The sequence below is a fragment of the Lacerta agilis genome, chromosome 14 (assembly GCF_009819535.1).
Source record: "Lacerta agilis isolate rLacAgi1 chromosome 14, rLacAgi1.pri, whole genome shotgun sequence".
Taxonomy (NCBI): domain Eukaryota; kingdom Metazoa; phylum Chordata; class Lepidosauria; order Squamata; family Lacertidae; genus Lacerta; species Lacerta agilis.
Window position 1 is genome coordinate 33,693,342 of NC_046325.1, and position 70,895 is coordinate 33,764,236.

General features: G+C 46.0%; 1 protein-coding gene across 2 annotated transcripts; it reads right to left on the reverse strand.

Moving 5' to 3' along the window:
- Positions 1-8,724: 8,724 nt before the first annotated feature.
- Positions 8,725-54,758, reverse strand: COL1A1 (collagen type I alpha 1 chain). Of its 2 annotated transcripts, XM_033171262.1 has the most exons (51): positions 54,504-54,758; positions 51,917-52,102; positions 50,893-50,930; positions 50,755-50,790; positions 50,061-50,156; positions 49,880-49,948; positions 48,790-48,834; positions 47,686-47,739; positions 47,376-47,429; positions 46,775-46,828; positions 45,794-45,847; positions 45,171-45,224; positions 45,021-45,065; positions 43,660-43,713; positions 43,461-43,505; positions 43,084-43,137; positions 41,738-41,836; positions 41,587-41,631; positions 41,404-41,502; positions 40,060-40,113; positions 39,848-39,955; positions 38,686-38,739; positions 37,026-37,124; positions 35,396-35,449; positions 35,186-35,284; positions 34,291-34,344; positions 33,187-33,240; positions 33,022-33,075; positions 32,487-32,540; positions 31,154-31,198; positions 30,946-31,044; positions 29,918-30,025; positions 28,548-28,655; positions 26,880-26,933; positions 26,647-26,700; positions 25,044-25,151; positions 24,894-24,947; positions 24,068-24,121; positions 22,935-23,096; positions 21,984-22,091; positions 19,665-19,772; positions 18,624-18,677; positions 18,368-18,475; positions 17,298-17,351; positions 16,749-16,856; positions 14,938-14,991; positions 14,663-14,770; positions 14,285-14,567; positions 13,258-13,448; positions 11,880-12,122; positions 8,725-10,737 (listed from the first exon to the last, which is right to left on the reverse strand). In XM_033171262.1, the coding sequence occupies exons 1-51, from the start codon at positions 54,583-54,585 to the stop codon at positions 10,591-10,593; spliced, it is 4,359 nt and encodes a 1,452-aa protein (XP_033027153.1). In that variant the 5' UTR covers positions 54,586-54,758; the 3' UTR covers positions 8,725-10,590. The 2 variants fall into 2 exon arrangements, with proteins under 2 accessions (XP_033027153.1, XP_033027154.1); XM_033171263.1 differs by lacking the exons at positions 22,935-23,096; positions 24,068-24,121; positions 24,894-24,947; ... (4 more) ...; positions 29,918-30,025; positions 30,946-31,044 and having other exon boundaries at positions 21,984-22,023; positions 31,158-31,198; positions 54,504-54,757.
- Positions 54,759-70,895: the final 16,137 nt, after the last annotated feature.

The following is a 70,895-nucleotide window of genomic DNA, read 5'->3' on the forward strand; positions in this document are numbered from 1 at the left end:
TTTCAACACACAACTTAAATATTTATTTTCAAAATATTTGTTTATATCGTGCCAGCGCGCGTTCTCTCTCTCTCTCTCTCTCTGCATGCCACTAACGAATCATTTATTTCAAATACCGTATATACACTGCTGTGCAGGTGTATATACAAACCACCCAAAAACCTTGGTTACGTACAATAGTAGCACAAACCACAAAAAACGTAACCTGCTGAGTATCATAAATATAATATCTTATTTTATGTCATTGCCATAAAACGGGGTATGAAATTCAGCTAAATGCTAAACAAGGATTACAATATAAAATATATACAGGTCCGTTTCACATGTGTAGAAAGAGGCCCAAAATAATCAATGCATGGAGGAGTGATAATAATTCCTAAAGTTCAGTAATGTTCCATGCATAGGAATACTAGACACGAGCAAAATACATGGGATGTAGTAGTTCTACACATGGCAATGACATAAAATGAGATATTATATTTATGATACTCAGCAGGTTACGTTTTTTTGTGGTTTGTGCAGGTGGATATATCCATAACATTCTGATTTTCAACAAGCATGCCATCTAAACTGTCTTCTACTTAGAAAAAAAAACATTTCAAATGTACAGACCCTCCAAGTGTCTCTATTTTCCAGGGACATCCCTGATTTAGAGAAGCCGTCCAGGTTTCTGATTTGACCCCAGAATGTCCTGCTTTTCCTTAGGACGTCCCTATTTTCATTGGAGAAAGGATGGTGGGTTTGGAGTTATCCGACCCCCGAGCCATCTAAAGGCAATCCTGTATAGGGAAATGGTTTTTTTAAAAAAAATGTTTCATGTTTTATTATCTTTTTATATATTTTGGAAGCTACCATTCATACCCAGTAAGATTCGTGGGGTATAAATAGTAAAAATTATTGTCATGGAATGGGACGTCCCTGTTTTCATCAGAGAAATGTTGGAGGGTATGAATCAGAGCCTATGAGGTGCCATTAAAAAAAATCTAAGCACAGTGGATACATAGACCTTTTTAAGTTCATTTTTTAAAAGAGAAGTGTATACATTATAGAAGTCAGAGTGACTTTATACTTAAAGCAGAGGGTATACAGTGATAAATACCTAGATCAGCCTCCCCTAGCCTAGCGCCCACAAGGGACCCCCAACTGGTTGTTTGGCACCCTTCTGTCTCAGGAGACAATGCCTTTGGGGGGTGAAGTCAAACTGCTTGAAGGTTACAGTGTCTAGGGGCTGTTTCTTTCTCTGATCTTGCGTTTATCTGAATTGGCACAGATGCCAAAAATCCATCTCCTCCAGAATGAATATTAAAAACACGATAAAACACCAGACATTAAATACTTCCCTATACAGGGCTGCCTTCAGGTGTCTTCTAAAAGTCAGGTAGTCGGTGCTTTTTTCCTAAAAAAAAGTTTAGGGGTACTCTCATTTTCCTTCTCCTATTGGAAATATTGTTCCTCAATGAGGCCAAAATTAGATTCACAAAATGTTTAGGGGTATTCGTCCCCCCAGAAAAAAAGCACTGCATCCACCCCAATGTGCACTTCCATCGCACACACAAACTTTCAACAGATGCATGCGTGTTCCATCCTGTACAAATGAGCACTCGCCACGAAAGAGCACACACTTCAAAAGGGGCGCGGGTGGCACTGTGGTCTAAACCACTGAGCCTCCTGGGCTTGCTGATAAGAAGGTCGGTGGTTCGAATCCCCGCGACGGGGTGAGCTCCCGTTGTTCTGTCCCAGCTCCTGCCAACCTAGCAGTTCGAAAGCACGCCAGTGCAAGTAGATAAATAGGTACTGCTGTGGCGGGAACGTAAACGGCGTTTCCATGCGCTCTGGTTTCTGTCACAGTGTCCTGTTGTGCTAGAAGCGGTTTAGTCCTGCTGGCCACAAGAGCCAGAACGCTGTCTGTGGACAAACGCTGGCTCCCTCGGTGTGAAAAGTGAGATGAGTGCCGCAACCCCATAGTCACCTTTGACTGGACTTAACCGTCCAGGGGTGCTTTACCTCCCCCCCCCCTGCACACACTTCAGGATGGACCTGTTAATACATATAATAAATCTCCCACACCCCTTTAGCACATGCTGTGTCCATGCACAGTCTACTCTCTCATTTCACACAAAGAAATCCTCAATACCTCATATTCTGAGCATGCTAGGAATGGGAGAGAAATTGGGTTCAGTTCGCATTTAAAGGCAAACATACGTAAATCACATTTCACCGAACATTAGGTGACCTAAAGCATCCTTCGGAATTCACTGTTCTCTGGATTTTGCCATGCAGTTCTCCAGGAAGGTAATGAGTAAAGAAAATGCACATACGCAGAAATGTATGTTTATTGAAACTGACATATCAAATTGCATTAATTAGGGGAAATTGCTTGCAAAAATGTGCATAAAATTGCATTAACGTGTGTATATGGAGAAATTTGCACTAAGATGCCGATTAATTTTCACGATGACTTTTTTTTAAAAAAAGAAAAAGAAAACAATGAATAAAAACTAATGTGGCAGGGTAGAGAATTGAGTTTAAGACTGGAAAAATGAAAAACAGAGAGAATCCGAAATGGACATATTCACCCAATCCTACTTCCTGCTCTGTACGAAGAAAATCTCAACACCTTTGACTGCCACATGCTCACAGACACACCGACCTATAGATTCAAATGTTCTGCACCCCTGGTTGACACAGTATGTCACAGCTGGACATCAGAAACTGTCAAATAGAACATCATGGAAGCCCCTTGTCTTCAAACAGTACAGGTCCAACCCCCCCTGGTTTTTAAATCCTAAAATGAAAACTCAGGTAAAATTACCCCCTTTGTATTGGAAGAGGTGAGATCTGTGTATGTCAGCTTTCACAATTCACAGAACGCTTCATGAGGCCACACCCAATAAAAATATTCTACAGCTTTGCAATTTAAATATGAAACGCTTGGTAAAAGACAAATACTTCTTCCTTCCTTCCTTCCTTCCTTCCTTCCTTCCTTCCTTCCTCTCTCTCTCTCTCTCTCTCTCTCACACACACACACACTATACCTACCTTTGCACTACTACCAAACTAAATAATAACCTTTCATTGTTAACAGACACACTGTGATACCACAACAAGTGAACTCTGAACAGTGATTAAAGCAATATTTTTTTAAAGTCTAATTGGTGCTTTTAAGCCTTTAGTTCTGGGAGGAATCAAGAGTCATCTGAAGAACAACGACCTACGAATTTAATGCCATGGCAGTTGATTGGAGCAGAATGTCCCAGGATTAATCTTCCCCTCCTCCTCCATCTCCCGTAAGAATTGACTCTCTTCTTAGCCTGCATCCAGAAAAAAGCAAGCTTTTTCTTTCCTTTTCTGGTTCACTGGCTAACCAAGGACCATAACATCAAAGCACATAATCCACGAAAAAGCAACGTGTTCCTATCCTCGTCTCCATTCCATTCAGTTGCAAAAAAGTGAAGGAGTCTCCATAGCCCACAATATGGAATACAGCTTTTCTGTCTAGCTGTCTTCTGCTCAGAGCAAATGGGTTTTTGCAGATCTTCAGCATGCTTCAAGCTCTACCTGGGGAAAGAAACAGATTCTAAGCTTGTTCTCCCAGATATATGTGTGGTTGTGGTAGCTGCTGATTGGTCAGTTTCTGTGACATCACCAGAGGAGTATTCCCTGCCTCTGACTCTGTGGAGCAGCCATGTGAAAAGTTTGATTTAATAAGGCAAATATGAATGTGCATACTGTACATCTCATATACCTTGCACCTTGATCCTGAAGCTAGGAGCAGAAATGGATAAATGCATGAACGTAAACACAAAGGCGGTCCTTTTTGCAGCAATGCCTCACCATTTCACGATCATTTTTCCTTTTGTAAAATCCATTTTCTGTTGAACAGAGCACAGATTTTCCTCCTCCAGTTGCTGCACAGCAAGCGTTGCATGAGTTCTGAAGGAGCAAATAAAGTTCAGAGTGTGCTGCGAAGATATCCCACCCCCGGTCCAAGTCGAAGGGCTTCCAGGAAATTCGGCACAGAAACTTCATTGTAGATGAATAGTTGGAGCATTATGCGGACTCTGTTGTAGTTCTTCCTGTCCTGAGAGTGCATCATTGCTAAGCGGGTATTTCAGATCAGCCTTAATATTGATGATGGGTGCATTTTGGGGCAGTGGGTGTTTTCCGGGGCTAGTCTACATGTAGTTAGGGTCATCTTCAACAGACCCTCCCAGTGCCCCTATTTTCCAGGGACATCCCTGATTTAGAGAAGCTGTCCCGGTTTCTGATTTGATCCTGGAATGTCCCACTTTTTCTTATGATGTCACTATTGTCATTGAAGAAATGTTGGAGGGTATGCTTGGATCCTGCCCATTCATTTTTGTGGTTAAGGCGATTTCCCACACATCAGAAGTTCTGCTTCTGAAATCTAGTGGTGACTGGCTTGCTCCAGCCATTCTGGGTGGCTTCCAACATATATAAAAACATAACAAAACAATACAGGGCTGCCTTCAGCCATCATCTAAGGGTTGTGTACAGTGGTGCCCCGCTAGACGAATGCCTCGCTAGACGAAAAACTCGCTAGACGAAATTGTCTATGGGGCTGCCTCTCAAGACGAAATTTTTTTCCGTTTTTTTTCGTCTAGCGAAAACCACGGTTTGCATTGCCGCTTCGCTAGACGAAAAAACTGCTAGACGAAAAGATTCGCAGAACGAATTATTTTCGTCTAGCGGGGCACCACTGTACTTATTTATCTCCTTGGCTTGGGGGTCGCATTTGTTTCCAGAAAAGTTACATCTGCCAACCCCAGTTAATTCATAAAATCGCCAGAGTTTCGCGTTGACAAAATTTGTGGTGGTAGATTGGCATTAGAAATCAGCACAGGAAGCATTATAACAAGTAAAACCCCACGTCTGAATGCAGCCAGCATGTGGCAAGTGACAACAGAAGGGGAGGCAAAGTGAGGCTAGGTGGGCCTTGAAGGGGCTCACAGAAGAGATGGAGGGAAGGGCCAGCATGGCTCATTGGTAGGGGTCCCTATGTAGAAGGCCTCAGATTTGACCTTGGCATCTCCAGCTAGGCCTGGGGGAGACCCCTGTCTGAACCCCTGAAGAGCCACTGCCAGTCAGCATACTGATCATAGACTCATAGAATTGTAGAGCTCGAAGGGACCCCGAGGGACATCTAGTCCAACCCCCTGCAAATACAGGAAGATCAGCTAAGGCATCCCTGACAGATGACCATCCATCCTGTGCTTAAAAAACCTCCAAAGAAGGACAGTCCACAACATCTTGATGGGCCAGTGCCAGATTTACGTGCAAGCTAAACAAGCTATAGCTTAGGGCCCCACTCTCTTGGGGGCCCCCAAAAAAAATTTAAAGGAAAAAAATGGATGTACATTTCCAAAATATAAGATAAAAAACAAATAAAATAAAACCTATATACAGCAACAGTGTTTTCTGTTGTGTAGGCTCCTACACAAGACACTGTGTGTGTAGTGGTTGAGAGCGGTAGACTCGTAATCTGGTGAACCGGGTTCGCATCCCCGCTCCTCCACATGTAGCTGCTGGGTGACCTTGGGCTAGTCACACTTCTCTGAAGTCTCTCAGCCTCACTCGCCTCACAGAGTGTTTGTTGTGGGGGAGGAAGGGAAAGGAGAATGTCCTTAAGGTAGAGATAAAGCGGGATATCAAATCCAAACTCTTCTTCTTCTTCTATGATGTAAGTAATGGGCCCCGCCTGCTAGCCTGCTCTCTAAAATATCACTGGTTTGCTCCTTTCTATATATAGGGTGCCTACATTCTGCGTGGACTGGTTGCCTGGCAACATGTGCAAATGGCTTTAGATACCTATTAGGTCCATAAATTACCATAAAGCATATATTCAACATAAAAAAGTAACAATTTGTTGTTGACAAAGGACAGCTGGACATATAAAGGGCCCCATTACCTTCAGTAGCTTAGGGCCTCATCAAACCTCCTGCCCTGTGATGGGCAAATGGTCTGACCCTGTATAGCAGGGGTGGCCAACTCCCAAGAGACTACAATCTACTCACAGAGTTAAAAACAGGTAGTGATCTACCCCATTTGGGGGGGGGGGTTCAGGTTGTTGAGCTTTTTTTAGGGAGGAAAGCCCGTTTTTTAGGGGTTCAGGTCAAAGTTGTTGAGCTTCTTTGAGGGGAGCCAGTGATCTACCAGTGATCTACCACAGACGTCCAGTGATCTACCGGTAGATCGCGATCTACCTGTTGGACGTGTCTGCTGTATAGGGTAGATACACAGCAACACCAAGGCAGAAACTACCATGACTGGTTTTCACCCCACTCCATTTGGGCCTTGGGGTTTCCCAGACAGATGTTGGTTGTTTTGAAAACGCTCCATCCATCCTTTGTGTTTTCAAAAGCTTCTTATTCGTGAGCTGCCATCCGAGCGACTGTGCTTTTTCCGCCTTCGCAACCAGGCCTCTTTGGAAGGGGCCGAAATATCCACCGTGCGCATGTTTGCGCATGATGCCTCTGCTGTGCGTTTCCCCCTTTGACAAAGCACCCTTTGATGCAAAGAGCCCCTCTTCTCGCTAGCTCCTGAATGAGGACCATTGAACGCCGTCCAGCTTTCCTGGCAAGTGGGGAGAAGACGCCAGCTCTCGTGTTTGGTGAGGGAGGAGGAGGGTTCTCTCCCCCCCCCCACCCACAACTTTCTCCCTCTCCTGTTTAGAGTGTCAGGTAAGCAAAAGGAATTGAAAGCTCAGACCGGTTTGCAAAGATCTCAGAAATGCTGAGTATATGAGAGAGAGAGCTGGTAGGGTGTTGGGGAGATGGGCCGCAAGTGGTGCAGATCTGACATAATGGCAGACTGGAAAAGCAGACCGGAGGCAAGAATGGTTCCTGGACAACGGATAAGAGGAAGAAGAAAACCCAAGAAAGAAAGGCTGGCGGATGTTGAGGTGAAGCAATGAGGCTGTGAAGCTTGTTCCTTCTGGCTTTGAGCACCTGCAGACAGGATCCCACAGCTTCGCATGTGCCTCCACAGCTCAGGCTTGAAATCTCTTTCCAGTGCCATGGATAAGTGCTTCTGAGCATGCACAGAGTGCCTTTTATTCTCTCCCCCCCCCCCAGCATCTCCCCCACACAGTTTGGATCGTTGCACGAGGCTTCAAGGGTAAGATGGCATTGGCCGCTAGGCAAACTCAAGCCCTGGCGTTTCACTCTCATAAATCACACATTGCAAGAATTGTTGCAGGAGAGGAAGGTGACCATTGTGGTGTTGGGGCACCTTTTTTAAAAAATGGAATGAAATGACATTTTGTTTGTGGGAGGGGAGCTGGGCTTTTGGTTTCTGGAATTTGTTCAGCTTCCTTTAAAAGAAAGGTGTTTTCCGGCTCATAGAGAAGAGGGAGGGGGAAAATATATATGAGGGGGGAAATGTGGGTGTGAAAAAGAAATTTTCGGGGTGGAATATTCTCAGAAAGTTTTTTTGCTTTATAAATATTTGTCGGAACTTAAGCCTCCTGCCTCGAGGAGGACCATCTTCCTCAGCATTTTGCTAAGTCCACAGTTTTTATATGTCTCTTTGTCCCGAATTCATTGCCACTCTGTTATGAAACTGAACTGTTGGGTGATGGGTTGGCTGTTTGCTTGTTTCTTCAAGCTCTCTGGTGATTTTGAGGTGGAGGGGGGGGGGTTGGTTAAAAGAGAAATTTCACGGTGGCTGGAAACCAGCAGGATGAATCCCTGTGGGGGCAAATGTCTGAGGTGAAATATCTGGAGACGGGGAGGAAAAAAATCAAATCAAGATGAATCTGTCGAACTGAGGATGAAGGTGGCAGCCAGGAGGACAGGTGTGGTGCGTTTTTGCCGGGAGGAGCGTGACCCACAAAGTGACAAGAGGCACTTTTTCTTCACGGGGAGCTAAAACGACGAGCGCTTTACCTGCTTAAGTTTGTTTTTTCCGTCTCTCTGTGTTAAAACATATGGGAGCCAGGCGGTTAGAAGTTGTCGAGCCTAATAGCAGCATTGGGTGGGGGGCAGGGGACATATTGACCAGTTCTAGAAGAAGTTGTGGGGTGGGAGGAAATAACCAGGCATACAAGAAGAGAGCAAGGATGAGACAGGACCATGCAAAGGGAGAAGTTGTCAGAAGAACTAAGCGAAGGAACAAAACTCGGACTCCTTTCCCTCAGGCTACAGCGTGCCCACACTGTGAACGTCAACTGGCGGGGCTGTCAGGGCTCCCAGTGAGAAACGCAGGGACATATTTCTCCCCAAAGCAAGAATCCTGTGGCCTTCAAGATTTCGCTGGACTACAAGTCCCACCATTTCTGACCAGGGGCTGATGGGACTTGGAAGTCCAGGAACATATGGAGGGCCTGGGGTTCGCTTCCCTGTCTCTGACAGAAAATTACCTCAACGCCCTCACACAACTATGTTCCCTTTGGTTCCTTGGGGACAGCCATGACAGTTAACAACAGGGCATTTTTTTTTTATCCAGTGGGAATTCAGTTCTGACACCCTTCAGATGGGTGCCATTATAAGACAACAAGGGAGATGTTCATGGTGAGTTCTGGCACCTTTTTGTTTCTAGGGGGGGGGGGGGAAACCCCAGCACTGGTTAGTAATGATAATTTCCCAAAGCGGCTCATGTTTGAAATGTTAGGCACACCAGTAAAAGTGCAGGAAGCCTTTGCCCCGTCCTCCCAACCGACGCCCTGGCCTTGCGTGACAGAAAAAGTCTGAAGAACAACCGGTGTGTTGGATCATTTCACATGCTTTATTTCAGCAGTCAAAATAATTAAAAACATCTCAAATTATTATACATATACAAAATAGGTACAGAATCTTCGGCCGCTCACACTCCCTACAACATCTGCCTCTTGTGAGAAAGAGAGGAATTATGGGTTTTTTGCTTGAGTTGGAAACCCAACGAAAGACAGAAAGTGGAGGAAGGGGGGGGAGAAAAAAAAGAGATGAGGGGTGATGTTGGCAGAGCTGAGGAGAAAGAGGTGGATAAGAAAGGGAAGAATGAATCAGCAGTGAGGGAGGGTGATGAGCAGACAAGGGAGGCTTGGCAAAAGTGTTTGCTTGTGGGATAGGACGAAAGATGGAAGAGAGAGAAAAGGAGAGAGGTGATGGAGGAGAAGAACTGGGGGAATGGGGGAGAAAATACAAGCCAAAAGAGAATCCACCTGCTTTACAAGAGAAAGACAGAAACTGCTGAGACCTCGATCCCTTGTAGCAATGTTTGATTTATTTTTTCCTCATCCTCGTTTTTTATTATTATTTTTGCTTGTTAAAAAAGAAATAGCACCTTTTGAAAAAAAATTCACAAGTATCTCTGGGCAGCAAGGCATCCAATTTTCTTCCCCCCTCCAATAATCTCATTTCTATAGCACCAAATGGCCCCCTTTTCAGCAAAGCTGTGCTCGGGGTGAGGTTTTTCTAGGTTTCGTCACCTCAAAAAGTAAAAAATAGAAATTTCATGGGACCTGAAAATTATTAACATAGCAGACTAAAAAAAAATAAAAAATGAAAGACACAGTTAGCACCTTTATCTAAACCTGAAACTCTGCCCAGTTTCTTCGCCCCCCTCCATGCAAGCTGATGCTAGTATTAAAAAAAAGACCCCAAAACTACCCCAAAGAACTTGAAAATGACAATGGTGAGGTAGCCGTCCATACAACAATAATATACATTTAACATTACATTTTCTCTGCTTTCTGGTATTATTGGCCATTTTTTTCCTTCAGTTGTTCACCGACAAAATAATTAAAGCTGTTAAACCTGTCTCTCCTCCCCCCCCCCCACCTGACCTCTCTGAGAGGGAAAGGCACTATCACCTGTTCTTTTTTCTTCAAACAGGTTTCTGTTTTGAAAAACCACTCAGTGCCACACCTTTTTTTATGATAACTTCGCCAAATTTATCCCCGTTGCCGACTGAACAAAACGGAAAAAAACGTACATTTAAAATGGCTGAAAGAATAATCTTTTCAGTGGCATTGCTCCAAGTTAAAAAAAAGAGAGAAAGATAAATCTCTTTCTATCAGGTAACAGCAGAGAAAGATGGTCTATAGGTAGATTTTGGGATTTATTTATTTTTTACAGTTCTGGGTTGAGAGGGGGGGGAGGTTATTTTTGATGGGGTTGTGATGGGCAGGTTCTACCACTAAGTTTGGTATTGCTCTGATTGCTGCCAGGAAGAAAAACACACACACCAGATTTTCATACAGATGTATTCCAGGTGTTGCTTGGTTTTGACTGATTTTGTCATTTTGTATGGTTTTTATATATGTATTTTTGGAATGTACAAATATTGGTCCCACAATATTACTTGATCTTTTTTTTAAAGAAGAAGATAAAATCAAACCATTCTGTCTTTGGGGATTTTAATAATAATAATAAAGTCAAGCAAGTGGATGCACTTCCTTAATTATTTTTGAAAAGTCATTTATTTTTATTTTTTTGGTTTAATGCTTTTTTTGTTTTTTTTTTAACGGAAACAAAAATAGTTTTAGAGATGATGGATAGAAAAAGACACAAATTCAAGTCCATGTGAAATTTCCTTCTTTTTTGGCTGTTTTTTATTTTATTTTTTAAACTGTCAGGTTTCCTTTTGGGTTTACAAGAAGCAGACTGGTCCAATCTCAAAGCCGAATTCCTGGTCTCTGCCACCAATGTCCATGGGAGCCACATCAATGATGGGCAACCGGGAAGTTTTTGTTGTCTTGTATTCGATGACTGTCTTGTCCCAACTGCCAGTGTGACGCTGCAGAGGGAGGAAAAAATCAGAATTTAGAAATCAGAATTTTGTTTATGGCTCAATGGACTTTTGAAGATTTCGAGTACAGAGGAATGACACACCCCTCCCAACATCTGATCTGAACTTTCTCCCTGGTCAACTGTGCTCCTAAAAGCTGGCTCCTGCCTTCCCCACCCTGGTTGCCCATCCCATTGTGCCACTGGAACATAATTACTCTGGCATTTAGAACTTCAGGGATTCAGGGCGCTGTGAGAAAAGAGGCAGAACCAACATAGAAGTTGGAGGATATGTTATGGTCTATCTTCTGCATGACCAGAATCCAGGTCCTTAAGTCCAGAGGAAGCCACCATGCATAGCCAGGAGGAAAAGTCACAGCATCTGATCTTGCGCTATCACTGTCTTCTGATGGATTTAAGCTACTCTGGACTCAGCCATCCATTTGGACGCTCTCTTGCCTTGAAGGCCTTTTGGGTCAAAAAGCAGGATGTGCCTTGAAACGGAAACATCTAAAACGTCCAAGATTCTGTCCCCGATCCAGATGCCAACAGCACAAGTAAGTAGGGACCGCTATACTAAGCGAGATACACCATTGCAGGTTCTGAGGATTTATTATGGCAGCAGTACGGAGACTGCGGCCCTCCATATATTATTGGACTGTTATCCCCATCACTCCTGAGCACTGGTCATGGAGCTGATGGGAACTGAAGTCCGACAAACTTCTGCAGGGCCACGGCTTCCCCGTCCTGAGATCTTTCAGAGGGTTCTGCTGCTGAATAGGGATATTGCATCCCTCATCTGCCATGCTTCAGCACTGAAAAGCACCCAGTGTATGTGTTTCCAAACACAGATAGGATTCACAGTACTGAGACGTCAACCTGCCGTCCTGACTTCCTCAGCCAGACCTGCCTTCCTACCCCTATTTTCCCCTGCCTCTGGCCATTCTTACATACAGCATTGTTTTTATATGGATTGTCTCCCAGTTCCAAAGCATGGTTGTAGCAGGAGGTACAGAGGGGGAAGTGGGAACACCCCTGCCAGCCATGAGTAAAACACTGCAGCTTATGCGCAAGGTCTCCAGTCAGAGAGAGAGAGAGAATCTATTGTACCCCCCACCCCACATTGCTACATCTAAAGACCCAATGACTCACCGTGCAACCATCCTTGGGTACTCCATAGACGAAGCGGCTGTTGCCCTCTGCTCTGATCTCGATCTCGTTGGAGCCTTGGAGGAGCAGAGCATTCTGCAGGTTGCCGGTCTCTGCGTTCATGTAAGCCACGCTGTTCTTGCAGTGGTAAGTGATGTTCTGGGAAGCTTCAGTGGACATCAACCGCAAGAAGGTCAGTTGAATGGCAACGTCAGCTGGGTCGGATCCCTCGCCACCATATTCGAACTGCCATGGGAGACGGAGGGAAGGAGGGAGCAAGGAATTGGTTAGCGCTTGTGTCATGTCCTCTAGGAAACCCCACCCCCTGCAACATCTAGGAATCTAACCAGCTCCTTTGCTTTCTCTTCATGCTCAGAGGACCGAGGCAGGCAGTAATGCAATAATGAGCAAAGCCAGATAAGCTGACTGCTGCCCTCTTTAAGGAGCCAAAATCCAACTTGGGAAACAATGAGATGGAGAGAGAGAGAGAGATGAAGCAAAGGGTATACATTCTCCTTGACAGACTGCTTTTCCAAGTTACACCATCTACAGCTTCTTTGTGCTAGACTACCGGTACTCCAGCATGCTAAGTCACCTTTCGAGGGACCTTTGAGCCTAGCTGAACCTCTGGAATATATCACTTGAAAATTGGCCTATGCTTTGCTTTTAACCAATGATCTTCCCCTCTCCTTTTTGCTTCCAAGTATCATAGAGTTGGAAGTGATTTAAAGAGCCGTCAAGCCCAACTTCCTGCAAGCACCAGGAATTGTACTTTGAGGCTCCTTGGTCAACATAAATTCCCTCTTCCTGTCCATTTTCATCTATTGTGTTCAACATCCTTGGATAAAGGTTAGAAGTGACATCAAGCCACCACCCAGGTACTTCTTCTGCCTTGTGAATCAAGCCCATTCCAACAAAGCCCAGTGATTCCCAGGCCTCCTTAGGCAGCCAATTCCAGGGCTCATCCACATTTTACAGCTAAAGGCCCTTTCTCAATGGGCAACTTAATCTTTCTGGTTACAATCTGAGCAGATTCCATGGCAGACATGGAAAGTAGACATGGATTTATCAGCCTCATTGAGGCCACTCCTACTTGTGCATTAAGGTGATTATCTATTCTCAGTCTTTTCAACCCCTTGCTAAACGGTCCCAAAGCTTCCATTTAAACAACCAAACAGTCACCAGGTTCTTCTGCCTGCAACATGCTTTCCACACATGGAAGTCATGTGGAATTCATATCCATTCTAGTTCAGCAGGTGACCTGGAGGAAACCTGACCCTGAAATAACTCTCTCCAGTCCCAGCTCAGGATACGGGATTGGCAGTCCCAGCTAAGACACTTGCTGGTTAACTGTCGCTGCCTCACCGATTCCTGGTCTCACCTGGAAGCCATCGGACATGCTTTCGCCGAACCAGACATGCTTCTTCTCCTTGTGGTTGTTGCTGATGTACCAGTTCTTCTGGGGGATGGTGGGCTGAGAAGATTGGACACAAGTCTCTCCAGTCTCCATGTTACAGTAGACCTTGATGGCATCCAGGTTGCAGCCTTGGTTGGGGTCAATCCAGTACTCGCCTGATGAGGAATGGGGTTAAGTGAATGGGGTTGATGGAGAATGGATCGCAGGAGCAAAAAACCTCCCCATCAATTTACGTCAACCTGATCATCACCCCTCCCCCAATGCAATGAGTTCTCAGACAACCAAGTGGGTTAGGAAAATATCTGCCCAAGCTTTACTCCATATAAGACGAGGAGGCAAACAGCTAAAGAAGAATAGAAAAGAGAACTACCTATGTATGGCTGAGATGGACTTCAGAGAGCTAGGGAATATTGGGAGGTGGCTGTGTATTATATAAAAAAAAGATGGTTGCCTCATCGCTTTCCAGCATTAATTATCTACACAAGTAATGGGATTCTGGTTCCTAAGCATATTTTTTTGTAGAGGGGAGAGGGGCCAGAGAAGAGCCTGGGCTGGAGCTAGAAGCTCTACAGCAACTTAGAAGGCCCACTTCACCCTTTAGGACCTAAGTAAATGCAAGTCACATTCTGCATATAGAAGCTACTTGGGAGAATTAATTGTTCTGCTTGACTCAAGCACATTATTTAGGGAAGAGGCTGCAAGAAAAGGCACCCAAATCACTGCCCAGTCAGCTCTGGTGGAAAACCCATTCCTGGCCCCAGACCTGAGAAAACAACTATATGCTTTGCTGTGCAAACAATCCCCAAGTGAAAGAGAAAGGTCAACAGTGGCAGAGAAGAGAGGGGAAGTGAGAAGATTGATATATGAGGAAGAAAAGAGCAGGGCAGAGCCATTCTGACAACGGATGTGGTCCAGAAGAAAGGAGAATTTGTGGCATTTTAGAGACGCCCCACTTCAGCACCTCATAATTGTCCCCCTCCCCTGTACTTACCACTCTTCCAGTCTCCGTGGCACATCTTCAGGTCGCGGCAAGTGCGGGCTGGGTTCTTACGGGTTCCGTCAGGGCTGCGGATGTTCTCGATCTGCATGGACAGGCTCTTGAGAGTAGTGTCTACTTCCAGGTCGCGGTCACGCATCACGTTGGCATCGTCAGCTCTGTAGTAGCGGCCACCATCGTGAGCTTTCTCTTGAGGAGGCTGGGGCAGGAAGCTGAAGTCGAAGCCGCCGCTGGGTGGGCCTGGAGGACCGGGTGGTCCAGGTGGTCCGGGAGGACCCTGGAGAAGGGAAATAAGAAGAGTTGCAGGCAAAGATCTCATCCACCCATTATGCTGTTAACTATGAGCTTTGTACAGTGAGAAGGAATACGTACAGCAGGGCCAACATCACCAGTGCGACCACGGGGACCAGGTGGGCCAATGGGACCGGGAAGACCATTCAGACCGTCTTTGCCAGCGGCACCGGAAGAGCCAGGGGGACCCTGTCAGGAAGGCAGAACAAAAATGTACCATGAGTGAAGCTTTTGTTGTTAACATGAATGCAGCAGCAGCAGCAGCAGCAACAATAATAGGTGCATAGAAGGGCTGAAGTCTAGCAATAATAGGTATTAGCTAAAATGCTGTGCTTTACAGCCCAATCCATACTTACTCTTGGACCAGCAGGACCAGAAGCACCAGAGGGACCTTGTTCACCAGGAGAGCCCTGCACAAAAGAAAACAATTGTCAGTTTTGATAATCATCTGGGGGAAAACAGGTTTATTTAAATGGGAGAAAATGCAGTCCTATTCAGTAACAGAGAGGAAGTATCAATCTAGCTTCTGTCCATTTCAATCTCACATGTGTTCCTTCATAAATCTACTCTTCCAAGTGGCAACGGGAACCAATAGGTTCACTCAGTACAAAATAAAATAAAATGATATCTTCGCTGCCATATGTCTGGATTTTCCCAGACATTACTGGGATTTCAAAGGTGGAATTGACGTCAGAGAGGAAATTCCGAAAGGCGGTGCTTTGTCCTGGATCATAGGCAAGTCAATAGAAAAATCGCTTTTTTGGGGGGGGGGGTGTCCTGGTTTTTACTTTTTGAAATATGGCAACCCTATATTAAAAAAAAGAGGTTCCACTCAGTACAATGGAAAGTAGGTATATCTCAAATGGAAGCCTTTCAGCAATTAGATTTCTAGGTCTTGGGTGGAAAGAAGGATAGGCAATATTTTTGTGGCATATTTTTCATACAGAAGTGCCTTGCCCATGCTCGTCACAACTACTGGGTAGCATACTGTATTCGCATTTGGGACCAGGAAGAAATGTGTATCAAATGCAGATTGCTTTGGGGTGTGTGGAGACCTAAATACATCTTCTCCAGTCTTGCCACTGTGTAATTAAGTGGGCTGCGTTAACGAGGGACCCGAAGGAAGCCATGGCAATCTAAGGCCTCCATCTTTAAAGTTCTTATTTCTTTGCAGCTAAGGTAGGCCCAAGCCTGCCTTGGCCATTGGCCAGCGACAACAACTATACACCAAGTGACAGTTGAGGCCCACTGCTGCTTTCAACCAAATGGCAGGCTCAAAGCCTTTCTGGACTGAGGAACACGTGGAACAAATAGAGATGAACATGAACGCAGGAAAGCACTTATTTGCAAAATGCATGGTATGAAAAAAACTGTAAGGGGGGATACATATGGGTAGCTGAAGAAATTTAGGAACAAAATTGTTGCTCGTTAGCCTGCCCTCTGTCTCTAAAAGTTGGAAAAATAGAATTACAAGTTTTGGTTAAGTAAGTTGGTGCAACTGGAGATCTGGACGGAATTGAAAACGGAAGCCTGTTAATAGGTGAGGGCTTTGGGGACCCTTCGAGGACCTGCTGCCGTACAGGCCAAATAGATGTCAAAGCTCCCCCTTTTCTTTCCTCCGCCCCCTGACTAGATGTTTCATCAAAAAGGTATCCAAAGATGGAATTTCCTTGCAGAAAGCGACCGTAGCTTTTGCTCATAAAATGATTAGACTGAGATCCACCTGTCTCTGAATAGTGGCTAGTCAGAGGCCTCTGGGGAGTTCAGAAAACAGGGTGGGGAATGGGGGCAGGTCTCCTCTGAACGCGGAGGCTCAATTTAAGATATCGTGGCTATTGAAAGAGAGGTCTGTCCTTCATTCGTTAAGCCATGGAAATGAGATAGGAAAGCTCTCTCGCTCTCTAGATCAGAGGTGCAAGGCTCTAATCTGTGTGAGGGCATTTCTTTCCTTAAAGCCTTAAAGCAGACCCTCCAGGTGTGTCCCTATTTTCCAGGGATGTCCCTGACTTAAGAGAAGATGTCCTGGTTTCTGATTTGATCCTGGATTGGATCCCGCTTTTCCTTAGGACATCTCTATTTTCATTGGAGAAATGTCGGAGGGTACAGAGCTCTGTGACGTCTGGAGCTTCTCTACATCAAAAGTGGCGAAGAGCTTTCTGGTACTTACAGGGGGGCCAGGGGGGCCCTGGAGACCAGAGAATCCTCTGTGACCCTTCATTCCTCTGTCACCTTGTTCGCCAGTCTCACCCTTGTCACCACGAGCACCTTGTGGGCCCTAGAAACGAAAAGCAAGTTTTAATTTATTTTAATTTTTATTGGCATATTGGGCTTTCACAAAGGAAAAAGGAAGGAAATGCCTACCGACAGACCACTCTGCGTAACTGGGGATATGAACTTAGGCTGCTTATCTCTAGTTGCATTTCAACCATAAGGCAAAGGTAGCAGAGATCATGCAGACAGTTAAGTGTCCAAGTATATCCATTCAGGCTTATTGAATAGTATATTATATATTCTACCAGTATAATATAGCTCAGCTGGTAGAGCACGAGACTCTTTCAGGGGTCATGGGTTCGAGCCAGGCAATGGGTTTGCCGGGCAAAAGATTCCTGCATTGCAGGGGGTTGGACTAGATGGCCCTTGTGGCCCCTTCCAATTCTATGATTCTATGAAAAGAAAGAGAAAGAAAGAGAGAGGATATTTAAAAGCCCAAACTTACTGCAGGACCACGAGCACCAGCAGGGCCAGCGGGGCCAGCAGGGCCAGCGGGACCCTAGAGGGAAGGAGAAAAGGAGAAAATGTACATATCATTGCTTTTAAAATTCTGCATGTAATTGAGCATGCAACTTATTTCTTTAGGAGCCCAGTCCTTGGAAGGGAGGGCAATCACAGCAGGAAGAGCTCTAGTCTGTCTGTAGAGTCTATCCATCTATCTGTCTGTTTGTTGGATCATTAGTTATAAAGCGTTTTCACTATAGCAGCCAGCCTGGTGTTTAGGATGTGTAGGTGGGAATATATGGCCACCAGATGGCTTCATCCACCTTGCTAAAACTAAGCAGATTTAGGTCTGCTCAGGATTCGCACGGGGGGACCACCTGAGATCCGCCACACAGACTGACTGCCTCAAGTTCCAAAGGCAGGATATAAGCACGCCAACAAATAAATCTGGGAGTTGTCTATTCCTGCGTTTGGTAGCAAGATCCTGGGATGTTCCATAGGATTCGAGTGGAAGATATTGCTCCCTGGGTTTTACCACCCCCTGCTTGGAGAGTGGAATCGGAACATGTTAAGATCACAAATGAGTGACCTCATTAATCCTCTGGCAGAGTTGCAATAAGGATGGGGGAAAGCATAATGGAAGAGGTTCCCCCACGGCGCTCTCATATGGCTCGAGTAATTATTTCGAACTAACAAATGCGGAGCCATAGGTGGATGCCAATCCAAGTTAATTAAAGCAGCGTGAAAGAGTGCCCCTTTAGCGAATGTGAGCGCAGGACCAGAAGTGGCATGCGTTCCATATTAATTAAGTACGAAGGCACGCTCCTGAAATATGTAAGATTCTGAAGGTGGGTGTGGAGGGTATGCCTACCTCATCTGCATCTTTACTGATTGTGAAAACGGAAAGTTGTGAATGACTGACATTATTCCAGATCAAATGATCTGGAATAAGTCGGTTTGCGTATATGTGGCCTAGTGGGATTTGGAAAAATGAAGGATTCGGAAAACGGCTCTCCCCCCCCCCCCCCGCGCATTTTGCGTTTTAGCAGAAGGAAAGGAAGTGCCACTTACAGTCTCGCCACGGTCGCCATTCTTGCCAGCAGGGCCAACTGGGCCAGGGGCACCGGGGGCACCGGGAGCGCCAGGGGCACCAGCTGGGCCGGTCTCACCACGATCACCCTGTTTGGGAAAGGGAAAGGCAAGAAGAGGCGATCAAAGCTCAGAATCGGTGTGTGTTTGTGAAATCAAGTCTTTCATTGGACCTGGGTCTTGCGACACCGGCCCGTTCCGGATACCTGCTGCATACACACATGCATGTTCAACTCACCTTAGCACCAGCAGCACCATCGCGACCGGGAGCACCTTCTGCACCAGGAGAGCCCTGTCAGCCAAGAAGAGAGATGGTGAGACTGAGATCGCGGTGGCGTTGAAGCTCTAGAACTCTCTAGCTACCAATGGGAGATCTAGAACTGAGTTAAAACTATTCAACTCTGTAACTGAACTATATTATTCAATGCACATCTATTAGTAAGAATTTATGGACGTATGGGATGCAGGTGGCGCTGTGGTCTAAACCACAGAGCCTAGGGCTTGCCGATCAGAAGGTTGGTGGTTTGAATCCCCATGACGGGGTGAGTTCCTGTTGTTCAGTCCCAGCTCCTCCCCACCTAGCAGTTCGAAAGCACGTCAAAGTGCAAGTAGATAAATAGGTACCGCTCTGGCGGGAAGGTAAATGGCATTTCTGTGTGCTGCTCTGGTTCGCCAGAAGCAGCTTAGTCATGCTGGCCACATGACCCGGAAGCTGTCTGCAGACAAACGCCAGCTCCCTCGGCCAATAGAGCGAGATGAGCGCCACAACCCAAAAGTCGTCCGCGACTGGACCTAATGGTCAGGGGTACCTTTACCTTTACCTATGGACATATGAAGTTGCCAGAAACTGAGGAGGACTACTGGTCTATCTAGCAGCCTAGTATTGTCTATCCTCTCTAAGGACAAAAAAACTGGGCACCATATCTGCAGGGTCTCATGCAGCAGCCTGCTTGAATACCCTTTTAACAGGAGATGCTAAGGAACGAACCTGGGATCTTCTGCAAGTAAATCATAACCCTGATCATGGTCCCCCATGAAGCTACACTGCTCTGAGCCAGACCATTGGTCTATTTAGCCCAGCGTTGCCTTACTTTACAAGGCTTCAGATAGTCCTTATGAAAGCTTATTTTAGCTGGGGATGCCTGCATTTTACCACCGACTGCACAGTTTGGCTTGGACCATATTTCTGATCACTGGTAAGAGATGGTAAGAGACGGGGGTTCGACAGAGGTGAGCAGGTTTAGGAGTCCAGAGCTCCCGTGGAAATGGGAAGACTTGCCTCACGTCCAGATTCACCAGGGGGTCCGGCCAAGCCAGGTGGTCCCATTGGGCCAGGAGGACCGCGTTCACCAGAAGGACCAGATGGGCCTTGTTTGCCAGGCTCGCCCTGTGGAGATCAGTCCCAGTTAGAACAAAAAGAATCCAGTTGTTGAGATGCAGAAGGGGGAGGGGAGACAGCAGGAGAGGAATCACATTCACACATCATGCTTGACCACGGTTAACTGCAGTTAAAAAGAGCGAAAGAAGGAGCCTAGTCTAGCCAGAGTTTGAATTCTGTTCCCTGGGATCTCAGAAAGCACTAAAGTAGAACTTTCAATGCAACATGGGTTATGGGATGGAGCCAGGCAAGGTTATCTTTTCCATAGGGTTCTATATCACTTGAAACATATAGCTCTGCATTTCAGAACTGGGGAAGCATCTGTTGTATAAAGCATGGGCTAGTCTCAGATACAGATTTTTATGGAGTTTTGTTTTGTAAGGCTGACATCACTTTCCTAGGTACTGTAGAACCCAGAGCACTGTTCTATTTATGAAAGCTCACTCACTTCCTGGTATTGAGAATCCAGGAATTTTTTTTCAAACCAGAATTGCATTTTACCAATTGAATCTGTTTCAGCTTTGAAAACTGAGATTTATAAAAAACACTTTGCAAAACCAAAGATTCTTGTCTTCCTGATCAATGCTTAAGGCAACAATATTAAGTTATAACGTGTGGTTGAATGATAAGTCTTTTTGATGGGGTAGGGAAGATTTGGAACTGAATTCCAGGGTTTAGCCTTCACTTTTCAGCAATTTGCCAGGGGCTGTGCAGGTATTTGTGAGCAAGCTAAAACAATAAACAGTGCTTTGTCTTAGCTCATCCAGACTTCCTTTTGGGCCATGTTTCTAGGCACAGGTCCACATTTCAAAACTCTGTGTTAGAGCATTTTGTTGTTGTTGTCCTTGTGCTTTCCCTGCAAAAACCCACTCCCTACTGCTGAATTGGAGCAAACGGCAATCTGCAGAAAACCTGAATTGCTGTTTGTTCCGATTCAGATTTAAAGAGCAGGTTTTCCTGGGGAAAGTGGTGTGTGTGTGTGTGCAGGGGGGAACAACAACTCTTGGATACAGAGCTTTAAAGCATGAGACTTGTGCCTAGAAAGCCCGGGGCAAAAGGTAAGTGTGGCTAAGCCCATAGATGCAATATGGAAAACATGTTGCTCCATTTCTACAGGATAATGGTATTGACTTTTTATTTATTTTTTATTCTTGGCCTTGGAGGAAACAAAAGCGATTATCTGGGTTAATGTGCACTCATACTGCCACTAAGGAAAACAACGACAGAGCCCATAGTTATTATGCATTATATTATGAGCAGAAACAAAGCGCAGCACAAGGATGAAAAGAAGCCTTGCTTTGAGACCCGAGCTGTGATCCAAACCCCTCATATCTGCAGATTTACCGCTGATGCTGACTTCCATATGAATGTGTTTAGCACAAGAGTGCTGCAGACTAAACCTGAACAAGCAACTCAAATGGAAACTTTGCTGCGTTCCCTCCTGTTCTTTGGGCCTCGTATCCCAAGCATAGGCTTCAGGCGGAGTCAACAGACGCTGAAGTATATTATCAGGGAGAGGCAGGAGTCTGAAGGGACAGGCAGAGGAGGCAGCAGGGCAGGAGAATGATCCAGGGGAAGGGCCAGTTATTTGTGACGTTCTGTGCCACCAATGAGGCAGCGGGCAAAGGAAGAGGCTGGGCAGTCAGAAAAGGGGAACAGCTGCAGGGAGTCTCCTCTGTCCCTTCCTGCACTGTCTCCAAGGATGAGGAGGGACTTAAAGGGACAGGAGCAGCTGGACATGACACGCAGGAAAAGTCACTGGTTGCTTGCATGCACCATGTCCCGAGGTTGGGGGGGGGGGTAAATGGGCTGGAGGAGGCATGGTGCACTGTTGCTGCAACTGCTGGGACAGACCAAACGTCTGAAGGAGGACCTGTTCAGCTAGCTAGACTCTTTCACCTTCGGAGTTGATGCAATTGAGTGCTTTGCCAATTGATATCTAAACTTCTAATTGCGTGTCCTCCTTGCGGACGCTGGGTAGGTTTGGGTCATATATCCCAGTTAGACTCGGGGTGTGTGTGTCCTATTTTGCTTATATGTATCCTTGCATTTTCAGCCTTCTACATGGCTGAGTCCCCTTAAGAAACATCCCCCCCCTCAAATAAAAATTTCCTCACTGTTCCCCAGCCCGCAAACACCAGCCCCGCAAAGCTCAGAAGGAAACTGAACCCAGACTTTCTGCGCAGAGTTGTCAGAGAAGAGCTGAAGGGGAGCACTCACAGATGGTCCGGGAAGACCAGGGAAACCTCTCTCGCCTCTTTGTCCAGGAAGACCAACCACACCGCGCTGTCCAGCGATACCTTGTGGGCCAGGAGTACCAGGTGCACCCTGCAGGAGGAAAACAGACGTGAGCATGAGATGTCGACAGAGAAGTGTTCCTGGCCGGAAAGACACATTTTGTTTTTGCCAGCGTTATGCTGTGCTGCGGAAGGGTTGGAGGCAAGCTGGGCCTCAGCAGCACTTCAGCAGCAAGCAGTGGGCTCGCAATGGCGTAACCCAGACACTGTGGAAGGATTTGGCCACCACAGTCACTTACGGACTCACTGTTAAAACCATGTTTATGGAAGACAATCTTACTTGGCTACAAGTGATCGCCAAAGAAGAAAGAAGACCCCGGACAGGCTGGGAAATAAGAACATGGTGAGCTTGCTTGAAGGAGAAGAACTGTTGGGTGTCCTGACTCCACTTTACGTTGTGAGTAATGCCCATGAGGCTTTCTACCCAGGCCTTGCCTAAAGGAACCCACACCTTGTTGTGTCTTGGCTGGCTAGGGGATTTTTCTTCAGACTCCCTTTAAGCAAAGTGTGATCACGCATGGAAAGGGCTACCCTTTCTACTGAAACACACCCCACATTAACAAAACAAAACAAACTTGGCAAGTAACAATCTGAACTAATGGATCTGGTCTATAATGTAGGAAGCCATTATGTGGCATTTCAATGATGCTCACTAAAACATCGCCACTGAAGAGGTGCAGCCGTAAAGATTTGCACAAGCAGTGGGAAATTCCAAAGTCAATTTAAGGCAGAGAAATCGTTAACATGGCAGCTGGGATGCCATCAGGGAGCCAGATGTTGCGACGGGGAGATAACCCCATGGAGGAGGTGCCCAAGTTTGGCTCGAGCAACCCCGTTCAAGAGGAATGAAAGGTAAGATGTGGCATTTACTTACAGCAGGTCCATCGGAACCAGGAGAGCCCTTCTCGCCAGGAGGTCCGGGTGGGCCAGCAGGTCCAGCTTCACCAGGGCGGCCGGCAGGTCCAGTCTCACCACGGGGTCCTTTGGCACCTTCCTTTCCACCAGGGCCTGGGGGGCCGGGAAGGCCGATGTTACCCTTTGGGGGAAAAGGAAAGAGGACAAGCAAATCAGTGACACTCACAGGTAGTGCGTTGAGTTTGGCAACAGTGCCCCCAAATGAAGCGTCTTTGAGGAAGGACCCCCATCCCACCCCAGTGAGGTTCTAGTGGGTCACTCTGAGAATGAGAAGGAGTTTCCCTCCCACCAGCTAGTTTTTGCGTTGGGTTGCATGTTCCTAGAGACAGCGAAAAGCTTGGGCCACCGCATTTCGAATCAGGTGCAGCTCCAAGTAGAGCAAACTCAAACGAAAAGCCTTCCCATGCTTATGTGACAGTGCCATTTAAATGTCGTGGTTTGCTCCAGCAAATCCTGGGAACTGCAGTTTCGGGCGAGGATGCTGAGAACTTAAAGACCCTTGGCCTCTCCTCCCCAGCTGCAATTCCACAAAGAAGGAATGGCCATTAAGTTAGCGGTATAAATATACCTAGAGATTCTTGTGTGCCATAATAATCCACAAGGCCCAACAATTTCTGCTGTGCCTGAAAGCTGGTTTTTTTATGTGGGGGGATGGGGCATTTTTTTTTCAAAAAAAAAAACTGGATATCCAGTTTGCAAACTTGGGAGTATAAAAATTAACGTGGATGTACAAAGACTACTTGAAGGGGGTTAGACTAGATCACTCTTGTGGTCCCTTCCAACTTTCCCAATTCTATTATTCTATAAGGAATACTTCTGATTCGGACTAAAACCATTGTATATATTTAGATATGAATTGATTCCACACTTTTCTCAATCTGTATCTTTTCTACCTTATGGCCCTCTTTCGCCATCCTCTCTGCCATCGAAAGAGTCAACATATATCTTTGTAGGCCCTATGTAGGTCCTGTAATGTAGGCTCTAAGGGACTTCTTACTGAGCATCCTCACCCATCACCAGCCACCTGGGGGTTGTGTAACAGCTTTCTAAATTGTTGCCCACAATGTGTGTGTTTTGTGGGAGGGTACTTACAGATGGGCCAGGGGGTCCGACTCTTCCAGCAGCTCCGGGGAATCCAGTAGCACCCTATGAAAGGAATGGAAGAGAAGGTTCCTTTTCAGTAGCTCCTCCCCTGCCAAGCAGGAACCGTATGTGTGATTCTAACACAGATTTCCCACTCAGTAGGATCCTGCAATGGATTTCGTCTTCATTTTTCAGTTCGGCAACCTCTTTGCAATGCCAAAGCTCCTTGCCACAGAAAGATAATGGTATCTCAGCCCTTCTAGCATCTTGTCACTACTGTTTCTGGGTATTATTTTATTATTTGTTTCTACCAGCTAGAGATCCTCATACCTCATGCAGCTAAACCAGTTTGGATGATGTGATCAAGGTTTATTTGCACTGCAATCAGCTCGTGCTTAATTTCAGCTAGAACCTGCCGGTGGCAAGCTCTGGAATGTGATCCCCCCCCCCCCTAGTTGTGTATTAGATCGGTTTAGGCTAGCTAGTGAGAGCCTCTGAACATACACAGAGACTTTCCCTCACCACGGTGTAGCTGGTCTGCTGTGAATACAGATTAACTATTTTGGATCAGGTGCTAAAGAGCCCTGTCTTGCCCACCTCACATAGACTGTGATCTTTCTGGGCAGAGGTTGCACGATCCCTTCTATGGTTCATTTCTGCAGCCCACTGCTGCAGCCGAGAGCTGCATTAGTTTTCTAACCCACGATCTGCTTTAAATGTCCTAGGATGGTGAACTGGGAGTGATTTCCTTAGGATGTGAAAACTCCGAGTTTCGAACATTAATGCATTTTTGGCTCTCACCCAGCTTAATAATGCAGAAGAAGAAGGTACTCACAGGGGGTCCTGCACTTCCACGAGCACCTTTGGGTCCAGGAGCACCAACAGCACCCTGCAACAGGCGGGAGGAAGACAGTGTTAAGCCAAAGGCTGATGGAAGGTGATGGGTTCACAAAAGAGATTGGGGTGGAACAAGAGGGTCACTTACAGCGGGTCCGGGAGGTCCAGTGGCACCAGCAGGTCCGGGGGGACCAGCATCGCCTTTAGCACCAGCATCACCTTGTTCACCTTTAGCACCAGGTTGTCCATCAGCACCCTGTGGAGGTAAGAGCAGAGCAGAGCAGGTGGTGGTGAGTTACAGAAGGATGGAAAAGGAAAGACATATCTACTTAAGATGGAAGGCATTAATGTATCTTTCTCTGCATCATCCAGATACATCTGACTAAATGATCTCATTGTGCCAGAGGAGGTTGGACCACATTGCTTCTGATAATCTGCCAGGTGTGAATCAAACAGGAAGAGGCAGTATGAGAAGCAAGGTTTGCTCAACCTGGAGCTGGGAGGGTGCAAATGGAGAGGAGGGTTCTCGATCAGGTTTGGGAGATTCAGTTCCCATTCTCTCTCAATTACATAGTGGAGTCAACCTGGTTGCAGTTCAGCTTGGGACATGGGGAAATCCAGGTTCGAATGCCCACTCCTCAGCTTTGGGTTCAAACATCGTCTTTCTTTCAGTTTAATCAACTTGGGAGGACACAGGACGAGCATTTACAAAAAGCAGTTGGCAGATCCGGATGTCGTCAAGAAACAGCATGCAAGCCAAATCAACTTGTGATTTGCTGTCTTGACTGAGCCAGTCCTTTAGTGGCTCTACACTCAAGTTCACCCTGTTCTGGAAAATACTCCTAAAATGGATTCAAGTAGGACATGGAGGATTGCCGTCTGGGCTCCTATTTTATTTATTATTTTAATCGTACCCCACCTTGTTCTCCAAAGGACCTCAAGGCAGCAATGAAAGTGGTTAAAAGTGGCATAAGGCACTGAAAAAGGCAGCGTTGGGTTGAATTTGCCACCCCAACAGTGCACTAATTAACGCCTGCTTGATTGCTGTAGTTAGGAGGAAGGTAAGGGAGAACAGAATTGTTCTTCCAAGCCTTATGAGGAACAGTTGAAGTAACTGGGCATGTTTAGCCTGGAAAAGAGGAGACTGAGAGGAGATATGACAGCCATCTTCAAATATCTCGAGGGCTGTCACATGGAAGATGGAGGAAGCTTGTTTTCTCCTGCTCTTGAGGACAGGACTCAAACCAGTGGCTTCAAGTTACAAGAAAGGAGATTCCGACTAAACATCAGGAAAAACCTGACCGTAAGAGCTGTTTGACAGTAGAAAGTTCTCCCTCGGAAGGTGGTGGACTCTCCTTCCTTGGAGGTTTTAAAGCAGAGGTTGGGTGGCCATCTGCCATGGATGCTTTAGCTGAGATTCCTGCATTGCAGGAGGTTGGACTGGATGACCCTTGGGGTCCCTTCCAACTCTACAATTCTATGAATATACCCCAAACTGGGACTATTTTCTTTACTTTATGAGTACTGTTAACTGAGCAATTGCAATGCCTGGAACGTATAACTTTCTCCTACCAGAGATCACTTGATAACAATCTACAGGTGCTTCTGGTCACCAGCCTTGCCTGTCAACTGTTGTCGCTTGTTTGCCACAATGTGCACCAAAACGGAAGGATTGTTCACCCTGCACCCGGCACCCAACATGCAAGGAATCAACAGTTTGATGAGAACTGAACACTTGTCATCATACTCACAGGGGGGCCAGCAAATCCAGCGGGTCCGGCAGGGCCAGGCTCACCACGATCTCCCTGGGAAGGAAAAAGAGACAAATGCATTTGGTCAGTGGTGATGAGAGGAAGGGTCAAAGAACGAGAGAAGGTGATAATAATAAGGTCCCTGCGTTGCAGGGGGGTTGGACTAGATCACCCTTGGGGTACCTTCCAACTCTACAATTCTATGTTTCTAGGATGGAAAAGAAAGTACTTACGGGAGCACCACGAGCACCAGTGGGACCAGCAGGACCAGCAGGACCAGCTTCACCCTGGTTGAGGAAGAAAAGAAATAGAGATGAGGTTAAGTTCCAGGGAACCAGGAGGAACAATGAAAGGTGCTATAATACAAGTAGGAAAAAAGCACCAAAAAAACCCCAGGATGCATAGCTCAGTCAGTTGAGCATGAGACTCTTAATCTCAGGGTTGTAGGTTTGAGACCCACGTTGGATGAAAGATTCCTGCATCGCTGAAGGTTGGACTTAGATGACCCTTGTGGTCCCTCTTCCAATTCTACAAATCTGAGCAGCAGAATCCTACAGGTTAGTTATGTGCCGCTCTTATTGCTGCTACTGCCACCAGGTTGGATAAATGCCTCTTTTTTCTAATCATGTGCTCACTGCCTCGCATGGAGGCCTAACTTCAACATGTGAATTCAAAAACATGAACCGTTTGCCTTCATATCTAGCAGAGAGAGAGAGCGCCATTGAGTTTCATGGTATGAAAACAGGAGGGAAAAGCTTATTTGTGACAAGTTGTAAGAACAAAATTGGGGAAGGATCGTAGTTCAGTGGTAGAGCACATCCTCTGTAAGCAAAGGTCCTCCAGAGGGTTGATCTCTGACACCTGCATGAAACCATGGAGAGGTGGTGCCACTCAGTGTCGACAATACTAAGCTAGATGGATCAATGGCGCTTGGATTGTATGTGGCTGGAGAGGGGAGATGGGAAGGCTGATCATGTCCATATCTTTCAGCCTAGCTTATTCGTAGGACCTGAAAGCACCCCTGAATGGTATACATGACTGAGCTGGAGAAATCCTTTAACTGCGTAGTCAGGGTGGCCTGTGAGACAATGTGACCTGCAGATGATCACCTGTCGGCCCATCGCTCTCATCCATGCAATTCTGCAGGCAAAAAGAAGCCCTTTGTCCCCACATGTTCTTTCCACACAAAGCAACTTTCATCCAGTGTCCTTCCCACAGGCAGGATGCTGTTGTGGAGGTTGTAGCCTCAGCCAGCGATGGGTATCCAGGTGGCATTAAGTGAATAAGGTGAGAAGGAAGGGGCCTTCTCCCCAGTGCTCCACTCCAGATTGACCTCCCGTTGAATCTAGTTGCTGGCCACTGTATTGATTTCAAACTAACCCTTGTCAAATCAGCTCTAGTCCATGTGGACATGGCTAGAAAGGTTCTGATAAGGAGAGACATCCCACTAGCCTCTTGCTCTCTGCCCAAGCCTAGCTCAGCTGACCCTCATAGAGACTGAGGGTTTCAGATGAAGCCAATCATCGTGGGCAAAAATCCCAGGATCAGGATCCAATAAGGGCACACAATGCTGAGATTCTCAGAATTTCTTGGGGAAGGGGGCCGTCCCCGTGGCTGCCCTATTTTGGACGTCAGCATGCACGGCGGGGACAATGAGCTGATTAGAAAGGGCCAGGTTGGATCTCTGCATCCCTGTGTTATCAGAACACCTGGTCAGGAAAGAGTTTCCAACTCCCTCTGTCTCTCCACTTCATGCTTTGCGAAGGAGTGGTGTCAAAGCCCAAGTCGGAAGACGCCAAATAGCTCTCAGCTCATTCACAAGTTCGTTAAGACATCTGACAACTGGAGATCACTAGACCTTTTTCTGGAAAAGAGGTACATAAAGTCAGTGGAGCACTTGCCTTGTCACCAGGAGCACCAGAAGGTCCAGGTGGGCCAATAGGTCCAGTCAATCCTCTAAGTCCATCTTTGCCAGGAGCACCATCAGCACCTTTGGGACCAGTGTCACCCTAGGAGGAAGGAGAAACAGAGCAGACCATGAAGCACTGAAAGGAACAGACTGGAAGAAAAACTCTGTTAATGATACAATGTGTCTTGTATCTGAAGGTCTTGAGAGACATCCGACCATCTTGCAGAATCTTCATTAGGATGTCGGCGCGAGGGAATTTATCTCAAGGAAACTGATGGACTAGGTGCTGGATAGCACCCTGAAATTTACCCTTCATTCCAAACTTTTAGGCCAACCCTGAAGGCAAAAGCCTGCAAGCCAGGGGTGGGGAAACTGTGCCCCTCCAGATGTTGAGTTTCTATTCATCCCCAGCCAGCATGGAAGATGGTCAGTGATACTGGCAGCTGTAGTCCAGCAACATCTGGAGGGCTGCATCAACCACCCTCTTGCTTTGGCCATACAGAAGGGAAAAGTCGTCTGCCCACTGGATATTTTAAGGAAGGGAGTTTCTAAATACCAGCGAGCAGAATTTAATATTATCTTCCTGTTCCTTATTTCCCACATTACGATTCTGCCAGAAGTCTACTTCAAGTAGAGGAAGGTCTGGGGGCAGATCACAGACCTTGAGTGGAGAAGGCCCTAGGTTAGATTTCTGGCCTTTTTTCATTATTATTTTTTTAAATGATCCCATGTGCTGGGAGTGGGAAATGCCTCGGCCAGATATGGTGGAGCTCTGTAGCCAGCTGAAATAGACAGAGCTTGATGGACCAATTCCCTGACTCAGTGTAAGGCAACTCCGGATGCTACTTTTCCACACACTTCCCACCCAATTGAAATGGTGTGTTACAAAGCCAGTCAATAGCCCAGTGCATTTTCCTATCACTTTCTTTATCACTTAAAAGTCCTGTTTTGGGGGGGGGGGAAGTGGGTGTGCTGCCAAACAACACCAAACACACTTCAATTGCACAGCCTGAGTTTGTTGGCGCGCAGGTAAATCCCACCTACAATACTGTCTTGCAAGTGACCCCCTGTTTTTATTAAGTCTTCCATCCACTGGCCCCATATAACCCTCATATGAACCTGTGGGCATGAGGATCTGTGTCAAGATTATCTCTGCACAGTTGCAGTAATGGTGGTTTGTCATGAAAGTGGGCTGGAGAGAGATACGAGGAGAAGTTGGGAAAGCCTCCTAATTGGAGGGTTATATTTGGAAGAGTCGGGGGGTTGTTGTCGTTGTTGTTTGCTTGTTCGCCTTCTTTATAGGTCGGTTAAGTTAGTGAGCTGCCATTTTGATGGCATTGTTTCCAAGGACCAGATACTTACTCTGTCTCCCTTGGCACCAGGCAGACCAGCAGCACCACGTTCGCCAGGCATACCCTGAAGGCCAGCAGGACCTTGGTTTCCGGGGGTGCCAGGAGCACCAGCATCACCCTAGAGGAGCAGAGCCAAAACAAAACAAAGACACAGATCAGAAACAGAGCTAAGATACCAGGCCCAGCATAGATGGCAGCACCTAATCCCTTCTGAATTCTGTCTGTCTGTCTCATGCACATTTGCAAAACAACATTTGTTCCTTTCAGATTCTCAGTCTGTATGCTACAGAAGAAGAACCTTGTTGCACCAAGGAAGGCAGCGATTCAGAGGGATTGGGTAGATGATACTAAGGAACGGGCACAGGATTCCTGAACGTGCCCATGCCAAGGCAAATCCATTTCTTTCCTTATTTGCTTTAGGGTGCAAAAGTTGCCTTGCTTGGAGTGAAATGTGTCTCTAGGTGCTGAAGGGAGAAAGAAGGTCCCAGAGCTTGTCCCATGTGGTCTGGCTAACATAATAAGGTAGCAGAATGGCAGCTGTGTCCTGCTTCAGGGCAGATGCTTGGTTGGATTCCAAAACTTAGCCCAGCCCTGATGAAATGAAACAGCTCAGCTGTGGGCCTCTACTCTTGATTTCCCCCAATATCCTTATAACCTCTCTCTCTCTGTGTGTGTATGGAGATGCACTATTATCAAGTTACATAAGCTCGTAAGAGGATCCTGAATACTACAGGTGCTCCCACTCTGTCTTAAGCTGGTGAGCACCGTACATCACCAGGGTTGAGAAGAAACAGGAGGTGTGAGGGGATGCCTCAGAAGGCATAGATTGTTTTCTCCACCTCTTGGTTTATAGATGTCTTGTTGCCTACGTGGCCCAAAACCTAACTCTGATCATTTGAAAAATCCCAAGCATCCAAGACAGATTTTTATATTTGTCATGTGAGATATTTTCAAGGAAGAAAAAAGACATGAATAATAATTAGTGATGGAATACGTCCCACCATTTATTAGGGCCCTGCCCCTATAATGCATCCTTACCTTAGCACCATCGTTACCAGGAGCACCATTAGAACCACGGGCGCCCTGAGGACCTGGGGGGCCTTGGACACCACGTTCACCGGGGAAACCTCTCTCGCCCTAGAGGGAGGAAAGAGATCTGGTTAGAATGCCAGTGTCGCAATAAACAGGAGGGGACCAATGAAAATACATATGGAAGACCAGTGTGGAGAAGAAGATCTTCACTTACTCTTGCACCAGAGGGACCAGGAGGACCAACGTCACCAGGGACACCCTGTCAGAAGAAGAAAAACCATTGGTTAGTGGATCTTTGACATCCAGGTGTCATAGGTAATCCAGTGTGGGCAGGGCCTCTAGCATATGAAAGCATGGAGGAAACTGGACAGCATGATGGGAAGCATCTAGCTATTCTCTTCTGCCTGGTAGGAGACACTTCAGGAGGCATGCATTGTAAACCTCCCTTGATGGCTTCTTCAAAACCGCACGTTGGAAACATGAGTGGACAGGATCTGAAGATGGATGCTTTTAAAATGCCACCTTCAGCTGCAGAATATTAGCATGAATTGCGGGCTCCTGGGTATCAAAAAGCCCTGTGCGTTTTGAATCATCCAAGTTGTGTCCAATCCAATGGCTTACTGAAAGAGTCACTAGGCCTAAACTAAGGACTTCACTCATTTCAACATCTCTTCACCTTGCTGAGACAACGTCCCCTTGAGCAACAAGAAGCATCTAGTATCTACAGTGCTTTGAATACCCGAAATCCCAGTTTTAGTCCAAACAATCGACCCTATCCCTAGTAGGAGAAGGACATGGGGGAGATACAGATCTGTTGCCTACAATATGGGAGGTTTCTGTGGCCATTGGGCCATGCAAAAGGAAAACATTTCCTTCCCGCCCTCCCTATATACTTGTTTGCAGGTGCTCTGGATTTTTATTTTTGGCCAATCAACTGGAAGTCCATTGGCATTGCATAGGAAGCATCATACAAAGAGCAGGCATGGCACGGACTCTGCCATGATGGCACAGCTTCTAATTCATTCAATGCAAAGGGTGCATGTGGTTCTGAGAAGGTTAACGGATAGATTCAGCACAAACACTGTACTGTGTTGTTGTTGTTGTTGTTGTTGTTGTTGTTGTTGTTGTTGTTTTGCAAGGACTGGATGAAGCCTTTCTAAAGAAAGCCACCCGAGCTAAGGGTTTCTAAGCTTGCCATGGTATGGTCCTGAAAGGAAGGAGCAAACTTTGCCTGCTGAAATTCCCTCCAGCTATTCAATGGAGGAGAAACCTCACCTGTAGATTGTGAATAGCGAAGCAGAAGAAGCTAAGTGGGGAGAAGCTTGACCATCCAGTTCTCCTCAAGGTATCCTTACGTCTTTCTATAGTATGGTGTAAGTATTGCATTCTGTCTGAAGGTATTCAGGAAGGCAGATGCAAATGCCACATCTATATGTGGAGCGAGGCTTACTGGGGAGCCAGCATGCTCAGATCAGACCCTAAACCACCTATCTCCAAATCCAGTAGTCTCTTCTTCACATTTCTCTATGCACAGCCTCATTTCCTACCTGTTCACCAGGCTTTCCAGATTCACCAGGGGCACCTGCAGGACCGGGAAGACCCTATAAGAGAAAACCAGAGATGGAGAAAGAGTTAGATTCGGAACTGAAATCTTGCTTTTCAAAGAGGTTAGCTATATCTATCCTATAATTTGATCACCCACAATTTTTTGTGTGTGTGTGCACAAGCACAGGCATTGATGCCTGTTGTCATGGTTTCTGCATGGTTAAATTCCCCAGCTTTCCTTTTTTCTTCTTCAAACCCTCAATTTGAAGAAGAACATATTTGCATGTTGTCCCCGTCAAACTATTCTACTGTTGCCTCCCACTCCTTCCAGAAAATTGGCAAAGAAATCTGAAAACCTGAAGCAAAGGAGCAGGTTTAAGCATGCAAAATGCAGAAATGTACTACGCTTGCATCGTTTATTGCTATCCCTGAAGTTTCTTCCCCATCCCGCCGGCTTCCAAATTTGGAGTTTTGCAGTGGCAGAAAATACACATACAGTTCTGTATGTTCCTCTTTTCACGGAAAGCCTTTTTTTACCTGGAATCCAGGAGCTCCACCGGGACCTTGTTCGCCTCTTTCTCCAGCAGGGCCCTGGGATGGGAAACAAAGGAAAGTTCAAAGGTTGGTAGGCTTCAAAAAGTGGTTTCCTACAATAGCCATCAATGGTACGGAAAGCGGGATCAGTGAAGAATTCATACTTACACTTGGGCCAGGGGGTCCCTGGGCACCAGCTTCACCGTCTTTACCAGGAGCACCCTGCAGGGGAGAAGAGGTTCAAAAAGGCAGAGATGAGATTATCTGGGTGGACTCTTCGGAGAACAGTCTACATTGAAAGCACTTCAGCGTTTTTCTGCTCCTGTGTCCAGATCTTCTGAATTCATTGCATTGACTTCCTTGTCACTCTATACCACTGACAAACTTGCAGCCTCTACGTCTATGTGCTTTTTTTGTGTGACTCTCCACACAAATGCATCTCATTTGTGATTTGTCCTTTGTAAAGCCTTCCCAGAACTTCACCTTGCCTGCTCCTCCACTGCTCTCTGACTGGCTTGTGGGAGAAAGGCCCAGGACACATTCACCAGTCCCCAACCTCTTCTTCTGCTCTCAGCCTTCTCTGTTACATAGATTGAAAGCTAGGGTTCTGATCACTTCTATGTTCTATTGCCAAGTAGGGGAGTTCCCCTCTCCCTTCTGGTGGCTCACGGATAAGAATTAACGAGCATTTGGTAGATTTATAGTCCTTTCATTACAGCATTCTGTTACCAGCACAAACAGCCAACCCTCCGCAAGGGTATCAGTTGCCTACTCTGACTCCTCCCCACTTCCGCAGCAAGAAACGCGCCAGTGGGAAGTCCCCCCCCCCGCGTCTCCTTTGTTCTCTGACACACTCAGACCTCCAAGTTCGGGGGGAGGGAGGGGATTCCCCCCCACTCTCGATTGATGTATTGCCCAGCTGCTCCCTCCCTCCCTGTTGCTTAGCTACTATCTCATAGCTCTCTCAAATGTGCAGCTTCTGTGCCTGCCTGTCTTTCTGCTTCTGGAAATGCTAGAAGCAGGGAGGGTGAATATTCCCCCTCCTCTTCTGTTAGGAACTGATCTTCCTGCCATTGCATTCCCGAATCTTCTGATCCGGACCAGCCCCTGACATCTATGTAGTGTCTTGGTGTCAAATCCATTTCCTTGCTGCAACGGGGCTTGCTATAGCGAACAAGTGCCAAAGATTTCTTGCTTTCGTCTAAAACTCCCTGTCCAGATGCAAAGCCGTATCTGAACCTGGTTGCAGAGGGCATTAAGCGAAATACTTACAACAGCACCGGTAGGTCCAGGAGCACCTCTCTCGCCAGGTTTGCCAGGCTCACCCTAGAAGAAGAGGAGGGGCAAAAGGGGTCATTTCAGAGACAGGATTGACAACTTTACGAGCAGTGAGCAAGAAGATATTCGTAGCGGGGAGGGGGACTTCATTGCACTCTTCAAGTCATACTAGAATGAGTCAAATCCAGGGTATGTGTATGCTGTGTTCAAAATTTGGACCACAAATGGATACAACCATTCATGGGGAAACCACAGCGCCTGCACATTGCTGCATTCGTGGGGATGATTTTTGGCTGAAGGGTAGCTTTGTGTTGCAAAACACTGATGAACAAGGAGCCATAACCTGTCTTGTGTGCCTACCGCTCGTACTGGATCGCTGGACTGCAACTGTTTCACCACATACCCAAAACAGAATTACTGCAATGGCTGCTTAATTCTATGGTCCAATACAAGAACTGAAGATTCAGCTCTGCAAAGGGAGCCATCTAAAGAATAGGGTCATGAAACCATGCTGATGCCCCATGGTAGTAACTGCAGATGCAGAACCACAACGAAGGACAGAAATGACCAACAATTTTGGTCTTTATAAACACCCAGAGTTCTTTTGTTTTTGTTTTGTCCCTCTATTTGCTCAAAAACGTTAGGAGGGCAGCCGGAAGGAGCTTGCAGTTACAGGCATTATTTCATGAAGAGTTGAAGGCATCCATTTCAGGAAGTCCTGAAATGAAGTTCTGCCATTTTCATGGCAATGCAGCAAGCTGAACTTTGAGCAAAGAATGGGCACTGCTAGGAGAAAGCTGGATTTTGCCATCCTCGAATTTTCTATTTTCCCCTATTCCTTTTTTCATCCAAGGAGCTTGAGCTTCAGGAAAAGGAAGCAGTTACTTACAGCAGCGCCTTTAGGTCCAGGGAATCCCATGACTCCAGCTTGTCCTCTTGCACCAGGTGGACCTGCAGGTCCAGGGCGACCATCTTGACCAGCAGGGCCCTATTAGGAGATGAAAAAGCCCGTAAGTTTTTTGTGTTTTGTTTTTTTTAAAGAACAATTCCTTTCTGAGCAAAGGAAAGAAATGAAGAATGCCACCCTGTTGCTACTCACAGTGGGTCCAGTCTTGCCATCGGGGCCAGGGCTTCCAGGGCTACCAGTCAGACCCTACAGGAGGGAGGGAAAAGGAAGGAGAGTTAGGAAACATCCTTTGGTCAATAACAAAGAGGGTTTGTGAACTAGAAAGGGTAAGGTAGGATTGCTCTGTCCTTGCCACCCAGTTCAGCACAGCAACAGCCACTCATAAATGCTGTACGACCCTTGTTTTGAAAACATCTGTTTGTCATAGGAACCCCTTATTGTGCATCTCTTTTGTGAACGATTCCCAGTTCTCCTAAATGCTTCTTTACAGCTTTTGCACTCAGAGACCCTTCTGGAAGCATTCGCCCTTGCCCTTCCCCTAAATAGTCTCCAGCTGTGCAGAATATCTGAGTAGCTAATAAATCCAATAAGTGTCCCTTGCAGTTGGTGTTTTTTTCAGGGGGGGGTGGACTTTTGTTTTGTTTCCAAAAAAATTCTATGGATTGCTGGTTTCTCTTAAATCAGTTCCAGTTCGAGTCCTGTTTTGTTGTCCTCCTGGTTTTGTTTTATTTCAGATTAATTGGTGCATGTTTTTTTTTCCAATCCGATTTTAATTTTGTTGTAAGTTGTCCTGAGCTCATGGGAGAAAGTGGTAGATCAATGCATTAGATAGATGGGCGTAACGATCCCCTTTGCATCTTGAAGTGGGGCCTAGAAGGCAGGGTTCACATCACTGAACAAGGAAGGATTTGAGAGCTTGTGTGACCCAGTAAGAAGGGTATTTCAGCTTGGCTAATAAGCCCCTGAGTTACATTTACAATGCTGTATTTAATTTTCTAGTGCCCTTGGGCAAGTCACTTCTTTCTAGGGTTGCACTGAATGTTTGCCTCTGAATATGTTCTTGCCAAAAATGGGGTGTTCAGGGAGACTGAATTTTCCCCTAAAAACTCCTTCCTTTTAGTCTGACGGTGCTGTCTGAAGCCATTGCTTCCCGACATCACTGCTATTTCTTTAAGGGCTTCTTCTCCTTCCAGAAATGACCCTCACCAATCAACGATCACATAGGGAGCTACAGGGCACCACGATGCCATCCATTACCCTCATTCTAACTGGGCAAAACCAGCCAAAAGAGGACACTAAAACCTGTCGCCAAAAGTCTTCCTCCTTTCAATTCACTTATGTATTTCTCAGCCTCATTTTCCCATCTGCAAAATGGGACCATTGCAGACTTTCTTTGCAGGGGTGGTCTTTCAAATTTTAGCAGCGCCCTGTGCAGGTCCACAATTTGGTGCCCCATGCGTCTCACCTTCCTTTCTGCTCAATTCACTATGTCATATTTGTGACACCCTGCAACACCCCCAGGCTCAGGGCCCACTGCAGCAGAACCAGTCGTGCTGACCGGAATCTGCCTCTGCTCCTTACCGAGTTGTTAGGATGGATGTGCATACTTCAAAGTCCCATGTTATTTTCTAGGTGCAATTACTATAACAACAAGGGAAGCTTGTGATTTCCTAACACAGTGGGTTTTTTTTTTTAAATTCCTCTCTAGGGGATGGAAGCTTCTGGCAGAATGCACCTCGTTCCCCACTGCCCAGGGCCTAACAGGAAAGCGTATGGCCAGATCGCCTTTGCAATTCTGCCAGATCTCTTGCAATTCACTCACCTTGGCTCCAGGGAGACCAGGCTCACCAGGGCGTCCAGCTTCGCCAGTATTTCCTTTGGGGCCAGCAGGGCCGGGAGAGCCACGCTCGCCAGGTGGGCCCTGGAAGAGGAAAAGCGGTCAAGTTATCCCATTAAGCACTGCAGGTAAATGCCGACATTGTTGCATCTTCTTCTGGTTCAGAAGGCTGTTGTGTGATATCAGAGCTAAATCTAAGATTCACAGAATTGTAGACCTCGAGGGCCATCTAGTCCAACCCCTTTGCAATGCAGGAATCTGAACATGCGGTCTCCCCTCCAGTTTGAAACCATACCGGACCCTGCTTAGCTTTGCAAGTGTGCTAGCAGTTTTATTGCTGCACCACTAGGAGGACAGCAAGGGAAGGAGACCAACACTAGGCTGCCTGATTCTGTGTGGATGGCTTAATCTTGATGGGCAGAAAAAAATAAGATATGAACCATTAAAAAAGTCCCAAACCTCACCATATGAGCAATAACTACTGGGTCTCTGGCTCTCCCTTAACCAGATGAGAATTCCATAAGGTGCTACTGGAATGATTTTTTTATTTTGTTTTGAGAAAGGGGTAAAGTGTGATATGCAATAATGAAATATTGCTGGGTTGGGAAGGGCACAGGATGGAAGGGAAGACTGAAGTTGGCTTCCAGACAAGATCTGGTGCCTTTTTAAAAAAAAAGAACAGGAAAAAGCTCAAGAAAGCCCCTGGGACTGCAGGATTGGGAAGACATGAAATCAACTGGTGTTGTTAAGCAAGAGTTGAGAGCAATGACCATTCATCTGGGGGCTTGAGGCTGCAGTGTCTTCAAAAGGGGTGGTGTGTGATGCTATCAGATGATTAGGCAACCCCTGCTGGCCCCTATAAATTTCCACAAGACTACCCAGCTCCTTCAGGGAGTTTTGGAGGGAGGTGGAAAGCAGATTCACTTAGTGCGAATTAGCTCCTTAGATTTCTATATTTGCTGGACAATTAGACTTCCATCTTAGAGATCTGGGCGCATGCCTGCCACGAACTTATTCAGCAGGAGCTTGGCCAAGTTCCCACTCGGCATCCACCTCTAAAACGGGAGTAGTATGGGCAGAGAAGATAATTCGAGCTGGAAGCTTTACTTCTTTTAATTTTTTAAAAAAGAAAATTGCTATTTTTGATTTTTTTACTTTCACTAGCCCTACTATCTACATTGGCAGGGCAGGAAGTAAATGAAGGAAATTGAGAAATAGCCATAGTTTAGATAGCATTAGAACATGTGCAGCAGGGCAGCACTCCTGGGCAGGTGCAGAGTGCCATTTTTCAACGTTGTGAAAATCTGATCGGGCCATCTGAGATTAAGGGGAGTTTCATGGAAGAAGAAGGCTTTCTTTCCATCACCCATTACCCATGTAGGTAATGGCTATCAAAAATAAAATAATATTCAGTAGCATTTAAGATTGCTCCAGGCTCCTTTCTACTAAGAGAACATCCCATCTCTCCCTGGTTTAACTGTCTCTGCCTTGACTCACATTCCCAGAGCCTTATCTGAGGCTTCCCACCTCAGCCCATTGGAGTGGTGCCAATGGATGGAGAGGGGTCAAGTACCACCATCACCCCATTATTTTTATACCTTTTGTTCTGTAGAGAAGAAAGTGACCGCGTGAGACTAGAACCTACCTTGGGACCAGCAATGCCATCAGATCCAGGGAAACCACGGCTTCCGGGAGCACCCTGCGAATGGTAAGGAAGAGAACAGGTTAATGTCATATACGCAGCACTGGGCTCTCCCATCAAAGTGGACAGGAAAAATAGACATCGGCTGGCCAGAAAGGACCAAAAATACAAATCCCACAAGGCAGAATCACATGCAGAAAAAAGAAAGTAAATTCAGATTCAGGATAATCTCAAGAATCTCAGAATCCTAGTTTAGGGCCCAGGCTGAAGACAGGACCCCACACCTGCCAACCCCATGTGCTCCTGCCCCATCTCAAAGCAGCACACACAACCCACAAATAGAGATCAGGTGCTGAAAAGGTGTGCAAAGAGTTGCAGGTAACTCTAGTGAAAGTACCGGATGGCATATTATAAGAGGGAGTAAAGAAACAAAAGTAGACAAGAAGACAAGGGAAACTGTCTAGGGGAGAGGGGAGTTTGGATTTGATCAAATGTTTTATGTTCAAAACACAGCTGACGACCTGGCTATATTGCAGCGTTCTTTTGAACTCAAAGGTCTCAGTTGTTGTTTTTATTTCTGTATGAAATCAATTCTCGTGGGACTGCCCTGGGATTTTAACTTGAGAACTGAAAAGAACGGCGTTGTTTCTTTTTCTAAATTCAGCCGTGGGTGATTCTTAAGGGAGTGATCTGTTAAGTGAAAAGGACAGCGATGTTCTGCCCACCTCTGGGCCTAGACAGTGCTTCCTCGTGGGTTTAAAACACTCCACGAACAGTGAACACGTTGCACCAATTGGGCTCACATCTTTAGACACCTTAAGAGGCAGTTCCTAATAAATGGCAAAGGTATCTGCAGATTCAGTTTTCTTTCAAGTGTTGCAGCGCGCTCTATTTTTGCAACAGCTTTTCCCCTGCAGAATAGTTCTCCTCTGACTCACAGAGGCTTCTCGACGCTTCCTTTCCAGACTGCTTTGGTTTCATTTGTAATTTGACCTAGCAATTCCTAACTAATCTAATAATGTACTGTGAGTATGTTGGACAGATACATGGTCCGTGCACAAATTAGTCTGGTTGCTATGAGAGTGTGATCTTGCTGCCCACAGTTAAGGAGAGACTAGTTTTGGTTCGGGAGGGCAGTAATATGGAGAACAAAGTTGGTACGTACACGTTCACCAGCAGGTCCAGGCAAGCCAGCAGGTCCAGGCTCACCACGAGATCCTCTCTTGCCTTCCTCACCAGGTGGACCAGGGGGGCCTTGGACACCAGCGGGGCCCTGTAAGATAAAACGAAGGAGAGGCAAGTGTTAACCAAAGGGAAAATGGAACAAGAATAGATGCACCATTTTAGAAATACATCCCAGGTGAGAGGGACACTTACGGGTTCGCCTTTAGAACCAGTGTCGCCTTTGTTTCCGGGAGCGCCAGGTTCACCCTAAACGTATTAGGAAGAGACAGAAAACAACATGATCACAAATCTCGTTCAGCACAAGGAAGGCAACAATGAATCCTTTTATTATTATTATTTTATGAGAGAACAAGGGGATGTGGCTTCTCTGAGATGGCTTTCAACATGCATCTGTTATCAAGACTTAGAACTGCAAAGTTAGAAGGGACCCTGCGGATCATCTAGTCCAACCCCCTGCAATGCAGTTGTCCCGTACAGGGATCGAACCTGCAGCCTTGGAGTTATCAGCACCATGCAGCAACCAGCTGAGCTATCCAGGCTGACAATCCACAGAGGAAGAGATTTGATAAGATGCTGACGCATGTGATTATGGGCTTGGGCCCTGAATAGAAGGGACAGTTTATAGAAGGCATGGCCAATCTTGGCCTTCAGATGTTTTGGGACTACAATTCCCATCATCCCTGACCACTAGTCCTGTTAGCTAGGGATGATGGGAATTGTAGTCCAAAAACATCTGGAGGGCCAAGACTGGCCATGCCTGGTTTATAGGAAGCAGAGCCAAGGAAAAGGAACTTGAGAATGTAATCATGAATGTGCAACTCGATGTAAACCTCCACCATATGAGAGTTAACAATGGGGTTTGGTAGAAGGAGCGTCCAGCTAAGTGATCTTGGATACTGCTACCCTTAAAAAAGAGATTTGCACACCATCACCTACCATTTTGATACCTTTATCCCACCTGCTACACAGATCTAGCTGCTGTGGAATGCTGTCATTTTCAGAATTTAAAAACCCAGTGTATTATACCAGTGTTTTTCAACCTTTTTTGGGCAAAGGCACACTTGTTTCATGAAAAAAATCACGAGGCACACCACCATTAGAAAATGTTAAAAAATTTAACTCCGTGCCTATATTGACTATATAGAAAGTAATTTTCCCACGGCACACCAGGCAACATCTCGCGGCACACTAGTGTGCCGCGGAACAGTGGTTGAAAAACACTGTATTATACAATGTCAAAGCAGGAAAGCTGGTATTATTGGTAGTATTGGAGGTCATGGGTTGAAAAAGACTAAGAAACAGTGCTTTAGCTATTAAACAAGCACAGTCGGAGAAAATATGCAGTGGGCGGTATTTTCTGAATTAATTATGTTATGGTAGGCTTCTCCTTGCATTCTCCCAGTTAGGCTAAAGAAGTCTGGGTTTCCTGGATAACCCACCCAGATGCCTCTATTTCTAATTTCTTCAAAGACCTCTGAAGGCAGGCACAACTTAAATGACGAGCCAAAAGGTGAGGGGCGATCAGGTGAGACTTACGCTGTTACCCTTGGGACCAGGAGCGCCGCTGGGACCCTGAGGTCCAGCTGGTCCACGAGGACCGGGGAAGCCGGGAGCGCCAGAAGTTCCGGGAGCACCCTAGGAGGAAAGAACAACACTGGTGAAGCAACTGGGAAAGGAAGGCATTGGAGAAGATGAGAAAAGCGATGGGAAGGTACTTACAGTTGCACCTTTGGCACCAGGTTGACCATCAGAACCAGGGTTGCCCTAAAGCAGAGGAGAAGGAGGAGAGAAGAGTCATTATGATGATGCTCCTTAGAAAGTCCCGAAGCACATTCTGCAAAAGCAAAAATCGGCCAGTAGCGCAGCTTACAGAAGGACCAGCAGCGCCAGCGGGACCGGCGGGACCAGGTTCACCACGAGCACCTTGTGGGCCTTCACTGCCACGAGCACCTTGGGGACCGGTTTCACCCTGTGCAATAAGAGAAAGAAGAACAAGGGGCATAAGCACTCTTCCACAGGTATGGTGGCAGCGTCTCCCTGTCAAACTACACCACACCACCCCCAGCCCTTCTGAGGCTTCACAGTTTTGTCTCGTTGGATCAGTACTACACAGTACTACAAAGGCCTTCCTTTGCCACCCTGTTCCCTCAGAAATCAAGAGGTTTGAGGCCTGCCACCTGAAGCACACTACTTGGTTCTTTTGAGGTGGGCTGTTGCTACAGCTTCTTTGGGGTCTACGGCTAAGGCCTGTGTTCTTATGCCCAGTTCTTATGCTGCAGGAACTTGGCAGTCACTAGTCCTTTACAGACTTCCATCTTGCTGCTCTGAGAACACCTGAACCCCATAGGCCACGCTGGAGATTTAGTAATGCAGTGGCTTCCTTCCCAGACCAACATTGCCTGTTGCGTGTGAGAGAGACGTTGGAACAGGAAGCAACATTGCGGGCACCTCTCAAGTAGCCTCTAAGCTTCAGACATTACTGGGCAGGATGAAAAGCTACCACTAATGGATTTTAAGAACTGTGCCCGTGCAGCTGTGCCACCCTCCATTCTTGAATGAAGAGCTATTCAGCCTTCTAGGCAGAATTCAGAGACTCAGAGGGAGGAGGGTCTTCCAAATCATGATGAGGGCCGTGGCTTTTCAGAAATAGCCTGTAATCTTTCCCAGAAGACTAAGGTGCTTGTAGCTTGTTTGGTAAGAAATAGTTCATCTAGAGCTAGTGCTACAGAGCTTTTCATCTAAGGGGAAGGGGAAGACTGAGTCTCTACCCCCCCTTTTAAAAAATATTAATAATAATAATAATAATAGACTGAGGAATCAAGAAGACAAGTGGGATCTGCAACAAAATGTTGCCGTCTCTGTCCATGATTCCAGATACTCCATTCTACTTCATCACCTGCCCAGATTTCTGTTCTTCACACCCCAACAGTCTGTTAGCATTCTGTGCCGAGTCTGCACAGTCATCATCGGGTTGGTATTTTTTAGGGGTGGGGGGTAGCCTTACCTATAAGAATTTTCCCCTAAATATTTTTGTACACCTGCAAACACTGGGATTCTCCTAAGCCTCCTGATACCTCCCTCTTATGCACTGATGGTGCAATGTTGGCTTGCATGAGGACTGGCACCTGAGATATTGATAGTCTAAACCCAACGATTTTTGATGCTCCCGATACAAAACTATTGCTTCTGAGCATCAGTGTCGTCAGGTGTCTTTACCTTAGGGCCAACGGCACCAGGGAAGCCAGGGGGACCAGCTGGACCAGTGGGGCCCTGAAAGAAAGAAAGAAAGAAAGAAATGGCAATTATAGCATTTTCCTTAGAGTCCCAAATTAGCAACCTCTTAACACTGGCCAACTCCGCCCCAGCAATGGCCAGAGGTTTGGTCTGTGATTTAAAATGTCAGGGAAAGGGAAACGAGTCAAGGCCTTCCATCCCATGGCTGGTTAATTACAGAGTGGTGTTGTCCTGCAAATCCCCATTTAGGCTACGGAGTCTGGCAACGGCCAATCTTTGTCTGGCAGGACAATCCCTCTCCACAGGAAAATAATCACCACTTGAGCAGAGAAGAAACTGCAGGTTGCAGGAATACTTACTGGGGGGCCAGCAGCACCGGGTGAACCATCGTTACCACGAGCGCCCTGTGGTGGACAAGAGGGGGGGGAGAAGGGGGTTTCAGTTACTGCCACCTCTCCAGGCCATACCAGACCTGGAGGATGCTACACCAAGGATGCCTTGGTACCGGTTGCATCCAGCCCCACAATTTGTCCTGCAAGAAAAAAACAATGTACTTACAGCTGGGCCAGAAGGTCCAGGGCGGCCTCTCTCACCGGGAAGACCACGTGGGCCCTAGTCGTAAGGAGAAACAAGTTTAGTTTAGGGGAAGGTAGCTTTGATTCATGCCCCGTTACCACCCACCCAACCTTTCATTAGCCGTTCTGTTCTTTAGCATCTACCATTTCTAACGCCCCTCTAGTGGTGTTAAGGGGTTCCTTCATTCCCCAGGGAGCCATAAAGTAAGAACGAAGACTTCGTATATGCCAGCATGCCTTGCTTCTTTGTGTCTTTGCTTCATACCTCTCAAGTGCCCTCAGCTTAAAATTGTTTTTTATCTACCCCCTCATTTCTTGATGCAATCCCCTCTGAATCATTATGTGCTCTTGCTCTCCTGGATCTGGCTGCAACTATATGCAAAAGGATGATAAATGCCACTGTGGAATCCATTGAACTGAGCGAAAGAGCCTTTGCTCTGTAGCCTTCATTACCTGGATGCTACAAACACCCATGGCATCTGCCCTGCTGTCTGAAATCTCACACAAACATAGTTCTCTGTAAAGTAGAGGTGAGGAACTCGCAGCCCTCCAAACGTTGCCGAGCAACACTTCCCACCCTTCCTGAAGAAATGGCCATGCTGACTGGGACTGATGGGAGCTGGAATCCAACCACATCAGGAGGGTACCTCGGTTTTCCCAACCCTGCTATGAAATAATGCTTCATCTCGCTGGATATTTCTCCTTGTGTTCTTTTATGTCAAAACGCTCCTGTCCCTCATGTAGGTTGCTACTGCCATACACTTAAGGATGGATTCAGACGGAACTATTGCGTTGTCCTTTGGGGTTACTGCATGTTAACCGTCACATGGAACTAGTTCACCTGAAGGGTTTTCATGAACAATATACGAAAGGAAGTATACTGAACTTGGACGCCTTCAGACAAATTATTTCCACTTGATTCTCCACAAAGCATGCTAGGAATCAAATCCATCCTCAGAACACAAAGGATGTAGGGTGTGATCACAGTACACAGAAACCAACAGAGATACCTTATATTGAATTGGACCATGGGTCTATCTAACTCAACATTGTCTATGGGATTGCAAGAGGCTCCTGAGCATCACAGACAGAGGTTTTGCCCATCATCTGTCCCTTTTAATAGGCTAGGGATTGATCCTGGGACATTCAGGGACACAAAGCAAGCACTCTACCAATGAGTAAGTCCTCTTACCCCCCCCCCCTTTTGATGATTAGGAGTTTTCCTTTCATCATCATCCTTTCACCTGAACAAATCCATTTCTGCTGATACCCAGCCTATGCTTGTAAGATTTGGAAAGATGGTCTACCCATCAAAGCAAAGGGCAGAAGAACGATGATACTCACGACTTGTCCAGGAGCACCATTCTCACCAGGGCTACCAGGCTCACCCTGAAAGAGGAAACAGAGCAGATGTCAACACCCTGTTTCTGAAACGGGAGGGGATAGAATTAGGTATAAACGGAAGGGGGCACATACTTAGAAGTGGGCACTCACCTTGGGGCCAGCTGGACCAGCATCACCTTTAGCACCATCAAGACCGCTGAAACCCTAAAGTAGTGGAATAAAGGAATGGATGGAAAAGAAGAAAAAAGAGCATTAAAATCCAAGTAGTTGAGTATAAAAAAGGCAATGGGGTGCCTTAATTCTGCATTTAAAAGGTTAGCAGCCCCTCATTTTACTGTTCAACTGAAAAGACTACGGGTTCCATATTGGCAACCATGCATAAGCTGAGGAGGCCTGGGTGGAAGACCACCTTGGAACCAAGGATATGAATATACAAGATAATAATATAATGATCAACTAGAAACACCTGAGTGGACATTTTTAACGGTTCGTTTCATGCTCTTCTCAGCTTGGACCTTGGCTACCTCTTAAGATAAGTAGTTCGAGGTGGGGCTTCACCCCAAGGTTCACGTGACCATGTGGCTATTGTCACCTTCATGGCAGGCATTATCTAGTGAAGGTGCTATGTTGGCAATGGCAGATGCTGTTTGTATTGTGATATGCATCCAGAGGGGATGCATATCTACTCCTAAGTAAATAATCTAGCCAGGGGACATTCTGAATTGCAAGATCCCCAAATTTTCTTGGTCATTGAGCTATTGGAGCACACTTACTCTGTGTCCCTTCATGCCTGGAAGGCCAGCTGTTCCGGGAAGACCACGGGCACCCTGAAGCAAAAGAACAATAAGTTACTTAGGAGTCAGAGAAGAAGAAGAAAAAGTGTCTCACCTTTCTCGCCTTCTCTAGGCAAGTGGGTGGGACCTCTTTACACCAATGGCTGGTTTATGATTGGGACATACCCAATGTGCTTTTCATCAATAGCCACAACACTGTAGAACTCAGTTTAAAAGGATTAAGAAATGCCATTAAGGCAGATGGCGGCATCTTTACTGCTAGTTTTGTACTATGTCCTTACATCTCCTTGAACATCATAGTTCTCCGTACAGCTGGAACCACCCATCAAGAGCTCAAAATTTCCAACCTAGGAAGGATTCTGTCAGTGATCACCTAGTCTCGTGGGCAGAGTGGATGTGTTCAAATGTGGGCTCCAAAATCTCACCCAGCCATCTTGAGGCCTTAGGTGCACAAACTGTTTCACAGTCAAACCTAACCACCTTGCAAAATTGCTGGGAGGGTGAACTGAAGTAGGGATGCATTGCAATACAGCATTTGGGGTGGAGTGGGTTGGGTGGGAATAGGTTGTATGTCACCCTTCGCCAACTCCATATCCTATAGGTGCTGCCAGACTCCAAATCCCATCAGCCCCAGACACCATCATGGCCAGTCGTGAGGGGTGACAAGAGTTGTAGTCCAAAACATCTGGAGATTGGAGAAGGCTGTAGGATGGGTTTATAAATGAACCATCCCTCTGTACCGAAGCAGGAATCGAAATACTTAAGCTGCTGCTTGCTAATATGATCATCGAACCTGCTCTTTTGGGCCGCCAGTGTAAGACGTTGCATCACTCTCCCTAAACAACAGGTTGCAATATCAAGGCTATCTGTTCCACCTCCAGGGATGCCAGGGCAAAGAGCAACACTTCCTAAAAAAAAGACAGGTGCTTGACAGCCGCCCCATGATGAGAGACGTCTTACCTGTGGACCTTGAGCACCACGCTCGCCAGGACGACCAGGTTTTCCAGCTTCACCCTTGGAGAAAGAAGAGAAGACAGGATCTAAGCCAATGCTCAAGAAACAGCGCACTACACGAGGATGAAAGACCATTGATTGGGGAACTGTGTTTGTAAAAGGGACTGTGACTTCGCATTAAGATTTGCAACCAAATGGCCCTGTAACGTCAACAGGTGTTCCTTAAGGGTTGGTGCTTGTGCTCAGCAGAAAGGGAGAAGCCAGAGAAAGTGGTAAGGGGCAAGGATGGATAAGGCCCAGCACTGACAAACTGTGGGGGGTCTCCCATCAAGTGCTGGTTTGGTGGGCTGCTTAGGAGTTCAAGTCGCTGATTGCAGATAAGGCTTTTTTTTTTTACACTGCGAGTTTTTTTTTAGACCTGACTTGCTTTACTTGGAGGCAATGCAAGGCAGGTGAATAAGTCAGCCGACTCAAGTCTGTAAGTTGAGAGTAACCTCAACTCTGAAGTCAGTGGTTTGTGTGGCTATTTGGGCACACCCCACCTTTGGATTATTGGAAAGAAGAAGTTCCCCACCCCCCACTCTGAAAAAAGACATAAGTCACTCACATCATCTCCATTCTTTCCGGGTGGGCCAGCTGGACCACGGGGACCCATTGGACCCTAGAGTTTGAGAAAAAAATTGATGCATTAAAATCCGAGTCGATTCGTCCCTGCTCCTATTTATAACCCAGTTGAATTTTTCAAAAGTGGGCCAAAGAATTCCCAGTATGGAAACCTGTCTACTGCATTCGACATTCAAAAGCTCCCCCAAGTGGTGGAAAAAGAGAACTCCGAGGAACAGACTCCAAGGAGGCCGTTCAGCTTCGCTATAATAATACATGCAAGAGATACGAAAAATAGTTCAGATGGTACTCACAGAAGCACCAGGCTCTCCGGGTTCACCAGGGGGACCTTGGAAACCTTGGGGACCCTGGAAGATAAATCAGAGCATCTATGTCAGATGGAAGGCCACGACCTACTGCACCCCTATTTGTTTTGGATAGACCATGATGGACCACCTGAGTTTTCTCAGCCCGGAGTGCCCCTTTCCTTTCATCTCCACCTCCATGACTTCTGCTGCGCTGCTCTCCTGGCCTGAAGCAACTTCCTCTTCCCTATCAACCTGCACCCCTCTTGCCCTGCTACAAAGCATCTCTTCTTGAACCACCTTTGTCCTATTCTGGCCTACAACCAAGTTTGCTCAACATATATGCATGAACTTCCTAGTAAAGGTCAACTGGAGCCAAAGCTCACCAGTGCTGGGAGCTCAACAAAGAAATAGAAACAAGTGCCACTGTGCATGGGCAGAGTGTTCTACAGAATAACTAGATTCTTCATGTATCTTGGATTGGAGTTCAGGACACCTACATCTCCAGCACCCTGCCCCCTCTCTCTTGTTCTGAGAGGCATACGAAACATTACTTTGGTTCCTTTGCCTGACTTCATTGCACACTGTTGGTCTACCCGGTTTAAGAAGGAATAGTGTCAATAATAAACCACCTCACACATCAATGTGGAAATGGTTATGTATTCCATGCCCCCTTCTCTCCTCTCTCCAGAGCTTCTGTGAATGCCTGTGAACATCCAGGCCTATGGAGTAGGCCTCTCAAGAGAGGACCTTATTTCTTCCGTGCAAAGAGGAAAGAAACCTGCTACCAAAGCAATCTCCTATTCTGTGCCAAGGATAAGTGAATTCTGCGACTCCAGAATTTATGCAGATGAAGAAGATTTGCATATAGCCCACATGATTTTATTTTATTTCTGGAAAGAGACAAAGATGGCACAAAGATCCCACTAGCTCCCATTCCTCCATCCACTGTTCATAGAACCAAAGGAAGGAACTGGGATTATCTGGTTGGTGAAGTACTGAGGTCCGTGCATTTACAATGCACCTCTCTCATCTGAAATCCCAAAATGCACAACCCCTTGTCTAAAAAGTATTGAGAATTTGTTATTAAGATGGAAGCAAAGAAGTACTTACAGGAGCACCAGGAGGACCGGGAAGACCACGAGGACCAGCTGGACCCTACAAACCAAAGTGAGAAAAATCAGTCATGTTTCCCGATTAAATGAAGTTGGAGCCATCTTGTCTTTTGTGGATATGCATTCTCGTACTGCCTTGCTCTAACCATACGTTCTTGACCTTTTCTCTTAACTAGGCCTCACTCTGACCTCCACCCACTTTTATGTCATTTCCTAAATTGCTTTTCCTCCATCTCTCTTTAAACAACCATTTCGTCTCTCTTGGTCTAGTGTACCACATTGATGTTGGGGGGGGGGTATGTCTGTTTTTGTAGTTGCTATATTAGTGGTCAACATGTTTGGATCCCTCCCAACTGAGTGGCGTTGGGCTGCCACCAGATTTAGCCTAAAGTGAAACGTAACACAAAATGGGAGGTTCCTACACAGGAATAACTTCTGAGATGTTATGAGAGACACTCAAAAGATTCCCGCAAGACTAATGAAATTTCTTGGTGGGGATTTGCACACCCTTAAGTCCCCTGCTCTTTTTTTTTAAACCAGATTAACTGGTGTATTTTAAAGAAAGCAAGTATAAACTCACACTGCTCAGCCACAAACTCAAGCCGCTGTTGCCATTAAAATGAGTTTTCATGACTAACTTGTTCCACGGGTTTCACTGGGAGTTGCGTCCAACCAACTTCATCTGGATCTAACATTATATAACTAGATGAATCGCAAGTTCCCTTCCAACTCTATGATAAACACTTAGGACCATAAAAAATTATCATCGCCATGGTGCTTATTATTAGTTCATGGAACCCACATTCCATGTCCCTTTTCCTTGTGGAAAGAAGCAATGCTATCCCTTAGTTACTCAGCTTTATTAACGAGATGCCTGTCCAATCAAAAAGAATAGAGTTGAAGTATCTTTGATACTTCAGTAGACATCAGTTAGCAACATGTACCATCCTACCTGTGGCCTGACCATTCTGTCCTGAGATTAAGGAACCAAGAAGGCTGAAACAGACTCCTTCATTCATACTTCTACAATCTTCTCACTTTTCTCCTTCCACACTAAGCTCAAATCCCCTGAGACCGGCAACACTTACCATTGGGCCAGGAAGAGCAAGGCCACCGGATTTTTCATCATAGCCATAACCCATCTGAGAAGCGAAGTTCTGTAAGGGGAGAGAAGAAGAAGGAAGAGAGAACGTGTTGCTGAGGTTCTTAAAAATGCATCATCCATGAATTGTTGGAAAAACAGAAGTTATGCAGGCAAACCCAACTTACTCCGCCACCAAGGCCTGGGGGGCCTGGGGGGCCTGGAGGTCCAGGGAGTCCAGGTTGGCCAGGAATGCCATCTCTGCCTGGGGGACCAGGAAGCCCCTGAAAACAAAGAAAGCAGGAAGTCGCAGGTTAGCACCATGGCAGTATATGGTGCTGAATGCACAAAAATGTATATGTTTCCTACAAAAGAGACACAAAACTTTCAGAGTCCTGAGTATGCTAAAGCTATCCAATATTAGAAGGCAATATTAGAAGACCAAAAACTGGTTTGGAAATTCCTCACACGCCAGCAACATTTGAAGGGGGGGGGGCTTCTATTCCCCCACTCCCAAAATATGAACCACCATGATGCTGTAGTAAATAATGCCGGAATGGTCGAGTCTTTTTGAAACAATTTTGGGATGTTTAATTAAAAGCTGAAATTCAATGTTGTTAAAAAGAGGAATTAAAGGAGATTTGTATCTCCTTTCTGTAGGTTGGGGGGGGTTTCTTTTAAACAATCTAAGCAGGCAGAATTTCTTTTGTGTATAGGAATGGAAATTTAAAAATGCAGTCAAACAAGTGTCCCAAATATTTTATGACTGTCCTAGTCACACACAGCCACTTGCCACCAATTCTTCTGCCATGCTTGCATATTAATTTTATTTCATTTCCCCTTTGAACTATTATCAGCCAAAGCTTCGTTACAGATACCTACCGTGTCTCCTTTAGGGCCTCGTTCCCCCTGAGGACCCTGCCAATTAGGAAGATAATAGTGATTAGCTGGTTATCAAACAGAAAACAAAACTGATGCAGCCAAATAAATGGATGTTAGGGTTACTAAAAGATATTTTACCTCTGCTCCAGTGGCTTCTGGGAAATATTCACTGGTTTCTTGAATACAAAAGGAAAAAGAATATTAAGAATCAGAACCATCACCCAGAATTTGTCATCAGCACCTGGTCCCATTGCAACCCCTCCCTTGCACCCACAATGCCCTCTGGTCTATCAGAACATCCTTCCTTTAATAAACATTAAATGAAGACCAGGCTTCTTTTCTTGTTGATAAATCTAGGTACATTTAGAGGTTGATAGGAACTGGCAACTCCTATCATTGGCCCAATCAGAATATGTAACGGGCCAATCTGAAGGATCATCCGAATCCACATCATCCAGACTACTTAGGCAATCCTATTTGAAGTGTTGACTTTTCAAAGTAGGGAAATGAAGTCCAGTTTCCTCCTACAATGCACCAATATAGCATCAACTAAAGTTAAGATGCCTGAAATGTCCTCTCCCAACTCTTCACTCTCTTTACTGGCTCTGCAGAATTTCCTTTGCCAAATTTCCGCAATCTCTCAAGGAAGGGATGCAAATATTTATATGAAAACAGTGGTTTGTTATTGTCGTTTACGATGAGAACAAAACCTCGGACAACTGAACCAGGAGACAGGCAGGTTGGTGGATGGATGGATGGATGGATGAGCGGTTAGATAGCACATAGAGGGGTGGATATGAAGAAACAATTATATAGGTGATGGGGCTATAGGTGGATTGATAAATGGATGGGTGATTGGATGGCTGTTGATTGGTTGATAAAAAGAGAAGAGAGGGGAGAAGAGGAACTAGATAGGGAAACGAATGGATTTTGGTGTCCATAAGTAGAAGGTGGATGTTTTGTTTGGGCAGATGAGTGAATGAGTAAAATTAGAATAGATATAATGAGTAAATATGTTTGTGGGCAGGCAGTTTCTCCAGGAGATTGATTAGAGTATGCTTAAATGGAATGGGGGGGGGGACTGAGTGACCGTGGACGGACAGAACTGTGGGCAATACTGATGGTATGAGTGGATGGAAGAAGAGAAGGTCAGTATCCATACCAGGGCAAACAGCGCAGCATTCTCCAAAGGGGATCTCGGCATTTGGGCAGTCAGCTGATTCTTCACAGGTCACCTGGTCGCAATGGATTTTGCCTTTGTCGCACACGCAGATCTCGCAGGGGATTGGTTTCCAAACATCTCGGTCACTGTACGTTATTCCGTCCTGTATGCAGCTTCCAGATGGAACTAAAGAAGGAGGTGACACAAGAAATGAGGTGGGCGAGGGAAGAGGGGAAGGGTCCTTTGGGAGCCAGCAGTGTTGGCAGAATGGCTAAACCAACCAAGGTGCAAACGTGTGAACCTCTACAACGGATAGATCTGGAGAGCACATACTTAAAGAAAAGAAATTGTTTCCGATGGTTGGCCTCCCTTCCCTCCTCCTCCTCCTGCTGCTGCTCTCCACTTAACGCTGACATTTGTGCGTGTGCTCTAAGAAAACCCTCATCTGCTTTTCATCAAGCAAACTCTATGACACAGGAAACGAGCCAGCCTCACAATAACTCTTTCCAGTTGCTTTGGAATTTAAACAAAACTTCTGGCCGGTTGTTGCATCCAACTTGGTAACCTCAACGTTCTGAGCTGAAGCCAAGCCAAACACAGAAAGGAGAAAGAAATCCACAGCAAAAGAGATAAAGAGGAGAAAGAGAGAGAGAGAGAGAGAGAGACTCAGGAATTTGGACTGGAGGAGGACCCATGTAGGGGAAGAAATTGCATCCCACTGATGGCGTGTGGCCTTGGGAATCAGCTGCGCTGCAAACAATTTAGGTAGGATGAGAAGTCAGGAGGTGTGGATCATGATAGGGCAGACTCTCTAGGCCTCCCACCTTGGCTGAAATCCGACGCCAGCTTGTTCAGAAACAAGGAGTTTGGTAGCACCGTGGATGTTAACTGTGGAGCACACCTAAACTAAGGATGGTACCAAGAGATGTGACCAAGGACGAATGCTGGAGAAGAAGTAAGAATTTGCTTTTCTAGCAGATTTTGTTTTTGTTTTTTTAAATGAGGGGCCGTGCATTTTATAAATTATTTCCTCCTTTTAAAATTGAGCACTGGACTGTTGAGTTTTCTGCAAAAATTAAAAATAAAAAAACAACCAGATACTGGACAGGGAGGGAGAAAGAAAATCCGCTATTCTCGGGGAAAAAGTATAGGGGGAAGGAGAGATAAAAGAGTCAAGGAGCTTTGGGAACATGAAACTCATGTTTGATAACACCCTCCTGGGATGCTGCAGGAAAACTTCCCATCCATCACTAGATGGCAGCAAAACTTCCATAATCGGAGTGAAGAATATACTACACACACACACAAAAAATGTTGCTTGCTTGATGGTAAATTGATTTCCCTCCGGTGAGGAGTTGTTTACTAATCCTGTTCAGTTGTCGACCCCGGAAATACACTCTCTTTGATCATTGCTGATCCATTTTAAGGCCACTCCCCACAACCCCACCCCTGGCAAGTCTATAGAAGAATGCCAAGGACAAGCGAGACCCTCGATGGCCAGTAGATGTCGCCATTGGACTTGGTCGACGAGCAAAAGTGATTCCCTCCAATCCTTTACCATCCAAAAGGCTTTGTCTATGAAGTGATGTCTAGACTCCTGCGCTTTATAAGTTGCTGAAACATTTTCCTTATGAATCATCCTGAAACTTCTCTCTCTCTCTCCTCCCCCTCCCTAATATTTTCCTGATGGCTTTTGCAGACTTCTTCGACAAGGCAGGGAAAACAGCTTTGTCCTCCTCGCCTCTCCTCCTCTCCTCCCTGTCAACTGCTTGGCTTTCCAAGAACGCACAATGAGTTTTCCATCATTTGCCATGCTCCCCTTTCCTGTCCCCCCCCTCCAAGTGACAACCCACTCCCAGTTCCCGCCCCGCTTTCCTGAACTTGGCAAGCCAGTGCAGAGATTCTAATTGATCCAACTTGTTATCTGGCCCCAAGGGACATGTTAGAGAAAAGAGGGAGGGAGGGAGGGAGAGAGAGAGGAGGGAGACCAAAGGAAACACGCCCAAGGCTATGCACAGCTGGCTAAGTTTGCTTTTAGAAGAGTGGTTTGTTTTCTCCATAGAGCACTTTCAGGAGAAATCTGCGGGGTGCGAGAGATACCTTCTTTTTCAGTCTCTTAAGCCTTCCTCCCCGCATTGCTTTCATGCCAAGTACTGAAGGTTCAGAAAGGTCACAAACATGTGTTGACCTTTCTCAATTTTTTAAAATTTCTTTTAAAGGAAACTTAAGAACATATATAACAAGCGCCTTCTTCGCCTGGTCTTACATCTACATCTCTCAAGCCACCGCAACACGCTGCCAGTATTACAACCACAGGGAAGCACAGATTGCAAAATCACAACTCGGCTGCTGCCGCCCCTTCTCCCCAACTTTGGCAAAATGCTCGGTAGAAATGGTTTGGTGCTTACTGTCTTGTGCACTTCTGGAGTTCTGGGTGGCGCAGAGGGGGGGGAAACAATTTTGCATTCAACAGAAAGAGATGGGGGAAAGAAAATATGGGGGCAAGTACCCCCACCCATAGGGCTACAATAAAAACTGTCATTTAGCATGTATACACTTGCGAGAGTACATAAGATGCTGTACTTACAGTCTTCTTCGCCTTGACCTTTGGTGAGTAGAACAGTTGCTGCTATCAAAAGCAGTAACCGGGAATCCACAAAGCTGAACATGTCTAAATATTAGACATGAAGACTCTTTGTATCCTTGGTTCTGCTTTAGTGTCCAGTCATACAGGGATGGTCTGGTTTATGTAGTTCCACTCCAGACCCCAGCAGAACTTCCTACTGACTCTGTCAAGTTTTTAGCCTCCCTTTTTATTACGGTCCAGTGTCCCAGAGGTGGATCCCTTCTTCGCTTGCTTCTGAGTGCTGAGGGGGGGATCTTGGGCCAGCCCCTCAGCCAATCAGAGGAGCCCAGCCCGCCCCCAAGGCACACACAGACACGCATACACACACACACATGCACGCACCCACTCCCAAAAGTGAGAAGCGAAGCCAAGCCCCTTTCTAACCAATCACAAAAAGAATGGACCCCACTAGCCTCTCTTCCAGAAAACCAGTGGATCTTCTGGGTTGGCAGTACATTGTGCAGGAAGAGGGAGGAATGTAATGGGTTATGAATTGAAGGGTGCGGACTGGGGGAGTTAAAAGAAAAGTGGGAGCAGACTGATTTGAAGAATAGGAGTTACAGGAGCGTTTGGAAGGGGAAAAAGCTGAATATTAGGAGGCATGCAAGATCAGATAGTAGTGAGATGGAACTTGCAGGTTTTGGATGACCTAGTAGCGCACCTGTAAAGGTGAGGCACCAGAGGGAGATATAGAGCAAAGTGTGTATTTGTTTGTCCTTGTTTTTTTTTTTCCTTTTCTTCTCTAAGTACAGAAAAAGCAAAACTTTGGGGGTCCTGCAAACTTCCTCTAAATGCGACCTGATCCTTGCTATATTGCTGTTTCCTTAAATTTTATATCCATCCTTTCTCTCGCCGCCTTGTCCTCTTTCTCGCTATCCTTTCAAAAATAATTGCCGCTTAATTTCATATACAAACCTTTTGAGTGTGTGTAGTAGCTTGGAGAGCGTCCTACTAAAAAAGACGAGAAGGGAGCTCGAAATGATCCATAAAGGACCAAAAGAAAATAAGCAAATAGGCAAAACTGCAGGGGAAAGGAATATCTCTGCAACTCCGCAGAGGCTCTGCACAGAATTCCCTGAGCTTCAAAGCTTCCCCTGTTCCTTTTCTACACCATATGCATATGGGGACTCTGTAGGTGAATCGCAGTACACCTGAGATTCTGCGTCAGGAAACATTTGCTTATGACAGCTTGAAAAGAGGGAAGTTCTGGAGTTGGTCTTGTTTACAAACCCCAGCGTAAAACTTATTTTGCTTGGGAATTCCATAGAAATTTTTTTGGTGGGATTTAACTTGCATGCAATGCAGTCACTAATGGAGCGATGGGTTACGATCACAGGTAGTACAGGGTTGAGGTCGGGTGTCTCAAAGTATCAGGGTTTTGGCTTTCCATTTTTGACCAAAAAGGAAGGCTACCTGTGCATGCGTTTCACTGTGTGATATGGCTTACCCAGTGCCGGTACTCGCCATGAAGTTGTTACAGTAAGTGCCACGCTTTTTAACATTTGAAAAATAAAAAAGTGCTGGTACTGCATACCCCCGAGTACCCCCAGGAAACAGCACTGGGTTTACCTATATTCATGGCTGCCTGTCTGTTAGGATGCGTAACAGAGCAGGGCAGTTTTCACATGTGCACACAGCAGGATGAAACACATTGTTAAAAGCATACAAAGTTGTTGTTTTTCCCATTGTACACAATGCTACCCATGTTCCAAACCGTCCCTTTATTTGTACTGATGTGAAAAAGAAAGAAAGTCACAATATTTCTCTTTCCATCCCAATCTGGAACCTCAGCGAGACTACCCTAAGAGTATCCCAAACCTCTGATCAATTAAAAACGACTCCCTCAAACTTTCCACCACTTATTTCACAAAGGTTTGAATGATCAAACCCATCTAATCCCAGTTGCAAAGATGCTTTGCTGTTGTGACTCAAATAAAAGCATTCCAGGAAGCTCAGGGAAAAATCCAAAGGCAGATTTCTTATTAGCTACTATACTCCTTCTCCTTGATGGACCTCAAGGGCATTTTCTTTTTCTTTAAAAGAAGAAGAAGAAGAAAAGAATGGCAAACTTCATGAGTGTTCGAAAGCGTGAAGAGCCACGTTGGTTGAAAAAGAAGCAGCATCGTGACAACAGCACACAAGATACCGTGCAGTTTTTAGAAGCTGTAATTACTGCTGCATATAAATGTGTGCGTATGCATGCATTTATGTTCAACAGGCCAATCTCCCAACTTCTGGGTTTTAAAATAAGGACCATGAAGATTCCAAAGGGAAGGCATCTCAAGGCAAACCATGAGAAAGAGAGCAAACTTTTCCCGGAGAAATAAAAATGTAGAGAGAAATGTCACTGTGTGACTTTATCCTTGGAAGAATGGAGAGGCAGCGGGATTTGGGTTCCGTGCTTCTTTGCGGTTTTAAGGTTTTAGATGCATCTATTCCATAAAACAGGAACTTTCTGGAATGAGTTAGCGCTCCTAATAATCACGATGGCAGCAGAATGGATCTTAGCAGCAGAGACACAATTTCTGTCCAATTTCTGCTTATTTTCCCAATCTTAAATTCGGTTCGCCCTTTCTGCCCAATTTGTGGATTTTTTGTTCAAAATTTTGCGACAAAGTTTCGCGACAAATCATGAAAAATCGTTAGAGCTTTAGTGCACCTTTCCCCTAATGAATATACATTTGCAAGCAATTCCACCATGTATAACGCAACAGTTGTACGTTACTTTGATCAGTATTTGCATTTATATGTGTACACTCTCCGAACGTATGCATTTTTGGAGATGTAGTTTGACTGTGTTGCAAAATTCAGAGGAGAGCAGATTTTGGAAGGGCACCTACGTTTCGGTTGGCATATTGCTTTGGGAAGTGTGAATTGGGTGGGCTCACAAGGCATGTCTTCCCCCCACACACATCTGGCAAATCCCATTGGAACATGGCATACAGCAGAAACGCAGGGATCAAATCAACCTTTGAAGTTGGAATCAAAGACTGTGGCAAAAAGAGGGGCTTGCTCTGAATCACACTGGGTTGCTGCAGAGCCTGGGAGACCCAGAGGGCAGCCCCCACCATTTCCTCCTTAGGGGTGGGAGGAGACCACCAGCACCTCCTATTTGCCAAGGGTCTACTGTAGAGGTGGCACTAGGCAGGGAGGGGGGACTGCAAAGGAGAAGGCAGAAGCATGGGTCGATTCATTCCTTGGAGGCTGGATCAACTAACTGTGTGGATCCTTGCACACTGGCCTTCATGAATGGGCCAGCCTGGTCCGGATCCCTTGAACCAACTGTCAACAAGGATGGATCACGGATCAGAATATATTTTAGAGATTGTCAAGGGCAGTGCCTGTGGAATGTGATCCATGAGAAGCAGTCAAGTACAACATTCCTTGTAATGCTAGAGAAGACAAGCGAGGGAATGTTTGGTCTAGCCAGTTGAAACTTCCTGTTCCTCCTGGCTGGAGCATCCTTGATTTTGCAAGTGATAGAAGGTGGGCATGGCCTTACCTTTCCAGGTAACAAAAGGACAAGTCATGCAGTACACTTCCTCTTTTTTTGACTTCCTTCTTTGTTTGACCAGCTTTCAGCTAGGACTGCTCTGCTAGCTCTCAGCTAACAGAACCACTGAGATTATTCCCCCATATGGGGTAGATCCACATGTACATATCTGTAACTAAGTCTGCCTTCAGGAATCCAACTGTGAACTGATGTGAGTAAACTTTTTATTGACTTTGAATAGGATTGCCGCGTCTTTATCTTTTAAGAGGGATTCAAGGGAGCTTACCAGGAACGTACAATTCAATCTGAGACAGACTGAATTGTATAATAGTGAGAGGCCCTCACGAGCCTGCAACCAGCTATCTGCTGTGCATGTAAAAAAGGGGAATGTAACTCTGCTACATAAAGGAACTTGCTAGTGCAAGTTAGGAAGGATATTAATAAACAGTATATCTCCTGCCACCCTGAACATTCCCACAGTGGCTCCCAAAGTTGACTCCCTTACCCAAGACCAGGTGAAAATTGCTGAGGGTCTTGGCGGACAACTTAATGTCCCCCCCCCACCTGTGCCTTGCTTGTGCTCTCTCCTTAAGGACCTCCCCTCTTTCTTGCAGCTTCCTTCTTTCCCATGCATAGACCCCCCCCCACTCCTTTCAAGAACCTCGTCAGCTCTTTACCCTGCTTGGGATCTTCCCCCATCGAGCAGTCAGCCATGGCTTTGTTCCTCTGAGGAAGGCAGAGCCTCCTACTTCTGTAACTTCCAAGGACTATGAGAATGAAACTCATAGACCACTGGTGGTCCATGGACCACACTTTAGAAACCTCCCATCATTGACCTTCAACTGGTGGAATTACCACCTGGTTTCAGGTGGATCTGCACCAGCAGTACTGCTGCCATTCCCTGTCTTTTAAAAATGGTTTTCTTTGCTGCTGGTTGCTAAGGAAAGAGTTGAGTGCATAGGGGGAGGGGAGACACGCACATTGTCTGCGCAAGGGGATAATACGGCTGCCATTGTGCATCCATGAATGCACAATTAAAAAAACTATCACAAAAATGGGGAGAGGAGAGTCAGGGCAATGAATGGAAAGTGATTCTCATGCCATAGTTTATGATTAAAGGAGGATCACAACTCTGGAAAAGGCCACAAATCTAAATAATGCTCCTAGGCCATGGCTTCAGCTGCACAGGTAGTGAGTGTGGTGCCCTGCAGATATTGTTAGGCTACAACTCCCATCATCCCTGACTATTGGCCATGCCGGCCTGGCTAATGGGAACTGTAGTCCAGCCACTTCTAACTACCCCTGCATTGAATGAGGGAGATGGAGCTCGTGTGTGAACTTGAATGCCCTTGATGGTTGCAACTCATATAACCTACTTCCCGGCTATGAAACTGGATGCAATGGCATAAGGACAATGAATAATAATAATAATATAATAATAATATAATAACAACAACAACAACAATATATTATTTATTTATACCCCGCCCATAGGGCTAGGGTTCTCCAGCCACTCTGGGGAAATGAAGAGTCGTAGCGCTGTGCGCATCCGATGATCTCCCTGGGTCAAAAAGGAGATTTACAGGCTGCCACAGTTGACAGCATTGGCATTGCAGGTGTGTGGCAAACCCACCCCCATTTCCACCACCTCCTGAGACCCTGGCAAATGCCCAGCCTTGCTACCCTCCGCAGGCGAGTAACAACGATGCAAAAACCGATCGCTTTATAGTCATCACCCCTTTGCTCCGCCGAACACTCCTCTCTTCCAGATTGCCCTAATAAATAAATAAATAAATGAAAACAATTTCTGCGTTTCCATTTTCAGATCCACGTGTATTCTCGACTCGAAGGGGACACGTCAGAAGTGGAGCCGCGAAACCTCCCGCGCAGGCGCCCTGGCTCTGCGTGTGTTTAATAGGCTGCAATTAAATGCACACAAGAGTTCCACCAAAGCAACGAAAGAAACTTCCCTCCACCCCCTTCAGCAAGGCAGATGCAAAAAAAATAATAATTCCACGGGCTTTGATTGACTGCGGCAACGCACACGTTGCAGGAGACCCTCCTCCTCCCTTCTATCCTGACTGCTTTTTTGGACGCTTAAAAAGGCTGGGTGGTTTCCAGAACGAAGATGTGTCTTTATTTTTTTATTTTTTTTGCAGCATGACCAAAAAGAAAAGAATCCCATCGTGTGTGTGTGTGTGTGTGTGTGTGTGGTGTGTGTGTGTGTGTAAAAAGAGAGAATGAGAAGAATGGGGGGGATGAGGCTGGGCTAAGAAGGGGGAGAGACGCCACCTCATCACTTGGAGTGAGCAGCTTGGGCTCAGGAATGCGATGGGTTTGCCTGGGGGGGGGTGGAGAGAAGAGAATGCACTGGGAGAGAAAGAGGGGGGGGGGAAGGAATAGTCACCGTCTCATTTAGGAGGAGAGAGAAACAGGCAGAGAGTGCAAAGCAGTGGCTGCTGCTTCCTTTGTGGCTGGGGTCTCCCCAAGAAGACATCTTCTGATGTCTTCTCAATGGCTTCTTAACAACTGACTCCCATCTATGTACCTCCACTGCAAAACCTCCTGGGAGCATGCAGGTTTCCATTTCCATTACATGGGGGGGGAACCAGGGGGGGCTTTTGACTTTTTTTTTTTAATGCTTCTGCAAACAAATGAACAAACAGAGGCGTAGGAAGGTCAGGTGGTACCCGGTGCGGAAAATTTCTTGTCACACACCCCATTGATCCCCCCCCTGCAAAAATGGTTTTACGTTATTTCATATTTTCTTACAAAGGAATAATAGCAAGTAATAATAATACTAAAAAACTTTTATTTATATCCTGGCCGAAGTCGGGCTCAGGGTGGCTAACATCAGATACGTAACATTGGTAAAATCAAACAGTAATTAAATTACCTCCTAAAAACATCTCAAAATCAAATTAAAGTCTAATTAGATGGCTTTCCACAGGGTTAGGGTTGGGAACAGTAAGTGCTCCACTGAACTGAAATTTCAGCCTTCACGACATCGAAAAACAGCCAAGTAAACAGCTGTTTTGGTGGAGGAGGGTCACGATATTAACCGATATGCATGAAATTTCATATATATAATCCCTAGTATAGTAAGATAAGACCTTTGGAGCAGGCATTTTTTTAAAAAAGTTTTTTTTAATGAACTGCCCTAGTAGGGCAGTAATTGTTCCTTGATAATTTGTCACCCCCTCCATTATGTAACATGGGGCGGTCCGCCCCCAACGCCCCCCTTGCTATACCCTGTGAACAAATGAACAAAAAATGCTACTTTGGAACAGCTCTCCACGGGTGGCACTGGGTCCAGGCTATGCTAGTTGCATTTCCTTCAAAATGCATGTGCACAGCGGCCATGGAGTGCTGGCAGACTGTGTTGGCAACAGGCCGAAAAACCAAAAGCCCAGGAATGGAGCATTCTGCACAGGAGCAGCCCACATTGCCCAGATTCGCTGCAGGTCCCACTTTTAAGGATTAAGGCTGGCTGATGGAGCATCAAGATGGCTGCTTAGATTCCGGCCATAGCAGCCAACTCCTAGGGGCTGAGGTCCCTTTGCCCCCCTCCCAATAAAATATTTGAGAGGGTCAAGAACCACTCAAAGTTGATAGGCATTGTCATTCAAATGGTGTGTGTGTGTGGTTGTGTGTGTGTGTGTGTGTGTTGCGTCATGTGATCGATTATTTGGGGAGGGGCTTGTCTGCCCCCCCATATTTTATTCAAGTTGGCACCCCTGATTCCAGCTAAAAAACTGCAATGTAGTGCACACATAGCCCAATGCACATTAAATAGCAGAAAACCAGAGCAGCTATTTCCCAGGTGATGGGATGACGGTTGTCGCTTCTCCTCCATAGCACTCTGCATATGTTTGAAGTGACTCTCAAACAACTTGCGGTGAAATGTGAAGTTTAAGCCACTATAAAGCCCAGCACTCTAAAGTTAGTTGATTCCTAAAGTTTTTTTATGCAGTGTGGTGTAGTGGTTAGAGTGCCGGATTAACCAACCCGGCTTCAAATGTCCACCTGGCCATGAATCTCACTGGGTTTTCATGGCGATAATGTGTGTGTGGGGGGGGGGGTAGAAGAGAATTGTAGAGTTGGGAGGAATCCCAAGGGTCACCCAGTCCAGCCCCCTACAATGCAGAAATCTCAGCTAAAGCATCCATGACAGATGGCCACCCAACCTCTGCTTAGAAACATGCAAGGAAGGAGAGTCCACCACCTCCTGAGGAAGACTGTTCCACTGTCGAACAGTCTTACTGTCGGAAACTTACTGTCGGAAACTTCCAAGGAATCTCCTGGACTTCCATCCTCCCCTTTGTGGGTCCTATTATTAATGATTTCCTCCTGCATTTGATGATGATCCAAATCTTTTACATCTCCATTATGTCCAAAATTCACCATTAAACTACAAGCGTTATTCCAATCCTACTAACAATTTTAACTGTTTACAATGGTCTTTAAGGTAAGTTATAAATTCCCCCCATTCCTTATTAAAATTTTGATCTTCCTGATTTCTGATTCTTTCGGTCATTTCAGCCATTTCAGCATAGTCCATCAGCTTCATCTGCCATTCTTCTCTGGTAGGAGATGCAACGTTTTCATCCTTGTGTTCCTCAGGTCTGGTTTTTTTTTTTTTTTTTTTTTTTTAAAGAGAGAGAGAGAGAGAGAAACAAAATGCACTCTTCTGTGCTCCTCACTTTCTTGACCACTGAGAAGTCCAGGATTTAATTTCCTTTGGATAAGACATATCTGTTTGTTTAAATATGCAAGGAGAGCAGTTTGGGAACAGGGAAGGAAGCATGGACTTCTCAGCCAGCCCCATTCTGTCCAACTCTGACTGACTTGCTCTCCATCCCTTCCTCTGCTTATAATATCACATTCCAGAGGTGGAGAGGGGAGAGTTTAAGGCCATTAAGGCCCATTAAAATCATTCTGTTAACATTCCTGATAACCCGTCATCTTTTCTTGGCAAAAATCACAGCGAAAAACTCATTCATGTTAATTGAGGCAGCCCAAACTTGTAACGTCTTATGTGTGCATTTGTTACATGTGTGCCCATTCTCTTAGGTACTGAATACGTTGTTGTTGTTGTTGTTGTTGTTGTTGTTAGTATTTTTATGTCTTATTCTTTTAAATATTTAGATAAATGAAAGATGTGCCTTGTGGACACACACAAGATACTCTAGAGTTATAAATAGGAAATCTTTGCGCTTCTGCTGATGGGAAATGATGAACCGGAAGGTTCTGTAAAGGAAAAGTAGAGCTGCGTGTCATCATATTGCAGGTGGTGCTGTGGTCTAAACCACTGAGCCTCTTGGGCTTGCTAATCAGAAGGTCGGCAGTTTGATTCCCCGTGACGAGGTGAGCTCCCGTTGCTCTATCCCAGCTCCTGCCAACCTAGCAGTTCGAAAACACGCCAGTGCAAGTAGATAAATAGGTACATGGCTGCGGCGGGAAGGTAAACGGCGTTTCTGTGTGCTCTGGTTTCCGTTATGCATTCTGCTATTGCACTAGAAGCGGTTTAGTCCTGCTGGCCACACGACTCGGAAAGCTGTCTGTGGACAAATGCCGGCTCCCTTGGCCTGAAAGCAAGATGAGCGCTGCAACCCCATAGTTGCCTTTGACTGGACGTAGCTGCCCAGGTGTCCTTTACCTTTTACCTTTACTTTATATTGCTGACAATGTACTCCAGTGCAGGAATCTTTTGCCCAATGTGGGGCTCGAACTCACGATCCTGGGCTTCAGAGTCTCATGCTCTGTCGGCTGAGCTATACCATGAATATTGGACAAGCTAGCCAATGGTTTTTGTTTCATGTGTATTTACCCTTGGGGGAAGCCCCCATCACCACTGGTCATTGCTGGCAAGCCTCTCCACCACAGCCTTCCAAGTTCCTCTTCCTTGGGCAGATCTGGCAACAGGAAGGAGAACTGGCTACATTAAATGCTTAGAGTGCATTGTCATAACCTGGGAGGGTGGGGGTTCATAATAAGGGCTAGGGAAGCCAATTGGCATCAGGACCACTGCCCATGGAGAACGTGATTCCCCCCAGAAAAATCACCTTCCTCCACAGCAATTAAACTTACCTTTCAAAAGCTCCCATTGGTACGCAAAACAACAGAAAAATTGGCATGGAACCACATAGCAAGAAAATTGTTTTAACCTGGGAACTGAAACTTACTTGGTGCCAGGTAAATGTCTCTGGGCAGAGTATTCCATAATGAGGTCACCAGCACAGAAATGGCTCTGTTCCCGGTTCCCACTTTGCCATACACCAGAGATGGAGCACCCAGAAAACGGCCCCCTCACATGATCTTAAGAGCCAAGCAGACATTTTGCATGCACATTTGTACACCTGTAGACCTCCTTCACACTAATGTTGAACGTGCCAGGTTGTGGCTAGCGGGCACATCAGTGCTGGCAGCAGACCTAACATGAGTGTTAATTTCATACAATTTATGTATCACTTGATTGTAGAAGAAGAGTTTGGATTTGATATCCCGCTTTATCACTACCCGAAGGAGTCTCAAAGCGGCTAACATTCTCCTTTCCCTTCCTGCCCCACAACAAACACTCTGTGAGGTGAGTGGGGCTGAGAGACTTCAGAGAAGTGTGACTAGCCCAAGGTCACCAGCAGCTGCATGTGGAAGAGCGGAGACGCGAACCTGGTTCCCCAGATTACGAGTCTACCGCTCTTAACCAACACCACACTGGTTTGCAATGAATATAAAACAATCCATATCGTTCACTTCACTTTATCAGTGTTCCACCACTGCCTCATGGCTATTTCCGGTGTGTGGAATTCTCTTGTCTTAATCTTGGCTTTCCAGTGTTAATTTTCTTGGAAATTATTTGGCTCTTCCACTGTTAACTGGACTAGGTTTGCATATGCAGAATGTAGGCACCTATATATAGAAATGAGCAAACCAGTGATATTTTAGGGAGCAGGCTAGCAGGTGGGGCCCATGACTTACATCATAGTAGCCTACAACACAAAACACTGTTGCAGTATGTAGGTTTTATTTTATTTGTTTTTTATCTTATATTTTGGAAGTGTACATCCAGTTTTTTCCTTTAAATTCCCCCCCCCAAGAGAGTGGGGCCCTAAGCTATAGCTTGTTTAGCTTATATGTAAATCTGGCACTGGTTAGAAAACCAGACCGTTCCTGTCCCATCCTCTTGCTTCTCTCCGTTGGCACATCTTCTGCTCTGCTGAATGCCATCTGTGTTTTGGAGGTAGAAAGATGAGATGCACATAGAGGAATAGGTAAAATGGTAAAGGCAAAGGACCCCTGAATGGTTAAGTCCAGTCAAAGGCGATTATGGGGTTGTGGCGCTCATCTTGCTTTCAGGCCGAGGGAGCCAACGTTTGTCCACAGACAGCTTTCCGGGTTGTGTGGCCAGCATGACTAAACCGCTTCTGGTGCAACGATACACCGTGACGGAAACCAGAGCACACAGAAACACCGTTTACCTTCCTGCCACAGCGGTACCTATTTATCTACTTGCACTGGCGTGCTTTCGAACTGCTAGGTTGGCAGGAGCTGGGACAGAGCAATGGGAGCTCACTCCGTCACGGGGATTCAAGCTGCTGACCTGATTGGGAAGCCCAAGAGGTTCAGTGGTTTAGACCACAGTGCCACCTGTGTCCAATGAATATATTTAGAATGGGGAAAGGGACCTCCAACCCCCCCCCCTCCATGTTCATTAGATCATCCATGTGGGGCTCCTCGCAGAATTCATGTAGGCCTTCCCTGTACCCATTCACTGTACTGAACAACTGAACGTATGGCGAGAGCTCGCGTTTCAGGGCCAAGGCAACACTCCTGAGGAAACCCTTAAAATCTGGTTGCTCCAGCCATTGCTGTCTCTGACAGGGCCACTTGTGTGAGTGACAGACAGGCTTGCATTTCTACGACTTGGCCTGGGGCAGAGAAAGAGACAAACGAAACTGGGTTAGTTGAATTCGGCTCACAAAGAAGGAAAGGTTTGCAGAGATATGAAGAGTTTCCAAGTGGCAACAGAACGGAGCGCTGGAGATATATATATTTTTCCTAGCGCGAAAGGAGGGGGGGGAAGGGAGAAAGTTGCTTTAATGCAACCCATGTGTTCTGCAGTGTTGAATCCAGTTAACAGATCCCAGATGCCCTTTATCTGCTCCAGTTTTGTCTTCAGGGGGAAAGAGTGGCGGGGGGGAAACACATCCCAGGATTGCCTCTGACTGAGTTTGTTCAGAGCTTGTGTCTCTCCCTGCCCTGTGGGCTGGCCCAGCAACCTGTCGTGGGGGTGGGGGGCGGGCCCCACTGACAGTGAAAACTAGAAAATTCTTTCCAGTAGCACCTTAGAGACCAACTGAGTTTGTTCTTGGTATGAGCTTTCGTGTGCATGCACACTTCTTCGGATACACTGAAACAGAAGTCACAGATCCTTAAATATAGTGAGGGAGTGGGAGGGGTATTACTCAGAAGGGTGGTGGGAATGGGTGATCAGCTGATAGGTGTGGAAAACCTGTTGACAACTCTTAACGGCTGCAATTAGTCTTGCAGGGAAAGGCAAGGGGTGAGATGGTTAAAGATAGCTTTGTTATGTATAATGAGATAAGAATCCAATGTCTTTGTTCAGACCAGGTTTCTCCATGGTTTTAAGTTTGGTGATTAGTTGCAATTCAGTGAAAATTAGTCAGCTTTGCCCACTTTTGGGAGGTCGTCCCCACAACACTGCCAGGGGTCTGGTGGAGATGTTATAAAGAGGGTGGCTGGCATATCCTCCAACATTTCTGTGATGAAAATAGGGATGTCCTATTCCATAATAATAAAATTTTATTATTTATACCCCACCCACCTGACTGGATCACCCCAGCCACTCTGGGTGGCTTCCAACATATGTTAAAAAAAAAACATTTTAAAAATCATATACAGTGCTGCCTTCAGATGTCTTCAAAAGGTTGTTCAGTTACTTATCTCCTTGGCTCGGGTCGCATAACTCCATGCCCTCCAACATTTCTCTGATGAAAACAGGGGCGTCCTAAGGAAAAGCAGGACATTCTGGGATCAAATCAGAAACCGGGACAGCTTCTGTAAATCTAGGACTGTCCCTGAAAATAGGGACACTTGAAGATTCTGTTAAATGGCTCGGAATGTAGTACTTCAAGGACCACTTTTGTGGTGGCACCCTGCTGATAGACTGCTCTCCCCAGGGAGGCTCACCTGGTGCCTGCATTACATATCTTTAGGTGCCAAAAACATTCCTGCTCTCCCAAGCCTTTGGCTAATTAAATGACTGGTTGCCTTTAAAACTGGGGGCAGGGGGTTATTTTATTTGTTATTACATCTTGCATTTTTGTGCTTTTATATTGCAAACTGCCCTGTGATCCTCAGTTGAAGGGCAGTGTATAAATTTAATAACTGAATAAATCCAGAACATCCCATGACTGAGCCCTGAAAGTGGAAACAGATCCTGCTGTCAGCCCATCTTCAGATTAAAACCTTTGCCCATCCTGCAATTCTCTGTCCCAAAACAGGTCCGCCAAAATCCCCTCCCCAGCCACCTCTATCTGCTGACTGTCTTTCTTGTGATCCTCCCATTCAGTAGGAGGTTCGACCACAGGCTACATGGATGGCAACGCCCGGTCTATTATGGTCCCTACCGCCAGGCCACCATACAATCGTCCTCTCTCTTCCTCCTTAATTGTGGCTGGCCCGGTGATACCCGGCAATCAGTCGTGCAGGGTTCAGAAGCTATTTCCAGTCTAATTGAAATCTTGCTTGCAAAAATGCCACAAGGCCCATTAGCAAAGACCTAAAAGAGAGCCTTGGAGGAGCCAGGGCCAGAGGAAATGTTTCTTCAAATATAGGACTCTCTGGGCCGGGTTGCATTACAAGAGTAGAAGGAGGGGAATCTGTGTGTGTGTGTGTATGTCTACAGAGAGGGAGAGGTATTTGTGCATACACACATCACAGTGATTTCTCCTAAACTTGTATCTACATTATAAAGAACTGATCAAGTCTGCATATTAGTCTGCGGGAGTTTGAAGCAGGTCCGTTTGCACTGGGATTTGCAAAGCAAGAAATTCCTCAAGCATCGCTGTGCCCAGTTTTAATTTGAGACAGGGTTCTGTGTTGCACTTCCGAGCATAGGCTAAGGGGCCTTCTCACTGTTGAATAAAGGGGCAACCATGCCACAACTGAGAAGGCAATAGAGTTGAGTAAACAGAGAAACCCAGTTCTTTTTTTCTTAAAAATAGTTTAGGGGGTACTCTCATTTCCTACTCATATTGAAATACTGCCCCTCTATGAGGCCAAACTTAGATTCACAAAATGTTTAGGGTAGCGTACCCTGCGTCCCACCCCCTGAAAACAAGCACTGGACAAATCAACCGAGAATTCAATTTGGCCCTAGACAGGCTGTTGCTCAGAGCTCATTCTTGTGTAGTGGAGGCCCCATTGCCATGGCAACCCATAGTTGGTTCATGGCTGAGGAAGGCCCCAATTGATGCACTAGCACAGAGAAGCACCCAAATGGAAAAGCAGGTGAGCCGTGAGACAAGTTTGGGCAGAAAACACGTCGAGGCTAGCGCCTTCCGGTTCAGAAAGCGAAGGAGCTGCCTGAAATCTGTGAGTTAAGCTCAAAGCTCAACTTCCCAAAATAACAGTAGTGAGGAGCAATGTTGCCTAAAAGACCCAGGAAGCTGATACCCTTCTACCCTGGAAATCCTCCTGTTTAAGACTCAGATTTGTAGGAGCTTGCAAGGGCTAAATAAGAGGCGGGAAACAGTTGTGTGAATGCTCAGGTGCTCTGTCACTGTACTATAAAGCATTCCCTAAGAAGAGCACCCTGTCTTATTTTAATATTAACACCTTACGTTGCTTTTTACCATTTTAATGTAATTATTTTATATTCCCACTGTTTCTTAAATATTTTACATTGTTTTTAATTCTACATTAATAGTGTACTTACTGTATTAACTTGTTTTATGTGCTCTGTTTCTTCCTACCTTTTATTGACCAAAGTAAATACAGTGGTACCTCGGTTTTTGAATGTAACCCTCCTTCTACCTGGCCAATCCCCCTGGCAACACCTCCCCAGCCGGGATTGGGCGGTTACTGGAAAATGGTGGAGTCCACAGGTATCCAACCTGGGAAGGCGGTGCCAGGACCAACTGCCAGGGCTGCTCCGTGATCCAAGGGGGGCTACTCGCGACCACGCAAAATGTGCACCCATTTGAGGGGAACGTCCATTCCAGAAGACCGTTCAAGTTCCAAAACATTTGAAAACCGAAGCATTTACCTATGGAATACTCAATACGGAAGCTGCGTGGCACGTTCGACTTTCGAAAAGCATTCAAAACCAAAGCAGTTATTTCCGGGTTTTCATTGTTCGAAAACTGAAACGTTCGATGTTACAGGCTTTGAAATTAATATAAAGGCCCCTAAGTTTGGCTTGGTAACATATGGGCAGTTAAAAGTTCTTTCCTTATTCCTGATTGGACTCAAACATCCAAATGGGAACAGGTGGCCCATCCATCCATCAGCATCATTAACATTGTTTTCCGTCCTTCACTCAAAGGTTCCAGGGCAGTTCACAACCGAAAAATAAAAAACGAAACTACAAAACACAGTTTTTGAACTTATCCGTTCCGGAAGAGTTTGAGTTCTGAAACATTCGAAAACCGAGGTGCAAGGGCGGTCTGCAAATTTAATAGAGAAAATTGAGAAAACAACATATACACTCATCGGAAGTCGTTCGACTTCCGAGGCGTGCTCGAAAACGGAAACATTTACTTCCGGGTTTACGGCATTCGAAAACCAAAACATTTGACTTCTGAGACATTTGAAAACCAAGGTACCACTGTATATATAAAGATTGACTATTAAACTACTCTGGGAACTGTAGTTCTTTGAGGGACTCTCAATAACTCTCAGCACCCTTAACAAACTGCAATTCCCAGGATTCTTTTTGGGCGAAGGTTTGACTGTTTAAAGCGATAAGATACTGCTTTAAAAGAATAGTGCAGTGGGAATACTTTTTTAAGGTGCTCCTGCACCTGTTTGATGTTTACTTTAAGGTAACCTTCCGCGCTAGGAAGGAAGGGCAAAGGATCCAGCAGAGAGTTTGCTGCATGGATCCCTCCGTTTTTGGACAAAGCGCGCCAATTTAGCCAATGTAACGGTCAGTTGATAGTTTCCCGCCCAGAAACTAGCTTAGAGACAAGGTTGTGATTGGTTCTTGTAAATGTTGTGACGATGTTTGATTTCTTAATAATAGCCTCCGCTCTCTGTAGCGTGTGTGGAGAACGCGAGAGACAAGCCAGAGAGAACCGAAAGCAAAACCAGCTGCACAGAGCAGTTGAGAGCTTCTTCACCATTGACTGCAGTCTCTTAGTTTTTATTTCTTTTATTTCAAAAGCTTTTATTTGGCCTTCTAAGTTTTGGCCGCCACCTAGCTTAGCCTATCTTCCTATCCGGAGACTTCCGGAATCTCCGGAACCTTCAGATACCTGCAGAAAACCTTCGGAAACCTTCAGTAACCTTCAGAACTCACGACAACTACCTTCAGATCATAGCCAGCGGACCCTTTCATGATGCAGGGAGCAGGAACTCCGGGATTACTGGTCGTCCCATCTGCTGGCTATCCCCACAGTGCAGATGTATATGTCTAAAGCAACTTACAAAACCTACTATACAATAGCAAATGAAAATTTCCACATGAGATAAAACCAGGTTTTACTGCAGAGTTAGCGGAAAGTGACCCAGTGATTAATAAAGCAGCAGGAGTAACCCAAAAATTATCTTGATGACAGTTATCTTAGTTGGGCATCGTAAGTACCGGGGTGAGGACAGGGACTGTCACAGCCTTG

Bases quoted from the DNA above. Each gene is read 5' to 3' on its own strand.
- COL1A1 (XM_033171262.1), bottom strand. From the start codon at position 54,585: ATGTTCAGCTTTGTGGATTCCCGGTTACTGCTTTTGATAGCAGCAACT. The intron at 48,835-49,879 runs GTAAGTGTTGCC...TTTGGTTTGTAG, and splicing joins TTGCTCTTCCTGGCCCAATG to GGTCCAGCTGGTCCTCGTGG. The intron at 26,701-26,879 runs GTAAGTACTTTC...TTTCCTTCCCAG, and splicing joins CTGGTGCTCGTGGTGCTCCC to GGAGATCGTGGTGAGCCTGG.